This window comes from Coregonus clupeaformis, unplaced genomic scaffold, assembly GCF_020615455.1.
Source record: "Coregonus clupeaformis isolate EN_2021a unplaced genomic scaffold, ASM2061545v1 scaf1288, whole genome shotgun sequence".
In the NCBI taxonomy this organism is placed as follows: Eukaryota; Metazoa; Chordata; class Actinopteri; order Salmoniformes; family Salmonidae; genus Coregonus; species Coregonus clupeaformis.
Genome location: NW_025534742.1, coordinates 27,237 through 98,620, shown reverse-complemented (window position 1 = coordinate 98,620; position 71,384 = coordinate 27,237). Strand labels below are relative to the sequence as shown.

General features: G+C 46.1%; 4 protein-coding genes across 6 annotated transcripts in view; 3 read left to right on the top strand and 1 right to left on the bottom strand.

Moving 5' to 3' along the window:
- Positions 1–3,954, bottom strand: part of LOC123486592 (ABC transporter G family member 20-like) — a 52,408-nt gene extending 48,454 nt beyond the window's left edge. Inside the window, exon 1 of the mRNA XM_045217957.1 lies at positions 3,835–3,954. The gene's annotated coding sequence lies outside the window, so the exon portion shown is untranslated. The remainder of the gene's footprint in view (positions 1–3,834) is intronic.
- A 7,575-nt stretch (positions 3,955–11,529) lies between these two features.
- On the top strand, positions 11,530–17,383 carry LOC121552448 (galectin-related protein-like). 3 transcript variants are annotated; one of them, XM_041865486.2, is made up of 5 exons: positions 11,530–11,801; positions 12,414–12,494; positions 12,734–12,822; positions 14,549–14,735; positions 15,438–17,383. In XM_041865486.2, the coding sequence occupies exons 1-5, from the start codon at positions 11,769–11,771 to the stop codon at positions 15,579–15,581; spliced, it is 534 nt and encodes a 177-aa protein (XP_041721420.1). In that variant the 5' UTR covers positions 11,530–11,768; the 3' UTR covers positions 15,582–17,383. The 3 variants fall into 3 exon arrangements, with proteins under 3 accessions (XP_041721420.1, XP_041721473.1, XP_041721351.1); XM_041865539.2 differs by having other exon boundaries at positions 12,411–12,494; positions 12,737–12,822; XM_041865417.2 differs by having other exon boundaries at positions 12,411–12,494.
- A 7,703-nt stretch (positions 17,384–25,086) lies between these two features.
- On the top strand, positions 25,087–36,638 carry LOC123481128. The gene is made up of 4 exons (XM_045217955.1): positions 25,087–25,229; positions 33,930–34,419; positions 34,620–35,772; positions 36,553–36,638. The coding sequence occupies exons 2-3, from the start codon at positions 33,963–33,965 to the stop codon at positions 35,714–35,716; spliced, it is 1,554 nt and encodes a 517-aa protein (XP_045073890.1). The 5' UTR covers positions 25,087–25,229; positions 33,930–33,962; the 3' UTR covers positions 35,717–35,772; positions 36,553–36,638.
- On the top strand, positions 36,554–47,372 carry LOC121552638 (aftiphilin). The gene is made up of 7 exons (XM_045217956.1): positions 36,554–36,815; positions 36,979–37,105; positions 37,600–37,656; positions 38,266–38,382; positions 41,253–41,322; positions 46,252–46,348; positions 46,660–47,372. The coding sequence occupies exons 1-7, from the start codon at positions 36,637–36,639 to the stop codon at positions 46,802–46,804; spliced, it is 792 nt and encodes a 263-aa protein (XP_045073891.1). The 5' UTR covers positions 36,554–36,636; the 3' UTR covers positions 46,805–47,372.
- The last annotated feature ends 24,012 nt before the right edge of the window (positions 47,373–71,384 follow it).

Genomic DNA, 71,384 nt, shown 5'->3' with positions numbered 1-71,384 from the left:
AGGACTTTCCCCGGGGTCAGACACGTTGGGCCCACCAAATCCTTACGCACCAGGGTGGCCCGGCTACCAGAATCCAGTAAGGCCTCCACATCATGGTGATTCACAGTTACCGGGCAGGTGGGGGGTCGATCTGGGCCGCCATCTACGACTCCCAAGAGCGAGGCAAAACGGTGTGTGGGTGCTGAGCTGGAGGACTCCGCAGTGGGCATAGGTTCATCGGCTGGTTTCCCACACTGCCAGGAGATATGTCCCATCTCCCCACACCGGTAACACTGTCGAGTTTCCCCCCTCCTGGTGTACTCTTCTTGGACCCGCCTGGTTTCTGGCTCCCCCTGGAGCCGGGATAAGTCCTGACGTGGCTGGGTTCGAGACCTTGGGGTCCTTTGGACGGGTTCTTCCCATTTGTGGTGGGGCCGCCCTCCTGGGGTCTTTTCGGGAAGCATTCAGCATCTCCGCTGTGGCCTGGTACTTTTCCACCGCTTCCACGGTCAGATCAGCCGTGGTCAAGGCCTGTTGACTGATGAACCGTTTTGCCTCATAAGGCAGGGCGCGTGAGGTAACGATCCACCACAACGGCCTCCACCACCGCCGCTGCTGTATTCCTCTGCGGATCCAGCCATTTCCTTGCGATTCGGACAAGTTCATGCATCTGCGCCCGAGGAGGTTGGTCTGGTTGGAAGGTCCAGCTGTGAAAGCGCTGGGCCATACCAAACTTTGTGAGTCCATATCTGCTGAGGATCTCAGACTTCAGGGCATCATAGTCAGTAACCTGGTCAGGGCCCAGGTCCCGGACAGCATTCAGCGATTCCCCGGTTAGAAAGGGGGCTAACAGACCAACCCACTGTTGCTTGGGCCAGGCTTCCCTAGTGGCCGTGGCCTCAAATGCATGCAGGTATGCCTCAATGTCATCGGTAGCTCCCATCTTAGATATAAAGTCACTTGCCTTTATTGGGCGGGTATTTTGGACAACCCTCTGTCTCTGCAACTGCAATTCCTCTGCCTTCAGAAGGTTGGCTTTCTTTTGCTCCTCCAAGAGAGCCACGTTTGCTTGCATCTGGGCTTGCTGGCCAGCAACAAGGGCTTTCAATATGTCCTCCATTTCAGTCGGTGGGGAGCCTACGGCCAACTTGGAAAACTGGGTGATCAAACCTTCGGTATCCTCCTCTGACATGCACTATTAACGCTTGAGCGTGCCCGTATTCTCCACCATCTGTGACGTCACGAGAGGCTACACAGCTTTCAGCGGGATTGCTCAAGTAGTGCAAGGAGACAAGGTTCAAACAAAACAAGGATTTTATTATAGGTCTTGGGAAATTAACGAAAATATAACCAAATTCTGTTCTCTTGTGGCTCTTTAAGGGTTAACAGTTCAGGGATGTCTCTTCCACATCCAAAATCATAATTCTCACTTGCTCAGATAACTTTTCCCCAGCCTTACTGTAGTCCACGTTGCAGCTAGTGGCCAACCCAGCAAAAAGTCCTTCCAAATGTCTCTCACGTATTTCCACAGGTGCATATATCCAAAGGTGAGTATTTCCCACAGGTAAGTATCTCCAAATCCTTATATTCCTCATGGAAGTGGACGTGCAGCACTCTTGTCCTCCAGAGAGCCCAGCATGGAGACTGTGTCTCTTCCCTTCCCAAAACCTTCAGCTCATCAGCTCCTCATTTGTTTCAGCTGCGTGGGAAGATTGGCCATAGAGGGGTGGAGTTCCCGACCATACCAGCAGATGGAGCCATAGCTGTCTGGGTTTGCAGCCACCTCAGGGGGATGTAACGTCCCTCCAGGACACAGCCTCTCGTGACATCACAATATATATATATATATATATATATATATATATATATTTATATATCCCCCATGATTGTCACTTTATTAAGACAGCAATAGTAGTTAACAACAGGGGGATAAAGATGCAGAATAGCAGTGGGGTCCAGATTGGTACCATGCTGGGGTGGTGTATACAGTATGTACAGCAGCCACTGTTACCCATGCTGGGGTGGTGTATATGTACAGCAGCCACTGTTACCCATGCTGGGGTGGTGTATACAGTATGTACAGCAGCCACTGTTACCCATGCTGGGGTGGTGTATATGTACAGCAGCCACTGTTACCCATGCTGGGGTGGTGTATACAGTATGTACAGCAGCCATTGTTACCCATGCTGTGGTGGTGTATACAGTATGTACAGCAGCCACTGTTACCCATGCTGGGGTGGTGTATATGTACAGCAGCCACTGTTACCCATGCTGGGGTGGTGTATACAGTATGTACAGCAGCCACTGTTACCCATGCTGGGGTGGTGTATATGTACAGCAGCCACTGTTACCCATGCTGGGGTGGTGTATACAGTATGTACAGCAGCCACTGTTACCCATGCTGGGGTGGTGTATACAGTATGTACAGCAGCCACTGTTACCCATGCTGGGGTGGTGTATATGTACAGCAGCCACTGTTACCCATGCTGGGGTGGTGTATACAGTATGTACAGCAGCCACTGTTAACTGCTACACCAGCCTTGAAATTGAGGGCCCATCTGGCGCAGGTTGATGTTTATTGTCATAAATAGTTGCCCTGGTAACAGAACTGAGCGATTTCCGCTAGATAGTTCAGCTGCAAGTCAAAATTGGCTATATCATAAAAATTCATAAAAATAAAAATATGTGCTTTTTGGTCTTAATTTAAGGTTAGGGTTAGGCATTAGGGTCAACAGTGTGGTAAGATTAGGGATAAGGTTAGGTTTAAAATCTGATTTAATGACTTCGTGGCTGTGGCAGCTGGTGGCCACTCTGCAGATCTGCCTCCAGGGCAAGATTCATGACAATACACAGACAGAGAGCATTCATTCACTGCAAAATAATTTCGGACAGGGGTTCTTATCTTTAGGTGTGAAGAACACATTTAAATTCAATATTTTATTAATCAAATTGCAGACAGCAAACACTCTTTGAAATACTTGATATTAACAAATTAAAATACCATTTCCAGTTAAAGAAGCTCCATAAAAGAAGCAATAGCCAAATAGAATCCAGAATAATATTCATTTGATTCATACAACAAGGAAATGTTACAATACTTAGTAAAGCACCCAGTTCAGGGGTGTTAAACATGCGGCCTGCGGGCCAAGTCCGGCCCTTTAGCCAATTCAATCCGGCCCGCTGGTGGTTTGAGTAATATATATATTTTTTAATACATATGTACATATTAACTCAACTGCTTCGTACCCCTGCACATTGACTCTGTACCGGTACTCCTTGTATATAGCTATATATATATATATAGCTGTTATTGTTATTAATTGTGTTCTATTTTTATTTCCAAACGGTCTTACTTTGTAACTCAGCATTGTTGGGAAAGGGCTTGTAAGTAAGCATTTCACAGTAAAGTCTACACCTGTTGTATTCAGCGCATATAACAGATTCAATTTGATTTGATATGTCTAAAACCAAATCAAAACTGTGTAGAAATGATAATAGACTACATTTATAACCCAGCTTGCTAACAGTCATCAAAACAAAAGCTGGACAGTCAGGGACCATAGAAAACTCCAGAAAAGACCATTGCACATTTTGACAGCGAGTAAATATAACCAATTTGAAGTGCAGCCCTTCAGACCTCGGTGGAAAAAAGTTGGAAGAGCCAGGCTACACTTGCTGAATCTGACAAGTGACATATCGATTCATCGTTATCATTTCAGATATGCACTGATACGGTACCATGCGGTTAGCCAATCTTTGAAAGAGACAACCACAGAAAAGCAAATACAGAAAACACCAGCTGTGTAATTTAGCCAACTAGGAAAACACTGGTCCCAAACTGCAACAGGGACTCACCTGAAAAAGTTCCTCTACTCAAGAAGAAGCTGAAGTCTATAAGATGGAGAGCAACAACATGGCCTATAGCACTGTAGCAATGAGTGTGAGTGTGCCTAGCCTACTGTGTGAAAACATGAACCAACAGAACTAAACCTTGTGTGAAGATCAGCTGACATCAGGGTGTATTTGGGCTACATTCTATTGTGAAGCGGTAGAACAGGTTGGGTCTGGAGACGGGACAAGTGGCATTATTCAGACTGAATGCATGCAGGCCTCTCGCTCCGGAATGAACGCACCTGTTAACCTACTACTAAATTACAGAACAGGAGCAGCTACAGATGTAGGATCTTAAATCGATCACACTTTTGTTGCTGAGAATGTTGTAGTGTATTCGAGGTTTAAAAAGGCTTCTAACGTTTTTAATTTCCAGTTTAAAATATCATATTTGATTTGCCCTAACGAAAAATGTATCAACTCCTACAAAAAAAGTCCATTAATTAAAATCTGCATAATAATTCACATTTCCTGTTACTGCAGGATTATTTTCCTGATGTAGAAAACTGGCTCAAATTAAGATCCTACATCTGTAGACTAAGAAAAACTACAAACGACACATCTTGGCTTTTTGCATTAGTTTCTGTAGTTTATGTCTATGTGTGGCTGCATTAGTTTCTGTAGTTTAGGTCTATGTGTGGCTGCATTAGTTTATGTAGGTTAGGTCTATGTGTGGCTGCATTTGATTTCTGTAGGTTAGGTCTATGTGTGGCTGCATTAGTTTATGTAGGTTAGGTCTATGTGTGGCTGCATTAGTTTCTGTAGGTTAGGTCTATGTGTGGCTGCATTAGTTTCTGTAGGTTAGGTCTATGTGTGGCTGCATTAGTTTCTGTAGGTTAGGTCTATGTGTGGCTGCATTAGTTTCTGTAGGTTAGGTCTATGTGTGGCTGCATTAGTTTCTGTAGGTTAGGTCTATGTGTGGCTGCATTAGTTTCTGTAGGTTAGGTCTATGTGTGGCTGCTGGATGCCATCGTAGCATAATAAACAGTACAAACATTATAGCCGATATCGTTTCCATCTAAAACAAATTGGCATAAAAACGAATAAATAAAATGGATACATTTTACATTTACATTTTAGTCATTTAGCAGACGCTCTTATCCAGAGCGACTTACAGTTAGTGCATCCATCATTTTTTTTCATACCCCCTGTGGGATAGACCCTATACCGCTGCAGTTACGGCGAGGGATGCCATTTTCTTTGGAGCTTGTGTTGCACTGAGACGTGCCCAGGTTTTCGAGAAACCCTGGTTGGAGGATTCCTGGATTTCCTGTGTATTCCCTCCTGATTCCAGGAATATTCCAACCGCGATTTCTGGAAAACCAGGGAATTTTGGGAAAGTTAGCGGAATTTTCCAACCCTAGGATATACACTATTCCATAGAATTATTCCAAATTGACCTCCCCCTAGCTTCCTGAAGAAACCTCCGGTTTATGGGATTGTCACAGGAGGACAATAGGCCTATATACCATGTTAAGAATAGAAACTCATGGAAATGGGGGTTTATTACAACTGATGGCAATGTATTACAGTAGGCCCTCCCTTGTCTTTCACTGTACCCTAACACCAGTGTTTCTTGTTGTGTCCATTGTGTAATCTCTGTTACTTCAACCATTGGAAAACCCCACATTGTTGCCAGAAACGCAATTGCCTTCAATGTTTAGTCAATGTTGAGGATGACTACCTATAGCCTAGGTCAGGGCTCTCCAACCCTGTTCCTGGAGAGCTACCATCCTGTAGGTTTTCGCTCCAACACCAGTTGTAACTAACCTGATTCACCTGAACAACAGGGTTGGGCAGTCCTGGCCTATGCCCTAGGGACATACACTATATATAAAGCAGTATGTGGACACCTTCAAATTAGGCGATTCGGCTATTTCAGCCACACCCGTTGCTGACAGGTGTATAAAATCGAGCACACAGCCATGCAATCTCCATAGACAAACACTGGCAGTAGAATGGCCTTACTGAAGAGCTCAGTGACTTTCAACGTGACACCGTCATAGGATGCCACCTTTCCAACAAGTCAGTTCGTCAAATTTCCGCACTGCTAGAGCTGCCCCGGTCAACTGTAAGTGCTGTTATTGTGAAGTGGAAACGTCTAGGAGCAACAACGCCTCAGCCGCGAAGTGGTAGGCCACACAAGCTCACAGAACGGGACCGCCGAGTGCTGAAGCGTGTAGAGCGTAAAAATATATCTGTCCTCGGTTGGAACACTCTCTACAGAGTTCCAAACTGTCTCTGGAAACAACGTCAGCACAAATGTTCGTCGGGAGCTTCATGAAATGGGTTTCCATGGCCGAGCAGCCGCACACAAGCCTAAGATCACCATGCACAATGCAGAGCGTCGGCTGGAGTGGTGTAAAGCTCGCCGCCATTGGACTCTGGAGCAGTGGAAACACGTTCTCTGGAGTGATGAATCACGCTTCAGCATCTGGCAGTCCGATGGACGAATCTGGGTTTGGCGGATGCCAGGAGAACACTACCTGCCCCAATGCATAATGCCAACTGTAAAGTTTGGTAGAGGAGGAATAATGGTCTGGGGCTGTTTTTCATGGTTCGGGCTAGGCCCCTTAGTTCCAGTGAAGGGAAATCTTAACGCTACAGCATACAATGACATTCCAGATGATTCTGTGCTTCCAACTTTGTGGCAACAGTTTGGGGAAGGCCCTTTACTGTTTCAGCATGACAATGCCCCCGTGCACAAAGTGAGGTCCATACAGAAATTGTTTGTTGAGATCGGTGTGGAATGAATTGACTGGCCTGCACAGAGCCCTGACCTCAACCCCATCGAACACCTTTGGAATTAATTGGAACGTCGACTGCGAGCGAGTTGGATCGAGGGGGATCTTGGATGGGTCGAGGGGGATCTTGGATGGTTGGTGGCCTGGTGGTTGGGAGCTTGGGCCGGTGGCCGAGAGGTCGCTGGTTCGGGTCCCCGTTTTGACTTGGTGGGCAGGTTGAGATGATGAAAGAAGGGAACGAAAGAGATGAAGAGAATAGACCAGAGAAGAGAGGAGGAAGAGAGGAGATATGTCCTGTGCTAGCCCCCATGACTTGAAGAGAGGAGGAGGAGAGAAGATATGTTGTGGGCTAGCCCCCATGACTTGAAGAGAGGAGGAGGAGAGAAGATATGTTGTGGGCTAGCCCCCATGACTTGAAGAGAGGAGGAGGAGAGAAGATATGTGGTCCCCTGTAGCTCAGCTGGTAGAGCACGGCGCTTGTAACGCCAAGGTAGTGGGTTCGATCCCCGGGACCACCCATACACAAAAATGTATGCACGCATGACTGTAAGTCGCTTTGGATAAAAGCGTCTGCTAAATGGCATATAATTTTATATTATTTATATGTTGTGGGCTAGCCCCCATGACTTGAAGAGAGGAGGAGGAGAGAAGATATGTCCTGGGCTAGCCCCCATGACTTGAAGAGAGGAGGAGGAGAGGAGATATGTTGTGGGCTAGCCCCCATGACTTGAAGAGAGGAGGAGGAGAGAAGATATGTTGTGGGCTAGACCCCATGACTTGAAGAGAGGAGGAGGAGAGAAGATATGTTGTGGGCTAGCCCCCATGACTTGAAGAGAGGAGGAGGATAGGAGATATGTTGTGGGCTAGACCCCATGACTTGAAGAGAGGAGGAGGAGAGAAGATATGTCCTGTGCTAGCACCCATGACTTGAAGAGAGGAGGAGAGAAGATATGTTGTGGGCTAGCCCCCATGACTTGAAGAGAGGAGGAGGAGAGAAGATATGTCCTGGGCTAGCCCCCATGACTTGAAGAGAGGAGGAGGAGAGAAGATATGTCCTGGGCTAGCCCCCATGACTTGAAGAGAGGAGGAGGAGAGAAGATATGTCCTGGGCTAGCCCCCATGACTTGAAGAGAGAGGAGGAGAGAAGATATGTTGTGGGCTAGCCCCCATGACTTGAAGAGAGGAGGAGGAGAGAAGGTATGTTGTGGGCTAGCCCCCATGACTTGAAGAGAGGAGGAGGAGAGAAGATATGTTGTGGGCTAGCCCCCATGACTTGAAGAGAGGAGGAGGAGAGAAGATTTGTTGTGGGCTAGACCCCATGACTTGAAGAGAGGAGGAGGAGATAAGATATGTCCTGTGCTAGCACCCATGACTTGAAGAGAGGAGGAGGAGAGAAGATATGTCCTGGGCTAGCCCCCATGACTTGAAGAGAGGAGGAGGAGAGGAGATATGTTGTGGGCTAGCCCCCATGACTTGAAGAGAGGAGGAGGAGAGAAGATATGTCCTGGGCTAGCCCCCATGACTTGAAGAGAGGAGGAGGAGAGAAGATATGTTGTGGGCTAGCCCCCATGACTTGAAGAGAGGAGGAGGAGAGAAGATATGTTGTGGGCTAGCCCCCATGACTTGAAGAGAGGAGGAGGATAGGAGATATGTTGTGGGCTAGACCCCATGACTTGAAGAGAGGAGGAGGAGAGAAGATATGTCCTGTGCTAGCACCCATGACTTGAAGAGAGGAGGAGAGAAGATATGTTGTGGGCTAGCCCCCATGACTTGAAGAGAGGAGGAGGAGAGAAGATATGTCCTGGGCTAGCCCCCATGACTTGAAGAGAGGAGGAGGAGAGAAGATATGTTGTGGGCTAGCCCCCATGACTTGAAGAGAGGAGGAGGAGATAAGATATGTCCTGGGCTAGCCCCCATGACTTGAAGAGAGGAGGAGGAGAGAAGATATGTCCTGGGCTAGCCCCCATGACTTGAAGAGAGAGGAGGAGAGAAGATATGTTGTGGGCTAGCCCCCATGACTTGAAGAGAGGAGGAGGAGAGAAGGTATGTTGTGGGCTAGCCCCCATGACTTGAAGAGAGGAGGAGGAGAGAAGATATGTTGTGGGCTAGCCCCCATGACTTGAAGAGAGGAGGAGGAGAGAAGATTTGTTGTGGGCTAGACCCCATTACTTGAAGAGAGGAGGAGGAGATAAGATATGTCCTGTGCTAGCACCCATGACTTGAAGAGAGGAGGAGGAGAGAAGATATGTTGTGGGCTAGCCCCCATGACTTGAAGAGAGGAGGAGGAGAGAAGATATGTTGTGGGCTAGCCCCCATGACTTGAAGAGAGGAGGAGGAGAGGAGATATGTTGTGGGATAGAACCCATGACTTGAAGAGAGGAGGAAGAGAGAAGATATGTCCTGTGCTAGCCCCCATGACTTGAAGAGAGGAGGAGGAGAGAAGATATGTCCTGGGCTAGCCCCCATGACTTGAAGAGAGGAGGAGGAGAGGAGATATGTTGTGGGCTAGCCCCCATGACTTGAAGAGAGGAGGAGGAGAGAAGATATGTCCTGGGCTAGCCCCCATGACTTGAAGAGAGGAGGAGGAGAGAAGATATGTTGTGGGCTAGCCCCCATGACTTGAAGAGAGGAGGAGGATAGGAGATATGTTGTGGGCTAGACCCCATGACTTGAAGAGAGGAGGAGGAGAGAAGATATGTCCTGTGCTAGCCCCCATGACTTGAAGAGAGGAGGAGAGAAGATATGTTGTGGGCTAGCCCCCATGTCTTGAAGAGAGGAGGAGGAGAGAAGATATGTTGTGGGCTAGCCCCCATGACTTGAAGAGAGGAGGAGGAGAGAAGATATGTCCTGGGCTAGCCCCCATGACTTGAAGAGAGGAGGAGAAGATAATATATGTTGTGGGCTAGTCCCCATGACTTGAAGAGAGAGGAGGAGAGAAGATATGTCCTGGGCTAGCCCCCATGACTTGAAGAGAGGAGGAGGAGAGGAGATATGTTGTGGGCTAGCCCCCATGACTTGAAGAGAGGAGGAGGAGAGAAGATATGTTGTGGGCTAGCCCCCATGACTTGAAGAGAGGAGGAGGAGAGAAGATATGTTGTGGGCTAGCCCCCATGACTTGAAGAGAGGAGGAGGAGAGAAGATTTGTTGTGGGCTAGACCCCATGACTTGAAGAGAGGAGGAGGAGAGAAGATATGTCCTGTGCTAGCATCCATGACTTGAAGAGAGGAGGAGGAGAGAAGATATGTCCTGGGCTAGCCCCCATGACTTGAAGAGAGGAGGAGGAGAGAAGATATGTTGTGGGCTAGCCCCCATGACTTGAAGAGAGGAGGAGGAGAGAAGATATGTTGTGGGCTAGCCCCCATGACTTGAAGAGAGGAGGAGGAGAGAAGATATGTCCTGTGCTAGCCCCCATGACTTGAAGAGAGGAGGAGGAGAGAAGATATGTTGTGGGCTAGCCCCCATGACTAGAAGAGAGGAGTAGGAGAGGAGATATGTCCTGGGCTAGCCCCCATGACTTGAAGAGAGGAGGAGGATAGGAGATATGTCCTGGGCTAGCCAGCATAACTTCAGGGACAGGTGCTGCAATGGACAGAATGTCAGTTGTGTGCCTTGCTGTCTTTTGAGAGTCATCCTATGTTCCAGAATAGGTACCTAGCCTGCCTTTTCCCCAACCCCACCCACTGTGCAGAGCCCCTGGATGGAAAGCTATTTTGTGGGTTGAGTGCCTTGCTCAAGGGCGTAATGGTAGTAGACACCAGCAGCTATTCAGTAGCCAATTCAGTCCCAACATTTTCATCTCTAACCTTGTGCAGGGCTACACACAGCCCCGATACAACACTGAATGATGGTTCCCTATTTTCCAATCATGTAGGCTGCTCTAACTGAGGAAGTCACTAACAGGAAGAGAAGACAGTAGACTTGAGATTCACAAAACATCTTGTCATTCAATCTCTGTCTACAACATGTTGGCTACACTCTTATAAGAAATGGTTCTGTATTGAACCCTAATGAGCCCTTGTTTTTGAATGAGGGAACTGCAGAATATAATATAGCAGGCCTAGAGTAGAGGATTTGGATTTGTAGTACTGTGAACTGCCACAGAAGGACGCCCTCGGGCAATTTAAATCAGTATGTGTGTGGCATGTGTGACACTGTGTGTGTGTGTGTGTGTGTGTGTGTGTGTGTGTATGTGTGTGTGTGTGTGTGTGTGTGTGTGTGTATGTGTGTGTGTGTGTGTGTGTGTGTGTGTGTGTGTGTGTGTGACACTGTGTGTGTGTGTGTGTGTGTGTGTGTGTGTGTGTGTGTGTGTGTGTGTGTGTGTGTGTGTGTGTGTGTGTGTGTGTGTGTGTGTTTGTGCATGCCCTCCTGATTGGCATAGGCAAATCATGTCCTATATAATTATTGAGCGGAAACATGGTATTTATAGCTCAATGTTGTCCAACAAAGTAGGATATTTCTCAATGAACTCAGTATTTACAGTCAAATAGCCCTTTTGCAAGAACAAAATTAGCTGTACTCATATAGCCTAGATTTATATATCAAGTTGGTTGTTTCTTTTGCACCACATTTAGTTAACTCTATCATTATCATCTCAACATGGTTTAATCGTCTATCCTAGGCTCCTACCACATAGGCATCTTTATTAGTCTAGGAACGAGGCTATACAAAATATTTCCACTCAATATTAGAGTCGAACGAGAGAAGAGACCCCACTTTATGGGGGTTCAGCATAATTAGGTGAAGGGGGTTGGGAGGAAAATAAAAATCTGATTAGCCTGGCTCGTTCTCGAACAGACGGGGATTACCAAAGCCCCTCTTATTATTATAAAGCATACATCAGCAAAATAAAAAGGCTATCCACCCATTTCTAGAGCGGATATGTGTAGCCTAGGCATAGCCTACTACAACACGCAGCCTCAGCCAGCCAGCCTACACGAGACGTCTTCTAGTCCTAAATGTGAATACCGTAGGTAACTCCACGTATTGTTTAGGATTCCTCTCCGCTGCTTGTTGAGTGTGGGTTGGGTGTGTGGACACCTAGGAATAGGCTCCTTGAGTCACTGCTGCCACGACGCTGACACATTCCAGCAGGGGAGGGCTGCCTGGGCTGCCTCTCTTCTGATAAGCATCCTAGGGTATTCTGTACAAGTCAAGATGGCGGTGTCGGTAACGGAAAAGGACGGAATAGTGAGTATTACAATTTGCTGGAAAACAGCTGTTTGCTCGGAATTTGTTGTTTTCTGTATCTGCGCGTAAAAACGGTTACGCGTGTCATTTGTGGAGGAGCTGTAATTTACGTCATCATCAAGTTTCTATTATTGTGGGGAGTAATATGGCAATAGGCTGGCTGTGCATTCCCAAGCACAGCCCGAGTCGACCTTTGATGTGGGCGCGGAAGAAATTCCATATGATTCTGCATGTGGAAATGTATCTGTGTGGTGGTCACCTAGGCCGTTTAACCGATACGGTGCATTATTTCTCGTTATCAATTTACAATGTAGGCTATCTATGTGCGCCTTGATGGTAATGAACAAACGTTGTCACAGGTCTTACGCGCTCTAGTCTAGAACATGACAGATCTTTTGACAGCCATGGATTTCCCAACCTTTTGATTGTTGAATAGCGGCATGAGGGCCATGCCGTCGGCTTTTTCAACGGCCGAGAAGACCTTGAGCAATATGCAGCCTATTAGAACGCTAGGCTACTCCGCCCATTGATTAGGCTGTTATTATTTATGCTGTACCTGATCAATACATTATGTTTTTTCTTTCCCTTTTGTCTCTGGTGGTTTTGAAGAAGACTGAAGATGACCATCGCAACGATTCGTTCGGGAACCCCGGGCTTATCTCGCCGGATAGGGAGGACATTTCACGGCTTCTGGTGGGAAGATTCATCCTCATCCATCGACGTTAATCAATATATAGGCCTGAATGGTTAATCCTTAAAAAAATAATTACCGCATCACCTACCCTGGAGCATGGGAGGGGGGAGGGGGGCTACGAGCAACATTTGATGTCAGTCCTTCCCTATCGTATTCCATGTGTTTGTCCACATTATGTGTTGTGATGATGATTAAATGTGGTGATGATTTAAAATAAAATGTTGTCTCTCAATCATAGAAGGTGCCATTCAGCGGCCGCATCAGAGGTGGTATGAGGCCGGGGAAGAAGGTCATTGTCATGGGCATTGTTGATCTGGAGCCGGACAGGTAGGCTAAGCCAATAACCTCCACTCATTAGGTGTTAGCTCTGGTCCATGCCGTTACGTGCTGCTTGCTGATGCTGAGCCTTCTTTTTTTATTGAACCTTTATTTAACTAGGCAAGTCAGTTAAGAACAAATTCTTATTTACAATGATGGCCTACCCCGACCAAACCCTCCCCTAACCTGGACGACGCTGGATCAATTGTGCGCCGCCCTATGGGACTCCCAATCACGCCGGTTGTGATACAGCCCGGGATCAAACCTGGGTCTGTAGTGATGCCTCTAGCACTGTGATGCAGTGCCTTAGACTTCAACGTATTCTTGAAGAAGAGAAGGCGTCCTGGACCAGAGCTAACTAGGTCTATTTTTCACTTGCGTCCTGGCTTATCTGAATGAATGTCATCATCAACTTCTTATCTGTCATATACTGCTTTTTCATTACATTCTAAGTCCCATTCCATTTTAGTTGGAGTTCTGATTCTGTAAGAATGTAGCCTATACAATTAATTGTTGTAGGCCTGTGTATTGAATTTTTAATTGGTGAAATGCTGTTTTGTCTATATTATGTCTGCTGAAATATGTGAATCTAGCCTAATAAGGAGAGAGAACATGTATTGTAAAAGACAGAATTGCACATAGGTTCAGAAAAGGAAAATAAAAAAAGATGAGTTCATTATTAGCAGCATGGCAGGAGGCAAAGAAATGGCCCGGGGGGGAGAAATGGAGAACTGCGTGGGTGGGTGTGTTGAGAAAGGATGGCTTTTTCCTAATGCAAGGCAGGGTGTTCACCTCCACAGTCAGGCCAGGCTGAGGCAGAGCTGGGCTGTATCCCGAATGGCACCCTATTCCCTATGTAGTCCACTAGCCTACCACCAGAGCCCTATGTGCCCTGATCAAACGTAGTGTACTACAAAGGGGATAGTGTGCCAATTGGGACAAAGTGCTTGTTGAGACATTTTAGGGTGTGTCCTTTATAGGCCTGAATAGAAACTAATGTTCAGTTTAAAAACCTATTTAGTGACATCAGTTTTAAATGCCTGGCACACAATATTTACAGTATGTCAACGTTCATGGCAAAATACTTGTCATGGCAGATGTGAACATACTGCTCCTCCAGATGCTAAACATAATGACAACAGTATTATGTGGTGTTTCTCCTACACAGACACCATGTCCCTGTAGTCCCTCCTCTATGTCCCCTACAGCTCCATTACCATTGTCCCTATAGTCCCTCCTCTATGTCCCCTACAGCTCCATTACCATATGCTCTTTCTTAATGTCCCCTCATGTAACAGAGTTACCTAGGGACAGGTTACCTATGGATCCCACTAAGTGACAGGTTACCTATGGATCCCACTAAGGGACAGGTTACCTATGGATCCCACTAAGGTACAGGTTACCTATGGATCCCACTAAGGGACAGGTTACCTATGGATCCCACTAAGGGACAGGTTACCTATGGATCCCACTAAGGGACAGGTTACCTAGGGATCCCACTAAGGGACAGGTTACCTATGGATCCCACTAAGGGACAGGTTACCTATGGATCCCACTAAGGGACAGGTTACCTAGGGATCCCACTAAGGGACAGGTTACCTAGGGATCCCACTAAGGGACAGGTTACCTATGGATCCCACTAAGGGACAGGTTACCTAGGGTAGAAAGGGATTTTGTTAAGCCAGCACAGTTACACCTAATACTTTTCTCTTCTCTACGTTTCTTTCCGTCTCAGTTTTGACGTCAGCCTGACTTGCGGCCGCGGCACAGAGGAGGAGGAGCCACAGCCGGATGTGGCCCTGAAACTCAGCGCTCGATTCGCCGAGCGCCAGTTCCTGCGTAACTCCCGCGTCTCGGGACAGTGGAGCGAGGAGGAGAAGTCTATCGACTACTTCCCCTTCATCCCTGACCAGCCCTTCAGGGTACCTGTTACACTTATCCTAACCCCTAACCTATAATCCTAACCCCTAAACCTTCATCCTTAATCCTAACTGGACCAGGCCTTCAGGGTACCCATAACACTCCACTCTCTTTTTAAATTCTAACCCTAACCCCTAACCCGACCAGCCCTTCAGGGTACCAAGAACACTTCACTGTCGTTCTGATCCAACTTGTCCCAAATGGCACCATGTCCCCTTTATAGAAGACTTGTTTTGACCAGAGCCCTATGGGGCCACAGTTAACAAGTGTCTTAACTTCATGATAATTGGCATTCCACCCCTATCTCCATCTCATACACTCCCCTCGCTCTACCAGTCTCGGACTTATTTTTAGTTGCTGTGATGATTCAGTACAGATGTTATGTAAAGATATAGCCCAGTGAAAAGGAACATACGTTGTTCCTTGTTGTGGTTTTATTGTAAAGCAGGTTGCTCCAGTCACACATTTGTCAGAGGATGAGGGTTAGAGATGGCGGAAGTGATAAGTTATGCAAAAGCTAACAAGCTCTCTTTCATTTGGGAAAAGAACCACATGGCCACATGATGTGACTTGGTTTAGAAATGGGATGTTTTCATCTGTTTTTTTCTCTCTCTCTCTCTCTCTCTCTCTCTCTCTCTTCTCTTATCTTATCTTATCTTATCTTATCTTATCTTATCTTATCTTATCTTATCTTATCCATCCAGATCGAGATCCACTGCGAGCACACGCGCTTCCGGATATTTGTGGACGGAAACCCGCTCTTCGACTTTTTTCACAAAGTGAAATCTTTGCCCTCCATCGATACAGTGAGGATAGAGGGGGGTCTACAGATCACCAAGCTAGGTTAACCAACCCAGCTGCCATGCCAGTGTGTGACACAACAAGAACTCAATACAGGTGAACACACACACCTGGTACTACCATACCCACAATGCAACACTGCAGCGACAGTGGGCCTAGCGCTTTGGAAAGGCCGTCACGCCGCTTCTTCTTTCCCTTTTATCTTGCCATGTCTCATCCAAGGTCTGACGTTATTCTGACCTTCCTAGTTCTTGGTTGAATGGTTGCAATCCAACGCAGCTCTGTGTGTCTTTGTTCTGAAATAACTCCTTTGTTTTCTTCCTCAGTTGTGTGTCAGGGATCTCACTATATAAACGCCTGCTCATGGTTACCAAGCATCCTATGGGGACTTTGCTGGTGTAGGCTGCGTCCCAAATGGCACCCTATTCCAAATGTAAATGTAATAGTGCACTACTTTTAGGGCACTATTGGGCTCTAGAGTGCTATTTGGGACGCAGCCGTAGAGCACCCAGAAGTATTTGCTTTCATGTGGAGAAATCCTACAATTCTCAGGAGGTTTCTCAGGAATCAACAATATTTATCTCCTAAAAAAAAATCATCATTGTAAATTAGGGTTATTTCGTTGGTTGACAAGCTCAATATTACGGGAGCCCCCGTTTTTGCACAAATTGGGTTTGCTGGTTGGTTGGTTGTCATGGTTATTGGCATCCTAACTCAATGACCTACATAGAGAGGATGCGTCCTGAATGGCATTCTATTCCCTATATAGTGCACTACTTTGACCAGGGCTCATTGGCCAAAAGTAGTGAACTATGTAGGGAATAGGGTGCCATTTGGCAAGCACACATGGAAATGAGGATTATATTGTGAAGTCTCTGCAAGATGTACCGTAGCAGTTTTTTGATTGAAATGTCTTGTAACTGTATGCAATGTATTATTGGTTGTTCTTACTCACAATTTCAGTTCATTGCGACCATTCTTGTCCTGTAGATGGATAGATATTGCACTGACATAGAGCTACATGGTAGTGAATAGAATGTAAAGTTCATTTGGAGCTTTGTTTACATTGCTTGTTTAATGAGAGATTAACGATTGGTTCATTAAAGGGGTAGTTCACCACAAAATCCAAGTTTATCAGATGTTTTATACCTCAACTGTGGAGCTAATGAACTGGAATTAGAGGTGCCAATCTTTCCTATTCATTTGGGATGGGGTCTGTAGATTTCTCCAAAGGCACACTGCAGAGTATAGACAACACCACGCGTGGTGTGGTGTGGAATATGGACTCGGGTGGTCTGGTTCAGATCACTTTCTAGACTTCAAAACATTGCAGCAAATTTGATCTTGGAGTGAACTATCCCTTTAAGGAGTTTGCTTAACTGGACTCTGACTTGTAAATGAAGAAACACCCCATAGTGAAAACGTACCCAGCGATCGCCTGCACTTAGCCTAAACAACCATTCCACTCAAACCTCGCTTTTACAGACCGGATTATTACTGTATATGCAAATGGTGGATTCTCTTACACGCTTGAGCATTTTTTAAAGCCAGGGTCGTATTCAGTAGGGCACACCGAAGTGAAATGTTTTGCCCGACAAAAAAAACAGTTGACCCCAAACTGTAACCGGTACCTCCTTGAAGTTTACAGACTGTTCTGTTAGCTAGCGATTAGAATAGGAATAGAGGCTGAATGGTGTTTTGAATGTACAGCAGCCATGTTTTTCTATGGTAGCATACCCACTGGGCACTGACGTCAGCTCAACGTCTAGTTTAGATTTAAATTTGGTTGAGTTGTCAACTAATGTGAATTCAACGTGAAATCAACAAAGAATTTCACCATGTCATTAGATTTAGGTGAAAAGTTGGGTGAAAAATAAGACAAAATTCCCTTATGTTGATGACTTCTTGCAAATCCAATCAGTTTTCCACATTGATTAATACATTTTTTGGTTGTTGAAATGACGCGGAAACAACGTTGATTCAACCAATTTTTTCCCCAGTGGGTAGCTAGGTCGGTATAGTGTGAGCGTCATCGCTGTGAGAAAAAGGCTTCAACCTCATAATGTCATCTCTGGTTCTATTAACATATATAGGCTGCATCTGGAATGGCACCCTACACTCCTAGAACAAAAGGTGCTATCTACCTGGAACCAAAAAGGGTTCTACCTGGAACCAAAATGGACAACCCTTTTGGAAGCCTTTTTTCTAAGCGTGTATTACCTATTTAGTGCACTACTTTTGACCAGAGCCCACCACTTCATGTACACACTGAGCTACTACTGTTCACCAATAACTGTTTAGCGGAGGGTAAATTCACCTGATCAGTTACACACTTTTTCTTACTCTCTCTCTCTCTCTCTCTCTGTCTCTCTCTCTCTCTGTCTCTCTCTCTCTCTCTCTCTCTCCTCCCCCCACGGACAACACATGGTGCCAAATGAGCTATTGTGCTCCATCAAAGTTCTCTATTGTCTCTGACTGGGCTTAGTTGTTGGAGCTCTCCTTCTCATTCTGACTGGGCTTAGTTGTTGGAGCTCTCCTTCTCATTCTGACTGGGCTTAGTTGTTGGAGCTCTCCTTCTCATTCTGACTGGGCTTAGTTGTTGGAGCTCTCCTTCTCATTCTGACTGGGCTTAGTTGTTGGAGCTCTCCTTCTCATTCTTCGGGTGGGTCCCAAAGGGCACCCTATTCCCTACATAATGCACAACTTTGACCAGAGCCACGTTTGACCCTATGGGCCCTGATCAAAAGTAGTGCACTTTGTATGGAATAGGGTGCCATTTGGGATGCTGCTTTCCTGTTGGGAGCGAGTCAGCTCTGAGTTGTAGATGAGTAGGGAGGGACATTGTATTAAAGGTGCTACACAGGATTTTTATTTTTGCATTGTAATTTCAGAAAATGTCTGCAGTATATCTGCAGTAATAGTGGAATGATAGTGTTTCACAGTATTACTTACCCGCCAGTGTTGTGATTGGCTGTGATATTCTACTATTGATTTCTCCCGTCGGAGCGGCATCTGTTGTCAAATTGGGAAAGTTGTTTTGACTTTGTGGCTGTGTTGTCTAGTGGAAATTGGGTCAAGTGGCCAATGTAGAAATCGCTCTGTCATTTCCTGATTGATAAAATTCTACACTGTTCGCTCAATTTCAGTTTATGTGAGATAACAAGCACTGAATAGTGTAGGGCAGGGGTATTCAACTCTGACCCTACGAGGTCCGGAGCCTGCTGCTTTTCTGTTCTACCTGATCATTAATTTCTCCCACCTGGTGTCCCAGGTCTAAATCAGTCCCTGATTAGAGGGGAACAATGAAAAAATGCAGTGGAACTGGCTTTGATGTCCTGAGTTGAGGGGTGTAGGGAATCATTGTACCATCTAAAACGCTGTGAAATATCTCTTCAATAATAACACATATATAGTCTTTCCAGCTGTTTGAAGCTGCTGGACCAAAACAGAAAATAAAAGGCTCAAGTGTGAGTCTCCTCCATGTTACGAGGAAATGGGATTCTGGGGAGGGGAGAAATATGTTTTAAATGCTGCCTAGTGCTGTTAGAATTCTCCTAGCTTCCACCTGGGGGAGACATTCTGAGACATTCTCGGTGTAGCACCTTTAAGTCATGATAACTTTGTGGAGGTTGAGGGGTTAGTTGGTTGGTGTTTCTTTCCTTTGGTGTTGTCAGATCTCCCTCTGTACGGTCCTTCAAATGGACCCTTCCTTGGTTTACCCCTGTAATGTGCTTCAAATGGTCCCTTCCTTGGTTTTGCCCAGATAGGCCACTGCACTGACTGAACCTTGTACAGTGCATCACTTTCAGCATGGGGAGATAGTGATTGGTTGATAATGAGTGTGTGCTATAAATCGGTGTACTGAAGTCTGACTCTTTGGTCTCTGAACATCATTACAGTAGGCGATCCATGACAATATTCAGTGGGATGCAGAATTGTTCAGTAGGCTACATATTCATGTACAGGTCTGTCTCTTCTTTCTTTCTTTCTTTCTTTCTTTCTTTCTTTCTTTCTTTCTTTCTTTCTTTCTTTCTTTCTTTCTTTCTTTCTTTCTTTCTTTCTTTCTTTCTTTCTTTCTTTCTTTCTTTCTTTCTTTCTTTCTGTAAGAGAGCAGTAACGTCCTCCTCTCTGTGTCTTTTTCTCCTGGATGGTCACACAGGGTTTTCTGAGGTACTAAAATAGAGAACTCTTTTTTTGCATGACAGGGCACTCATTTCCGTAAGGAAACTACAGTAGGCTATTAGGAAGGCAATATGGAAGACAGGGAGAGTTTGTATGAACCAGCCCAATGCACTGACCTCAACAGTATTGTAGCCTTAATGTTGTATTAGGCTGAGTCTGGGTGTGTTTTGGGTGGCTGATTTCATTGTCAGTGCTGATCTGGCTGTAGTGAGTTGGAAACCATCCCTCGTGAAACCACAACTTCTGGCTGTAGTGAGTTGGAAACCATCCCTCGTGAAACTAATTCATTTAAATACAAACAAATATCCAGTTGCCCCATGGGAAAAGAAGTGGGCCTATATGATTCACATTGGAAATTCTTAAGAGACGTAACTTAAAAATCAAATAATACATCTGTGTATAAAATACCAAATTGAGGTTAAAACCAAGAGGCAGAATAAAAGACGTGTTCTAGAGCCTAATATGTCATACATGTCACTCGAACATCTCGCCTGTGGTTCAGGCTCTAACATCTCGCCTGTGGTTCAGTCTCAAACATCTCGCCTGTGGTTCAGTCTCTAACATCTCACCTGTGGTTCAGCCTCTAACATCTCGCCTGTGGTTCAGCCTCTAACATCTCACCTGTGGTTCAGCCTCTAACATCTCGCCTGTGGTTCAGCCTCTAACATCTCACCTGTGGTTCAGCCTCTAACATCTCACCTGTGGTTCAGCCTGTCAGTTGTGGTCCAGGGGTCAACTCGAGAGGTCACTCACTCCCGTGGCACTGTATATCCAGGAAGAACAGGGGGGAGGGAGATAACACGAAAACACTTCCTGATTCACAACAGGGGGCGGGGGCTTAAACAGCATACATACTGATTAATCAGTCAATGCTAATTTGATTAAATCAGATTTGGATTTGAATGAAATGGGTTTCTGTTATTGGATTTGAATGAAATGGGTTTCTGTTATTGGATTTGAATGAAATGGTGTATTGCTGTAACATAGGAGCTAGTAGGACTTTTCCACAATGTGAGAGACCTGCAGTGCGTGTTTGATTGAACTCAGCCCTTGGGTCTACAGCTGCAGCCCTGCCACAACACAAATACCATTCAACACACTGACCTACCCTGGCCTCAGACAACCATCAGAAAAACATGGAAGACTTTATAAAATAAGACTTCTGGTTTGAACTGAATGTCATTGCTCACCGATTGTAATCTGATGATGTTAACATGCCTTTGGACTTTGGATGTACATATTTTGAACATGGCCTTGTTGGTTTGGTTTTTACATGAGACAATGTGTCTATAAGTGTTTTATAGGCAAGGTGGGTGGCAGGTAGCTTAGTGGTTAAGAGCGTAGTGCCAGTAACCGAAAGGTGTGCCCTTGAGCAAGGCACTTAACCCTAATTGCTCCTGTAAGTTGCTCTGGATAAGAGCGTCTGCTAAATGACTAAACTGTAAATGTAAGGTGTTTCGGTACGCATGTGTTGTTTTACAGACCTGGGTTCAAATACTATTTGATATCATTTCAAATACTTTATCTGGGCTTGATTGAGCTTGACTGGCACCATGGAACCAATAGAATAGTCACAAGGAGTGCAAACCCCGCCCATCTGGTACTCCAGGCAGACTAGACTAGAGCAAACTCTGAACGTTTATGAAAGATTTCAAGTAGTAATTGAACCCCGGTCTGGTTGTTGAATCCAAGTACTATCTGAGCATATTGCATATCTGAGAAGCCAAGATGATAGTTTTCCTCGTTTCTGTTTTTAGACTACACAAGCATGTGAGATGTATTCTTTTTCTCCCAGCTGTGTTACAGCCTAGTGAAGGATTCAACTGCTGTGGTAAGGAAAAAGCCCAAGTCAATGGATGTGTCCCAAATGGTACCCTATTCCTTACAAGTGGCACTTCTTTTGACCAGAGCTTAATGGACCCTGGTTAAAAGTAGTGCACTACAGTACATAGGGAAATAGGATGCCATTTGGGATGCAAAATGTTTTTTAAATTTTTTTTGGAAAAGCAAACTATTTTATTAATGGAGTGTCCTATGTAGGTTAGGTTGTGCTGTTGTTGATGTTGTGTGGGTTTACAATCGTATTTCCTTTTATCAAGAGTCATGAACAAGGCCATTTTCCTGTTAAATTAAATATTAAAAGATCACAAGACTATCTATCTATAAAGTTAGGTCTAACCAAATTGTTTTCTCACCAATTGACTTCAGATGAGGATATAGGATTCAGGACGAGAAATTTGACAAAATCCAGTTATTTAGTATGAATAAAAGATGCCTCTCTGCTACAACATGCAAACGGTTGTTTCTGTATGATGTAGCTAGTGTTGTCTGACTGAGTGCCTCAGGGAAGAAGATCCCTAGTTAACAGATTCATTCTCTATTCTGTGTTTTCCACGGAGGATCCTGCATATAAACCAGTCCCACAGGTGCAATGAAACTCTTAGTCTGTGTCCCAAAGGGCAATCTATTCCTTATATAGTGCACTACTTTCGACAAGAGCCCACGGGGCAAATGTAGTTCACTATGTAGGGAATAGTGCGCCATAGGGCTCTGGTCAAAACTAGTGCACTATGTAGGGAATAGGGTGTCATTTGGGACACACACAGTGACTTATTATACACACTACTTCCTAACTGATTGAAACCAAATCGAGTCATTCATGGAGAATTTTGACATTTTGCATTGGAGCATTTTTTTGTGTGTGTGCATTAAATTAGTAATTCCACTAGTGGTGCTATCTCCCTCTTCAAATGTCTTATTTTCCCATGCTTTTGTTAAAACAACTACTTTGTAGATCAATAAACGTGTCATCTTGGAATGTGCCGGTGCTCAATGTGTTTCATTCTGGCAGGGCTGAACCACAGACCGAGCTCTTGACAACGAGCCATCAGGAAAACAAGAGAGTCTGTGTCCTGCCCCTGCCAAGCTGAGAAGCTGAGAGAGGGAGCGAGGAAAGGAGGGAGATAGAGAGTGTGTGTGTGTGTGTGTGTGTGTGTGTGTGTGTGTGTGTTGTGTGTGTGTGTGTACATAAAAGAAGTAGGGGAGAGAGAGACAGTGTGGGTGTGTGCATGCTTGTGTACAGTCTGTGAGCATGTGTCTGTAAGAGAGAGTGAAAGAGAGAGATGAAGGGATGGAGACAGAGTTTGAGAAGGAGAGATAGGGTAGAGTCCTCTGGTTTGACATTTGACATCTTCCCTTACATACACAAATGCCTTTATCGCAGTGACTGAGTGATTACAGACAGGAAGTTATGCAGTTATGTGGAGGAGCAGTGGTATGGGTTAAAGAAGCAATCAGCAATAACAAAGCGAGTACCCTTCCACTGTTTTGGTAATAAACATCTGAGGGATGGGGCTGGAGAAATGTAACCACTCTCAAATTCATAGACAGAGCTATGGATGAAAGGACTGACCATCCATGATCTCAAAATGATCCGTATTTAAGTTTTGACTGCATTGCATTGCTTACAAACAATTGAGTAAAACAAGCTGATATTTTGGGTTATGATGGGTTATGAGAGTTGAACTAATAAGCTCATTTATAAGTTATATTCTTCAAGAATCAATGGGTATTATTATTCATTTGAAAGTCCTAAATAGATGTACCAATCACAGATTGCCCCTTTAAAACTGCTTTCCTCAGCCTGGGATGCCTCGGGAAAAACTAAGGGGATGTGTCTGACATACAAACCGATATTTAATAAACAAAATTGTTAAAATTAGGTTAGGGGTTAAGGTTGAGGTAAGGGTCCGTTTTTGTTTAGTCGGGGTGTCAATGGAATGCTCAGGATGACTCTGGTGATGTTTATGTTCTGTAACTCCCCCTGCTGTTTCTTTAACAAACTGTTACCATGGGAATGTAGGCCTATGTACTGTTCAATAGTAACATTTGTATCACATTCCTATTAATAAGGAATGCACCTTTTTTATCTACTTAAAATTATAAATATGTATTTTTGTAGATGTGATTTTGTAGTGGCAGGTAGCCTAGTGGTTAAGAGTTTTGGGCCAGTAACCAAAAGGTCACTGGTTTGAATCCCTGAGCAGACTAGGTGAAAAATCTGTTGATGTGCCCTTGAGCAAGGCACTTAACCCTAATTGTCGCTCTGGATAAGAGTGTCTGCTACATAATGTAGAAAAAGGAGCTGTTATATGACTTGACTGATTTTATGATCTCCATTGATAATAATGTGATGTAATCCTAAAAGATTATAGAGACGGTCCGACATGACTGAACGTTACTCAGTAATCTAATCTGGTTGGAGTGATTGCTTGACCTAATCTGAGTCCTGTGAGCACAGATTGCCAGGTAGAGTTCTGAGACTCAGTCAATGACTACGTATTGCTGCCATAGCAGGCTCCAGCGTTGTGGATGTCAATATTGAATGTGGACTGATATGTCCCAAATGGCACCCTATTCCCTATATAGTGCACTACCTTTGACCAGCTGTGGTCAAAAGTAGTGCACTACATAGGGAATAAGTGTCTATTTGGGAATAAGTGTCTATTTGGGATGCAAAATGACTGTTGTTATAACAGTGAATAAATGACTTGTGGAGCCAAGTCTCATTTGCTGGGAGCTGAGGGCACCTTCAAGAACATAGATGTGTGTAAAAGTATTTTATCTCGTCAGCTGAGCGACGCCAGGCGACCGGAAAAGGACCCTCATCTCTCTGAGCCCTTGACCTTGTGTCAGTCAGACACATTAAATGACAAATAGCTTATTCTATGTGGGTGTCCTCGAGTCCACATAGCCTACAGAGGCCATGCGTTTCTTATTGGAAGCACATTCACACCGAATGGATTGGATTCTTATAACCCATGGTAATAATATTTGTAACTGTATCTTCCTGTCAGCCCGTCTGTCTGCCTGCCTGCCTGCCTGTCTGGCTGTCTGTCTTTCTTTCTTTCTCCATCTCCCTCTCAACTTGAATTAAAATATTTCTCAGCTGACTAAAAGAGGTGCTGCATGAGCATCCTTCAATCACAGTCCAGTAGTGGATAGGTGCACTTGTCTCGGTGTGTCTGTGAGCACAGCGCAGCTGGAGTAGGCTATAACCTATGTTAACATTATTACCATATGAATCAAGGATATGTGGCAATTCCATATGAGCAGTGATGTCGCATCACTGGCATGTACTGTATGTCTACATGCCATACCAGTAAAGTCTTGTTACCCACCCACTTTACCCAGAAGCTCTCATGTTTTGTAAATGTTGAAAAAACATTTTTGTAAATCAACACTACCTCTTATTTAATCTAAGCTAAATAAACAAATAAAATGATTATTTTACAAATAAAAGCATTTGGGCTGGTATTACCGGAAGTAACGAGTCGGCACCATTGTTTAATGTATTTGTTATCATGCCAACAGAGTGAAGTGGAGAGATGCAGTAACTGTAGCCTGATAGAGAGAGGCAGTGTAACTTAGCTAGCTACATTCCAGGTATTTAGTCATTAGTTTGTCTGCACATCCCGGTTGTGAGATGAACACCATAGCTACTACATCTGAAGGTAAGGGGGAAATAGCTTGCTTGCTAACTAAGTAGCTATTAGCTAGCTAGTTGTTAGCTCTGGTCCATGGCGTTACTTGTGGCATTATGCCGCAAGAGCCTTCTTCAATGGCCTGCATCAATCAATTCATCCAGCCATAAAGGATTTTGTCACCCGATGTTGTTTAGTGACTGGCTTCAATATAGCTACTTTAAGTAAAGATGTTGCTAAAGTGTTGACGAACGTTTCTCTGTATGCTCAATCTACCGCCACGCTAACTCTGGTGCATGCGAATGCGTCGGATCGGCAATATGGGCTTCATCCGACGCGTGCCCATAGACCAGAGCTAGCTAACTAGTTTGAACAAACATTTATTGTGTTTTCAAAAGCAAACACTTTTGTCTCATTTATGCTCCCAGTTAACTGGCTAACGTTAGCTATTAAGATCTACGTAGCTAGTTTAGTTTACTAGATATCTAATTAAAGCATTCGTTTGCTAGCCTGCCAGTTTAAAACACCTGCCTAATCTAAAATGGGTCTGTTGTTGTTTCAAAGCTAACATTAACGTTAGTAGCTAGCAAACATTTATTTGTTTCTCAACAAGCTAACTAGTTATATTTCCTCATCATTACCTATTTGTCATAGCTCAGGGTTTATCTCACTGTCTACAGAAAGACATCAACTTAATTTCCCACTTCTACAGGGTCTAAAAGTCAAGTGGTTTATCTAGCTAGTTAGAACAACCCCTAGTCCTAATGACTCTCGTCCCATTACATTACACAGAAGAGTCATTGGAAGAAGACGTCTTCTGTAGGGGGGCGTTTTGTTAAGAGCCCTGACATTAACACGCATCGCTTGCGGTATAGTTTTGGAAGCACAATGACCTTATCTTTCATATCAGTGAGAAATAAGGTTAAATTGATACACAACTTTTATAGGGTTAGTGTTCCAACGGCCATATATCCATGTTACAGAGAATGACCTACCTACCGTGCTCCAAACATGTGTAAGCGTAACTCTGGAAGTGTAGTTTTGTTGGATGGAGGCTGAGGCGCCCATAGCTGTAGGGGATCTGTGCAAAACTGCTACAGTGGTTTCTTATTTATTTATAGGATTCTTTCTTGCTGATGAAAGATAAGGGCCATATGTTTCGATTGACGTTTCTGAACGTTAAAACACAGAGTTGGGATTGTAGCTCACATGAGCCAGTCGTTGGCGAAGCTAATGTCTGAAAACTGTAGGGAGAAGGCAGAATGCCGCCTAGCGTTTGAGAGCTAAAACAACCCCCATGCTGGGAAACGATGAGGAATGTCAACAGTGCACTGGAGCTAGGATAGCCTCGCTCATTCTTAGAGAGCCATGTCAATGGTTGGTGAAATTACAACACACTAAAATGAGTACAGAAATGATGATTTAGCTAATGTTACATTAAATGTAATTTAATATATTTTTAGCAACTAGCAAGCTAAATGTCATCCTTACCCGGCCACAAGATAACCACTTGTGTTGTAGCCATGCACTGTGACTGCGTGGCACACGAATGAACATTTTCCATTGCCCATAAATGTATATTCATTGCAGTTCATTGGCATCATGTTACAGGTAGCTAGCTAGAAAGGCTCATTCATTAGTTGGGTAGCTTTGGATAAGCCTATATCTCTGTATTTACTGACTGATACATAGTACATTAGTGGTGAAGGGACACGCTTCTTAATGGTTAATGGCTTTTTAATGGTGTGCTGGCTGCTAATATTATAAAGTACAGAGTTTCTGGTGGAAGAGGCTCTACCCTGTTCCCTATGTAGTGCACTACTTTTGACCAGTCCAGAGCCCTATTGGCCCTGGTCAATAGTAGTGCACTATATAGGGTTCCATTTGGGACGTACCCTGTTTATGTGGGTGCAGCACCCTCCCTATCTGTGAGCGGACTAGCGGAGCACACTGGTGCTGCTGGAGACAATTCCCTGGATCGGGTTACACTGGCTGACTGGCTGGCTGGCTGGCTTACTGGCTGACTGGCTGGCTTGCTGACTGGCTGGCTGGCTGGCATACTGGCTGGCTGACTGGCTGACTGACTGGCTGGCTGGCTGGCTGGCTGGCTGACTGGCTGGCTGGCTGACTGACTGGGGGTGTTGTGTAGGCTTTGTCCTGGCTACTTTTTCCACTCCAATAGCCTCAACAACAAGAGAACAACTGAGGAGGAGGTAGATAGTAGCCCTATTGAGCCTAGAATAACTGATATTACAGGAAAACAAGAGACTAAAGAATAACTGTTAACTTTTAGGATATTTAACGAATTCTTCAATTATTGAGTTGAGTTGGCTCCCGTGATGGGGAAAGTGTGAGTGTACTGTAAGATGCAGCTAGTCTATCAGTGAGGAGTTAAGTAGGTAGCTAGGATTACCCCGTGACCTTGATCTCTGGCGTTCTCTATGTGTCCCAAATGGCACCCTAGGGCTCACCCTGGTCAAAAGTAGTGCACTAGGGAATAAGGCGCCATTTGGGATGCAGCCTCTGTCCTGGAAGGTGAAGGTCCTCTACCCTTCTTTAGGAGTGTACAGTCATACACTCCCCTTACTGAGTAAACAGTTTCTGTTGCAAAACGTTTTGCTACGGTCTGCGACTAATGAATGCACCCCAGGTTAGTCCAGCCTCAATGCACAACAAACAACACATTGGCAAGCTTTACTCCTGATAAGGCCTGAAACAGTCTTGATTTAACCAGTTGCTTATGGGCCGTTAATATCTGCTACATAGTAATAATATAATATAGCCTAATAATATATTCCTTTTAGCAGAAACTTTTATCCATGATGACTTAAAGTAGTCCGTGCATACATTTTCGTATGGGTACTGCATGTAGCACAATCTCAGAGTTAACAACCAAATCCCACTGCTGCTGACTTGCGTGCCAAAAATATTTGTTTGCAGTTCCTGTTTAGTGAGAGCACAAAGTCACGCATGGAGAAGTCAATGACACACAGGCTGCATTCAAAATGGCATCCTATTCCCTATATAGTGCACTACTTTTGACCAGGGTCCACATTGGGTAGTAGCGCCGGAGAAGATGGCTGCCGTTTTACAGCCCTCTAACCAATTGTACTATTATGTGTGTTTTTCCGCGTTATTTGTAATTTATTTTGTACATAATGTTTCTGCCATCGTCTCTTATAACCAAAAAGAGCTTCTGGATATCAGGACAGCGATTACTCACCTCGCATTGGACGAATACTTTTTCTTCAACGAGGCGGTCGCGATGGATATCCTACAGACACCCGACAAGGCCCAGATCCCCGTCATTCGCGTGAGGAAGAGACGGAGATATCGTGGACGCAGATCCGGGTGCCTTGTAAGGATCCGACGGCGAGCGAGTAAACTGCCTCTCCCATCAATCCTATTATCCAACGTTCAAGCTTTTGAGAATAAAATGGACGATTTAAGATTACGGTTATCCTACCAACGGGACATTAAAAACTGTAATATCTTATGTTTCACGGAGTCGTGGCTGAACGACAACAATGATAACATTCAGCTAGCAGGCTATACGCTACATCGGCAGGACAGAACGGCTAACTCCGGTAAGACAAGGGGCGGCGGTCTCTGTATATTTGTAAACAACAGCTGGTGCACAAAATCAAATACTAAGGAAGTCTCGAGGTTTTGCTCGCCTGAGGTAGAGTATCTTATGATAAGCTGTAGACCACACTATTTACCAAGAGAGTTTTCATCTATATTTTTCATAGCTGTCTATTTACCACCACAAACCAATGCTGGCATTAAGATTGCACTGAATGAGTTGTACAAGGCCATTAATCAACAGGAAAACGCTCATCCAGATGCAGCGCTCCTAGTGGCCAGGGACTTTAATGCAGGGAAACTTAAATCCGTTCTACCTAATTTCTACCAGCATGTTAAATGTGCAACCAGAGGGAAAAAAACTCTAGACCACCTTTACTCCACACACAGAGACGCATACAAAGCTCTCCCTCGCCCTCCATTTGGCAAATCTGACCATAACTCTATCCTCCTGATTCCTGCTTATAAGCAAAAACTGAAGCAGGAAGCACCAGTGATTCGGTTAATAAAAAAGTGGTCAGATGACGCAGATGCTAAGCTACAGGACTGTTTTGCTAGCACAGACTGGAACATGTTCCGGGATTCTTCAGACAGCATTGAGGAGTACACCACATCAGTCACTGGCTTCATCAATAAGTGCATCGATGATGTCGTCCCCCACAGTGACCGTGCGTACATACCCCAACCAGAAGCCATGGATTACAGGAAACATCCGCACTGAGCTAAAGGGTAGAGCTGCCGCTTTCAAGGAACGGGACTCTAACCCGGACGCTTATAAGAAATCCCGCTATGACCTCCGACGAACCATCAAACAGGCAAAGAGTCAATACAGGTCTAAGATTGAATCATACTACACTGGCTCTGACGCTCGTCGGATGTGGCAGGGCTTGAAAACTATTACAGACTACAAAGGGAAGCACAGCCGCGAGCTGCCCAGTGACACAAGCCTACCAGACGAGCTAAACCGCTTCGAGGCAAGTAACACTGAGGCATGCATGAGAGCACCAGCTGTTCCGGATGACTGTGTGATCACGCTCTCCGTGGCCGATGTGAGTAAGACTTTTAAGCAGGTCAACATTCACAAGGCCGCAGGGCCAGACGGATTACCAGGACGTGTACTCCGAGCATGTGCTGACCAACTGGCAAGTGTCTTCACTGACATTTTCAACATGTCCCTGACTGAGTCTGTAATACCAACATGTTTCAAGCAGACCACCATAGTCCCCGTGCCCAAGAACTCTAAGATAACCTGCCTAAATGACTACCGACCCGTAGCACTGACGTCTGTAGCCATGAAGTGCTTTGAAAGACTGGTCATGGCTCACATCAACAGCATAATCCCAGAAACCCTAGACCCACTCCAATTTGCATACCGCCCCAACAGATCCACAGATGATGCAATCTCTATCGCACTCCACACTGCCCTTTCCCACCTGGACAAGAGGAACACCTACGTGAGAATGCTATTCATTGACTACAGCTCAGCATTCAACACCATAGTGCCCTCTAAGCTCATCACTAAGCTAAGGATCCTGGGACTAAACACCTCCCTCTGCAACTGGATCCTGGACTTCCTGACGGGCCGCCCCCCAGGTGGTAAGGGTAGGTAACAACACATCTGCCACACTGATCCTCAACACGGGGGCCCCTCAGGGGTGCGTGCTCAGTCCCCTCCTGTACTCTCTGTTCACCCATGACTGCATGGCCAGGCACGACTCCAACACCATCATTAAGTTTGCCGACGACACAACAGTGGTAGGCCTGATCACCGACAACGATGAGACAGCCTATAGGGAGGAGGTCAGAGATCTGGCCGTGTGGTGCCAGGACAACAACCTCTCCCTCAACGTGACCAAGACAAAGGAGATGATTGTGGACTACAGGAAAAAAAAGAGGACTGAGCACGCCCCCATTCTCATCGACGGGGCTGTAGTGGAACAGGTTGAGAGCTTCAAGTTCCTTGGTGTCCACATCACCAACGAACTATCATGGTCCAAACACACCAAGACAGTCGTGAAGAGGGCACGACAAAGCCTATTCCCCCTCAGGAGACTAAAAAGATTTGGCATGGGTCCTCAGATCCTCAAAATTCTACAGCTGCACCATCGAGAGCATCCTGACTGGTTGCATCACCGCCTGGTATGGCAACTGCTTGGCCTCTGACCGCAAGGCACTACAGAGGGTAGTTCGTACGGCCCAGTACATCACTGGGGCAAAGCTCCCTGCCATCCAGGACCTCTATACCAGGCGGTGTCAGAGGAAGGCCCTCAAAATTGTCAAAGACTCCAGCCACCCTAGTCATAGACTGTTCTCTCTGCTACCGCACGGCAAGCGGTACCGGAGTGCCAAGTCTAGGTCCAAAAGACTTCTCAACAGCTTCTACCCCCAAGCCATAAGACTCCTGAACAGCTAATCATGGCTACCCGGACTATTTGCACTGCCCCCCCACCCCATCCTTTTTACGCTGCTGCTACTCTGTTAAGTATTTATGCATAGTCACTTTAACTCTACCCACATGTACATATTACCTCAACTACCTCAACTAGTCGGTGCCCCGCACATTGACTCTGCAACGGTACCCCCTGTATATATAGCCTCCCTACTGTCACTTTATTTTACTGTATATATAGCCTCCCTACTGTCACTTTATTTTACTTCTGCTCTTTTTTCTCAACACTTTTTTTGTTGTTGTTTATTCTTACTTTTTTTGTTTAAAATAAATGCACTGTTGGTTAAGGGCTGTAAGTAAGCATTTCACTGCAATGTCTGCACCTGTTGTATTCGGCGCACGTGACCAATAAAATTTGATTGGATTTGATTTGATTTAGTGCACTAATATAGGGAATAGGGTGCCATTTGGGACTTAGCCGTACACTTGGGTGATATTATTACAGTTGATGTCTGTGTAGCCATTTAAAAAAAAAATTTTTTTAACACTTTATTTTTCAAACAATTGCTAGAAAACAATCGCACACGTTTCAGTTTTAAAGGTTCTCTTTTTTTTATTCCACAGGTGACCTTCTCCTAATGTTTAAATTTACATTTAGCAGGGCTCTACGCTGACCTTTTTTTTCACAAGGATCACGTGTGTGCCTATGTTGAATAATGTAGGAGCACAGAAATAAATTTAGGAGCACAATGAAAAATATTTGAGGTAATAAAGCTAGAATCCAAACATTTTCTTGGCGCACTGGTGCTCCTATAATACAATTCCAGGTCACACAGCTAAATATTTAGGCGCATATACGAGTAAAATGGTCGCACTGTAGAGCTCTGTTTAGCCAAACTTACTCTGCTTTATTACAATAGCAAGAGCATGTAGGCATAATGGCTATGTTGAACAAGGCCTACTGTCTGTTAATAATGACATATGGTTATGTTGAACAAGGCCTACTGTCTGTTAATAATGACATATGGTTATGTTGAACAAGGCCTACTGTCTGTTAATAATGACATATGGTTATGTTGAACAAGGCCTACTGTCTGTTAATAATGACATATGGTTATGTTGAACAAGGCCTACTGTCTGTTAATAATGACATATGGTTATGTTGAACAAGGCCTACTGTCTGTTTATAATGACATATGGTTATGTTGAACAAGGCCTACTGTCTGTTTATAATGACATATGGTTATGTTGAACAAGGCCTACTGTCTGTTAATAATGACATATGGTTATGTTGAACAAGGCCTACTGTCTGTTAATAATGACATATGGTTATGTTGAACAAGGCCTACTGTCTGTTAATAATGACATATGGCTATGTTGAACAAGGCCTACTGTCTGTTTATAATGACATATGGTTATGTTGAACAAGGCCTACTGTCTGTTAATAATGACATATGGTTATGTTGAACAAGGCCTACTGTCTGTTAATAATGACATATGGCTATGTTGAACAAGGCCTACTGTCTGTTAATAATGACATATGGTTATGTTGAACAAGGCCTACTGTCTGTTAATAATGACATATGGTTATGTTGAACAAGGCCTACTGTCTGTTTATAATGACATATGGTTATGTTGAACAAGGCCTACTGTCTGTTTATAATGACATATGGTTATGTTGAACAAGGCCTACTGTCTGTTTATAATGGCTGTGTAGAACAAGGCCATATGATTCAGAGGAGAACTGGGTGAAAGTGTTGTGGTCAGATGAGACCAAAATCGAGCTCTTTGGCATCAACTCAACTCGCCGTGTTTGGAGGAGGAGGAATGCTGCCTATGACCCCAAGAACACCATCCCCACCGTCAAACATGGAGGTGGAAACATTATGCTTTGGGGGTGGTTTTCTGCTAAGGGGACAGGACAACTTCACCGCATCAAAGGGACGATGGACGGGGCCATGTACCGTCAAATCTTGGGTAAGAACCTCCTTCCCTCAGCCAGGGCATTGAACATGGGTCGTGGATGGGTATTCCAGCATGACAATGACCCAAAACACACGGCCAAGGCAACAAAGGAGTGGCTCAAGAAGAAGCACATTAAGGTCCTGGAGTGGCCTAGCCAGTCTCCAGACCTTAATCCCATAGAAAATCTGTGGAGGGAGCTGAAGGTTCGAGTTGCCAAACGTCAGCCTCGAAACCTTAATGACTTGGAGAAGATCTGCAAAGAGGAGTGGAACAAAATCCCTCCTGAGATGTGTGCAAACCTGGTGGCCAACTACAAGAAACATCTGACCTCTGTGATTGCCAACAAGGGTTTTACCACCAAGTACTAAGTCATGTTTTGCAGAGGGGTCAAATACTTATTTCCCTCATTAAAATGCAAATTAATTTATAACATTTTTGACATGCGTTTTTCTGGATTTTTTTGTTGTTATTCTGTCTCTCACTGTTCAAATAAACCTACCATTAAAATTATAGACTGATCATGTCTTTGTCAGTGGGCAAACGTACAAAATCAGCAGGGGATCAAATACTTTTTCCCCTCACTGTATGGCTCTGTAGAACAAGGCCTTCCTGTTTTTCCCCTCACTGTATGGCTCTGTAGAACAAGGCCTTCCTGTTTTTCCCCTCACAGTATGGCTCTGTAGAACAAGGCCTTCCTGCTTTTTCTCCACCACCATATTTATTTGATTGAACATTCAGGCAGTCTTCTGGTAGGCCGTTCTGAACGCAACCTGTTTGTGTTCTCCCTCCAGGTGTATGAGGCCTTCAGCCAGGAGAGCTCACCCATGGAACAGGAAGTGATGCGCATATACCCCTCCTCCCCCCCTCCGCTGGACGAAGAATCAGGGGGAGAGGAGGACGATGACGAGTTTCGGGATTTCTCTGGGGGTGTGCCCTCCTATGGAGGGGTGGCAATGTCATCCAACCAGCTGTGCCCCTCCACGACAGACCCCGCCTCCCCAACCCCATCAATGGTGCACTTTAGTGTTAGTAACTCCTCCTTCTTCGCCGGAGCTACCCATAGCAACGGAATCTCGAAACAGTTCCGAGCAGCTGACAACCTGAAGAAGCCACGGGCGCCAGTGGTGGACCAATCACAGCCCGCTAACACTGTGACCCTAGAGGTTGGCAGGGGTCGGCCGGGGTTGGAGGTCAAAGGGCAGCCCTGTCATTGCGACCTCCCTGATCTCCCTCTCACCAATGGGTTTACCGAGCGGCATCACCAGGGGACCATGTCTGCAGGTAACAACTTTAGTCCCGAGGGCAGTCATGGAGTTGTTTGTGAGGTTGCCTAGCAACTTAGCCTTTGTAATACAAGTTTTCTTTGTTTTTGTTGTATTGTGTTTTTAATCCTCAGTCATTTTTAATATATGTACTGTTGTACTCAAATGGCTGAGGCATCTCTATATGTATTTTAAAACGAATTAATTAATTCACCACAGGTCTTGTACCGGCTGGTCTGGGCTCCCCCAGCCAGGAGCAGGGGTTTGCAGACTTCTCTGCGTTCGCCGAGCCAGAGATGGAGCTGGAGCCCTGGTGCTGCGGCTTCACTCACACTACGGAGTACAGGAAAGACGGCAGGACAGAAGGGACAAACCTAGCCAACGGTTTCTGCGACGCATACTCAGTCAAGAAGGACATAGAGCAGCGGGCCAGAATAGAGCAGCGGGCCAGAATAGAGCAGCGGGCCAGAATAGAGCAGCGGGCCAGAATAGAGCGTGGCGGGCCAGACTCTCGGTGTTTAGCACAGCAAGGGGACAGGGACTGCACTGGAGTCCAGCAACACCCTCAGGACTCCGCTGGCCTCTTACCCCCCACGGAGGTACTCTGTGCTAGGGGTGAGGGGCTGGGGGAGCCTGGGGAGAGGGTACCCAGCATCAACAGGGATAGCACTCTTGGCACGCTTACACAGGACCCAGAATTGGGAGGGGGGAGGGAGGAGGAAGAGAAGGGGAGTGAAACGGAGGACAGTGTGTCTCCTCTCCCCACCACAGTCAGTGGGTCAGTGAGTGAGGACTTTCCCTCCTTTGGTGAGGCTGTGTCCTCAGACGCTTTGGAGGAGTTTGGAGACTTTGGCGAGACGGTCTTCACTCCCTTGTCACCAGGTGAGGAGGAGGTGCAGCGGAGTGACCTCAGAGAGGAGACGGAGACAAAGATGGGGGAGGAGGAAGACGACAACGAAGAAGAGGACTTTGGAAACTTCAGGGATGCTGGATCCTTCCCTAGCCAGGACGACTTTGCTGACTTCTACCAATCAGAGTCCAGGACACAGGAGGTCTTTGGTGACATTGACCAGGACTATTCTGAGGACCCAGGTCCGACTGAGGTGTGTGGTGAGGAGGTTGGACATGGAGACCTCCCCCTCAGCGACAGCTTTGCAGACTTCCACTCTGCTCCCCTGGAGGGGGTGCGGAGGGGCAGGGTGAGAGGGAGGAGGGCTGGGGGGCTTTTGGGGACCAGAGAGGTCTGTCGGAGGGGGAGACCTGGGCAGAGCTTGGAGAGGAGGAGAGAGCCAGGCGGACAGAAGAAGAGGAGGTGAAGAGGGAGGGGGAGAGATGTCAGGGAGGTGCTGCTGTACAAAGGGACAGTCTGCAGGTGAGTGGTCTCCTGAGTTATTAGAGTGGATTTATAACATAACGCCGTAAAGACAGCCCCAGCTCCGACACCTCACATTTTCCCCCACACGGCCAACACACAATATATACCGGTGCGATGACTGGTCAGCCGCTGCATGCGCAAATGTAAAGTGATAGCACGTTGGGACTTCCAACAGAATTCTCCGGGAGAACCGGATAAAAAGGCATCCTACAGTACTTAGTTGTCCCACGTCTGGTAGAAATCCACTCTTACATGTGTAGTATGTTTGTCATAACCTCTGACTCCGCAATAATAATTCTGTCCAGAGGTTTTTATTATTGTATCAATAGATTGTCACTGTAGTTAGCCTATCCCAGAGGTAGTTCCCAGAGGTAGTTCCCAGAGGTAGTTCCCAGAGGTAGTTCCCAGAGGTAGTTCCCAGAGGTAGTTCCCAGAGGTAGTTCCCAGAGGTAGTTCCCAGAGGTAGTTCCCAGAGGTAGTTCCCAGAGGTAGTTCCCAGAGGTAGTTCCCAGAGGTAGTCCCCAGAGGTAGTCCCCAGAGGTAGTCCCCAGAGGTAGTCCCCAGAGGTAGTCCCCAGAGGTAGTCCCCAGAGGTAGTCCCCAGAGGTAGTTCACCCCAAAATGAGTTTGCTGGAATAAGACAGTTCCTGCCAGACTTCAGTTCACTTCAAAATCAGGTAGAGTTAGTTTCAAAATCTTTCCCATTAATTTTGTTTGATTATAATGTAGTACACTGCAATGTAGTAGATCTCAAACAAGCACTGTTTCTCCCATTCAGGCCTCCCTGTCTATCCGGCTACAGAGGGTCCTGCAGACCAGCTTCCCTGCAGTGGCAGTCCCAGAACTGGATCAGGAGAGGAGTATGGAGAGGGGGATGGAGGAGGAGACTGGGGTGGAGGAGAGTGAGGAGGAGACGGAGACAGAGGAGGAGGAGAGGGGGGTAGAGGTGTTGAAGGTACTCAGCCTCAGGGCTCTGCTAGAGACTCTGGGCACCCAGCTTGATGAAGAGGAGACGAAGGGGCTCAACCACACTACACACTGGTGAGAGAACCTTTAGTGATGATGATGAAGATGATTATAACGATGATCATGCTGAAGATGATGTTGAGGATAATGGTTCAGTGGAATAACAGCAGATAGCTTTGGAGGCTGGCCAAAGCACTACTCTACTGTATATGACCGCCTCGTTGTTTGCTTTACCCAGGATTCCTAGGGGCGCATGGCGGCAGCCTCAGGACCTCCACGATGCCGTGGGCCTGGGGTTCCAGTGGGGCGGTTCCCATAGCAACAGGACCCTGCTCCGCTGTCTGGGGATGGACACCAGGAACATGGTAACGGCCTCTTTTCAGTTTAATTTCCATGAGAGCAACATAACTAAATAAAACATGATTAGAAGATATCTGTCTTTGAGAACTACAACATCAACAATGTAGTAAGTGATGTGTCTTGGGCCTGATGGGGTGTGTGCTCTGCCTCCCTCCCGCCCTCAGCCCCTCCCTCCCGCCCTCAGCCCCTCCCTCCCACCCTCAGCCCCGCCTTCAGCCCCTCCCTCCCGCCCTCAGCCCCTCCCTCCCCATATTTCCATATTGTACATCATTACTGTAAATGTGTCTAATATCCCTTTTACTATGTAGAAGTGCTCTGTTGTTGCTTTATCTATAGGGTACATACTGTATGCGGGTTATCTGTCAATTCTTCATCTCTAATATAATATTATTCTGTCTGTATATTCTGTTTATTGGTGTAAAAGCAGGACCATTTCACCTGTTTGAATTCCTGCTACATGTAAAGGTATTGGTGATTTCTGATTGTCTCTCCTCCACAGTTGTTCACTGGCCAGAGAAAGCAGCCTGTCATAGTTCCTGTGTTTGCAGCCAGCCTGGTGAGTGGACTTATGGAGATACCATTCTGTGTCCCAAATGGCACCCTATTCCCTATACAGTGCACTACTTTTGACCAGGGCCCATATGGACACAGTCCATGGTGGCCCTAGTTCCATTTCTGTCCCTGGAACCTCCCCCTAAGCCTGGGTACCAGTCCATTTGTTCCATCCATGCCTCTCCTGGCCACTCCTTTTCATGCCAAACATGACAAGGAGTTGACATGATAGCACAAACAGATCTGGGACCAGGCTACCTCCCTTTAGCCTTGTATGCTGATAGCCCCTTAATGTTCACAGATCTGAGACTACTGGGTAGGTGTAAAGCAATAAGATGATGACTTGGCAGTCGGCCATATTGCTTTCTCCCTGTCCAAACCTTTCATCATGTGACATGTATTCCAAATGCCTTGTGCCAGGTATTGCCAGGTGTTCCATGGTGACCTCTTTCTTTCACCACCTCTCCCTTTCCCCTTCCTTTTATTCCCTATTGCTCTCCCCCCACCCCCGTCTCTCTCTCCCTCTCTCTCCCTCTCTCTCTCCCATCACCCCCCCCTCTCTCCTCCCTCTCTCTCTCACCATCTCCCCCTGTCCCTCTCTCCTCTCTCTCAGGGAATGTTAGAGCCCACCAAAGAGCCGGTGAGAGCAGCCTCAGCTGAGGAGCAGACTGCTGCCACAGCACAAGCACTTCCTGGGTCACAGGAAACAACCACCACCTCCTCAATACAGGTACAGAAACAGGTGTAGGATGTAGTTGCCCTAGACGCTGATATGGGTTCAGTTTAGCATTTTCCCTCCTAATAGTTATGGTTAGAATTGGGGGAGGGGAAGCAGATCCTAGATCTGTAACTAGGGGAAACGTCACCCCAGAGCTACAGGCAGACCATGGCTGTGTGTGAACATGTTACCAGCTGTTAAACTCTCCTCCGTCTCTGTTTCTGCAATCCTTCACCCATTTCTCAAAGCTCATTGGTGGGAGGTCTGAGAGGAGGGACCTTGGATCCTCTCTTCCAATGAACTTTGAGAGAGAGGTAAGAATAGTTATTTTCCTTGAATTGAAGACAGAAGAGGCTAAGATGTGACAGCTGGTAACGTCTCCAGATAGCCTGTGGCTAGGATGTGACCGTTGGTAACGTCTCCAGATAGCCTGTGGCTAGGATGGGACCGTTGGTAACGTCTCCAGATAGCCTGTGGCTAGGATGTGACCGTTGGTAACGTATCCAGATAGCCTGTGGCTAGGATGTGACCATTGGTAACGTATCCAGATAGCCTGTGGCTAGGATGTGACCGTTGGTAACGTATCCAGATAGCCTGTGGCTAGGATGTGACCGTTGGTAACGTATCCAGATAGCCTGTGGCTAGGATGTGACAGTTGGTAACGTATCCAGATAGCCTGTGGCTAGGATGTGACCGTTGGTAACGTATCCAGATAGCCTGTGGCTAGGATGGGACCGTTGGTAACGTATCCAGATAGCCTGTGGCTAGGATGGGACCGTTGGTAACGTCTCCAGATAGCCTGTGGCTAGGTTGGGACTGCTGGTAACGTATCCAGATAGCCTGTGGCTAGGATGGGACCGTTGGTAACGTATCCAGATAGCCTGTGGCTAGGATGGGACCGTTGGTAACGTCTCCAGATAGCCTGTGGCTAGGATGGGACCGTTGGTAACGTCTCCAGATAGCCTGTGGCTAGGATGGGACAGCTGGTATCGTCTCCAGATAGCCTGTGGCTAGGATGGGACCGTTGGTAACGTCTCCAGATAGCCTGTGGCTAGGATGGGACCGTTGGTAACGTCTCCAGATAGCCTGTGGCTAGGATGGGACCGTTGGTAACGTCTCCAGATAGCCTGTGGCTAGGATGGGACCGTTGGTAACGTCTCCAGATAGCCTGTGGCTAGGATGGGACCGTTGGTAACGTCTCCAGATAGCCTGTGGCTAGGATGGGACCGTTGGTAACGTCTCCAGATAGCCTGTGGCTAGGATGGGACCGTTGGTAACGTCTCCAGATAGCCTGTGGCTAGGATGGGACCGCTGGTAACGTCTCCAGATAGCCTGTGGCTAGGATGGGACCGTTGGTAACGTCTCCAGATAGCCTGTGGCTAGGATGGGACCGTTGGTAACGTCTCCAGATAGCCTGTGGCTAGGATGGGACCGTTGGTAACGTCTCCAGATAGCCTGTGGCTAGGATGGGACCGCTGGTAACGTCTCCAGATAGCCTGTGGCTAGGATGGGACCGTTGGTAACGTCTCCAGATAGCCTGTGGCTAGGATGGGACCGTTGGTAACGTCTCCAGATAGCCTGTGGCTAGGATGGGACCGCTGGTAACGTCTCCAGATAGCCTGTGGCTAGGATGGGACCGTTGGTAACGTCTCCAGATAGCCTGTGGCTAGGATGGGACCGTTGGTAACGTATCCAGATAGCCTGTGGCTAGGATGGGACCGTTGGTAACGTCTCCAGATAGCCCGTGGCAAGGATGTGACCGTTGGTAACGTATCCAGATAGCCCGTGGCTAGGATGGGACCGTTGGTAACGTCTCCAGATAGCCCGTGGCTAGGATGGGACCGTTGGTAACGTCTCCAGATAGCCCGTGGCTAGGATGGGACCGTTGGTAACGTCTCCAGATAGCCCGTGGCTAGGATGTGACAGTTGGTAACGTCTCCAGATAGCCCGTGGCTAGGATGTGACCGTTGGTAACGTCTCCAGATAGCCCGTGGCTAGGATGTGACCGTTGGTAACGTCTCCAGATAGCCCGTGGCTAGGATGTGACCGTTGGTAACGTCTCCAGATAGCCTGTGGCTAGGATGGGACCGTTGGTAACGTCTCCAGATAGCCTGTGGCTAGGATGGGACCGTTGGTAACGTCTCCAGATAGCCTGTGGCTAGGATGGGACCGTTGGTAACGTCTCCAGATAGCCTGTGGCTAGGATGGGACCGTTGGTAACGTCTCCAGATAGCCTGTGGCTAGGATGGGACCGTTGGTAACGTCTCCAGATAGCCTGTGGCTAGGATGGGACCGTTGGTAACGTCTCCAGATAGCCTGTGGCTAGGATGGGACCGTTGGTAACGTCTCCAGATAGCCTGTGGCTAGGATGGGACCGTTGGTAACGTCTCCAGATAGCCTGTGGCTAGGATGGGACCGTTGGTAACGTCTCCAGATAGCCCGTGGCTCACACAGTACACCCAACACACACACAGGGCAACATTTTTCAATGGATGATAGTGAGTCAATTCCTCCCTCGATAATGAAGTTACCCTAAACACTGACCTAGGATCAGATATCCTAACCTTAGCATTAGGAGGATAATGACAATATCTGACCCTGGACTAACTTACTACCAACTCCCAATTCCTCTGTGCTGTCCTCTATCCATCACTAAGACCTGGCCGTATTCACAAAGAGTCTCAGTCTCAGAGTAGGAGTGCTGATCTAGGATCAGGTTAGTCTTTTAGCTCATAAGGAATAAGATTTCATGAACCAGGGGGACCTGATCCCAGATCAGCATCCCTTTCTCTGATGTTATTTTGTGAGTATGGGCCTTCAAGAGACCGTGTTGAATAGAGGGCACAACGCTGAGCCTCACTGCAGTTTGTTCCTTCCGCCAGCAGGGGGCCCCCCAGCCTTGGTCCCAGTTTGACTGGAGCAGCAGTGGCCTTGGCATCAACCCTCTGGATGGTACGTCCCCCCGCTGAGCCCCCTACCTCCAGGGCCAGAGATGAGGCTGCTGTCCACTCTACGCTGCTTTACACACACTACTCCTCCGTCTCAGCTTCTACCTTCCTCTCCTCCTCCGTCTCAGCTTCTACCTTTCTCTCCACCTCCGTCTCAGCTTCTACCTTTCTCTCCTCCTCCGTCTCAGCTTCTACCTTTCTCTCCACTCACCCTGCTACTCTCTACCTTGTCCAGACGCTTTTTGTGAATACGGGCCCTGACACCTGTTTCTCTCTCTCTTTGTGAATACGGGCCCTGACACCTGTTTCTCTCTCTCTTTGTGAATACGGGCCCTGACACCTGTTTCTCTCTCTCTTTGTGAATACGGGCCCTGACTCCTGTTTCTCTCTCTCTTTGTGAATACGGGCCCTGACTCCTGTTTCTCTCTCTCTCTTGTGAATACGGGCCCTGACTCCTGTTTCTCTCTCTCTTTGTGAATACGGGCCCTGACTCCTGTTTCTCTCTCTCTTTGTGAATACGGGCCCTGACACCTGTTTCTCTCTCTCTTTGTGAATACGGGCCCTGACTCCTGTTTCTCTCTCTCTTTGTGAATACGGGCCCTGACTCCTGTTTCTCTCTCTCTTTGTGAATACGGGCCCTGACTCCTGTTTCTCTCTCTCTTTGTGAATACGGGCCCTGACTCCTGTTTCTCTCTCTCTTTGTGAATACGGGCCCTGACTCCTGTTTCTCTCTCTCTCTTTGTGAATACGGGCCCTGACTCCTGTTTCTCTCTCTCTTTGTGAATACGGGCCCTGACTCCTGTTTCTCTCTCTCTTTGTGAATACGGGCCCTGACACCTGTTTCTCTCTTTGGTTCCGTTGTCCACACTAGCATACCACTTATAATAAAGCAATGTGTTGGGCATGCATTCTACGTAAGTGGTATGTAAGTGTGGACTTTGGAACATAGTCTCTATCACTCCCTCCTCTCACTCTCTCCCTCCTCTCAATCTCTCCCTCCTCTCCCTCTCTCCCTCTCTCTCCCTCTCTCCCCCTCTCTCCCTCCTCTCCCTCTCTCCCCCTCTCTCTTCCTCTCTCTCCCTCTCTCTCCCTCTCTCCCCCTCTCTCCCTCTCTCTCCCTCTCTCCCTCTCTCCTCTGCTCCTCTCTTCACATTGATGTCTCCCTCTAGATGGTACAACCCTTTCCCTTTACCTTCAATGGTATCTTATACTGTGGAATCCCAAGGCGCGCTCTCTATACGTCTAACTTACCGGCTACCTCATCTGCCCTGTATAGAGTGATGCTGATGAGGTTTCTCACTTGTTGTTACCCATCGTCATTGATCCAAACACTGTTTCTTATTGCTCTGGGCGACAGTTCTTTCAGTATTAGTGGGGGGAATCAGGCAAAGACAAGTCAAGCCATATAGATGAATGTGTTGCCATAGCCTAAAGTGAATCCCCCCAGTACGTGCATTTTGCCCCAGTGAGGAGGTCGTAGTAGAAATAAGCTCTTGCGAAAAAGCCTAAAATCCAGACCTGTTTTATACTAACATTCCACACCTTGTACTTTGTCATATGTCAAAAATGATGTTTGACATGACATGGAGTGGAATATCAGCACAAACAGACTGGTACCCCAGGCTAGAGAAAGCCAGGATCGTCTTACTAGTACCCAGGCTAGAGAAAGCCAGGATCGTCTTACTAGTTCCCAGGCTAGAGAAAGTCAGGATCGTCTTACTAGTACCCAGGCTAGAGAAAGCCAGGATCCTCTTACTAGTACCCAGGCTAGAGAAAGTCAGGATCCTCTTACTAGTACCCAGGCTAGAGAAAGCCAGGATCCTCTTACTAGTACCCAGGTTAGAGAAAGCCAGGATCCTCTTACTGTTTTCTGTTTAAGCTGCTATTCTGTGTTCTCTTATATTCTTCTGTATCTTTACTTTTAATTTTCTTTATAAAATAAAGAGGACGTATATATTCAGTAAATTGAAACTGATCTTTACAATCACTGTGATATACAGTGCATTCGGAAAGTATTCACACGCCTTGACTTTTTCCACATTTTGTTACGTTACAGACTTGTTCTAAAATTGATTAAATAGTTTTTTTCCCCTCATCAATTTACACAAAATACCCCATAATGACACAGCAAAAAACAGGTTTTTAGAAATTTTAGCAAATTGATAAAAAATTGCAAATGGAAATATCACATTTACATAAGTATTCAGATCCTTTACTCAGTACTTTGTTGAAGCACCTTTGGCAATGATTACAGCCTCGAGTCTTCTTGTGCATGACGCTACAAGCTTGGCACATCTGTATTTGGGGAGTTGCTCCCATTGTTCTCTGCAGATCCTCAAGCGCTGTCAGGTTGGATGGGGAGCGTTGTCTTGGCTGTGTGCTTAGGGTCGTTGTCCTGTTGGAAGGTGAACCTTCACCCCAGTCTGAGGTCCTGAGCGCTCTGGAGCAGGTTTTCATCAACTATCTCTCTACTTTGCTCCGTTCATCTTTCCCCCGATCCTGACAAGTCTCCCAGTCCCAGCTGCTGAAAAACATCCCCACATCATGATGCTGCCACCACCATGCTTCACCGTAGGGATGGTGCCAGGTTTCCTTCAGACGTGACGCTTGGCATTCAGGCCAAAGAGTTCAATCTTGGTTTCATCAGACTAGAGAATCTTGTTTCTCATGGTCTGAGAGTCTTTAGGTGCCTTTTAGCAAACTCTAAGCGGGCTGTCGTGGCTTTAACTGAGGAGTAGCTTCCGTCTGGCCACTCTACCATGAAGGCCTGATTGGTGGAGTGCTGCAGAGATGGTTGTCCTTCTGGAAGGTTCTCCCATCTCCACAGAGGAACTCTAGAGCTCTGTCAGAGTGACCATCGGGTTCTTGGTCACCTCCCTGACCAAGGCCCTTCTCCCCCGATTGCTCAGTTTGGCAGGGCGGCCAGCTCTAGGAAGAGTCTTGGTGGTTCCAAACTTCTTCCATTGAAGAAGGATGGAGGCCACTGTGTTCTTGGGGACCTTCAATGTTGCAGACATTTTTTGGTACCCTTCCCCAGATCTGTGCCTCGACACAATCCTGTCTCAATCCTGTCTCGGAGCTCTACGGACAATTCCTTCGACCTCATGGCTTGGTCTTTGCTCTGACATGCACTGTCAACTGTGGGACCTTATATAGACAGGTGTGTGCCTTTCCAAATCATGTCCAATCAAATGAATTTACCACAGGTGGACTCCAATCAAGTTGTAGAAACATCTCAAGGATGATCAATGGAAACAGGATGCACCTGAGCTCAATTTTGAGTCTCATAGCAAAGGGTCTGAATACTTATGTAAATAAGGTATTTCTGTTTCTTATTTGTAATAAATTAGCTAACATTTCTAAAAACCTGTTTTCACGTTGTCATTATGGGGTATTTTGTGTAAATTGATGAGGATTTTTTTCTCTCATTTAATCCATTTTAGAATAAGGCTGTAACAAAATGTGGAAAAAGTCAAGGGCTCTGAATACTTTCCGAATGCACTGTATAAACACTATCTGCAAAAAAAATACGTTTTGATTTAGCTTGTATATGTTTTTATATTTATTTTTAAATTCCCCAAACCAATGAGATGCTTTAAGGTTCTTTGAGTGTGGTTGCAATAAACACTGTTGTAAATACGTGAATAAACCTCTTTCTAATATATTACACCTATCTGAGCTGTCCTGCCTCTTGGTTTTCTCTGGCTTTTCTATCACTGCACTGACTACTTTCCTCCATAGACATGGATTGATGTGCCACATCCTGGTTTAACATGGGCAGTGCCATTTGAGGTCTTTCACCATTACGAAGCAGTCAACTGGGTGTGAATATCTATAGGGTAAATAAGGATCACAGAATTCTGTCCAGGTCAGCAGGAAGGATCTGCCAATGAATTCTACTCCTGAGCAAACATTCCATACCTGGATGTGGCAGTAAATCACCCACCTTGACCTTAATGCCTGTTCAGACAACACACTCCAGGAGGCAGTATGCAAACCCTTTCAGTTTGTTTACAGACTGTCAATTAACTAATTTAAGTAAAATTGAGAAAGCCCTCAATAGCGCTGCCCATGCTGTCACAGAAGCAATTATGGCAAAGATGTAAGGAAGAGCCCTCTATCCAACTCTATGCTGCTTTCCTCTGTTCTGTAGACTCATGCTCTAGAGCTATACTGCCACCCACTGTGCTGAAGAACCAATTGCATGATGGTTTCTTCACCACTTGCTAGTTGTTTGTACACCTCAGTTTCTCAACCTTTGATTTGGACCAGAGACGGACGTGTTATGGTCGTCTTTTTTTGTTTTGAACTCTAAACAACGTCCAGAATGTGAGCGCTGCTTGTATTAGCATCCGCTAACTAACTGCCAGAAGCTCGTAGACCGATGAGGGATTGAGAAACACAGGTGTACAGTATGTAGCAGTCTGGGGTGAAGTTTCCCCTAAGTACAGATCTAGGATCAGCTTCCCCGCCCCAAGCTTAACCATTAGTGGGGAAAATGCAACTAGGGGCATCTATGTTTCCCACTGCACCTTCCTCCCTCTTGTCCCTGTAGAGAGCAGAGGTCCCTCAGGGCTGGATCTTGGTATCTGTGGGCCACTCACGCATGCAAAATATACATACATAATTGGCACTGAAAAATAGGTGTTTGATGAATATTTTAGTCTGTTTTTGTTGACGAAATGAACATTGATATACACACACTCACACACTCACTCACACACACACACTCACTCACTCACCCCCCCATCCCCATCACACACATCAATATACACACATGCACACACACTAAACAAGTGTACATTGGTATCTATGAACATGGAAGTTACATTGGTGGGCAGTAATTACATGGTTACTACAGTGTAGGTACAATGTGTGTGTACATACGTATTGTGTGTGTCTACGTATCGTGTGTGTGTGTGTGTGTGTGAAGGGGTGGATCCAGAGCTAGCCAGTGACCCCAGCAGACGTCTAGCAGACACCCTGAACCACCTCATGTCTACCACGGAGATCACCACTACCTCCACCAGGTCAGACTGACACTCACACACACACACACCCTTAGAGATCAATAATTGATAATCAAGCATAATTGATTGGATTTATATAGTGCTTTGCCAGGTCTGAAAGAGTTTTGCATGGAAAGGGGGGAAACTCACCTGCAATCAAATGTCGCCTCTGTGTGTCCCATCTTTATTTTTTTTGTTGTGTTTTGTGTTGTTGGTGGTGTTGTGTTTTGTGTGTGTGTGTGTGTGTGTGTGTCATGTGTTGTGTGTGTGTGTGTGTGTGTGTGTGTTACCTGTGTGTGTGTGTGTGTGTTACCTGTGTGTGTGTGTGTCAGGAAACCCCATAAGGATGAAGAGGATCAGCTGAGTGAGGAGGCAGCCAGGGTGATCTGTGGGCTGGCTGACCTGTCCTTCATGAAGGCTAAGGTCCTAATGTTCCCTATCACTCTCACTGCTGGCTCTGGCACAGTGCTAGAGTGATGCACACATGGATGGACACAGACAAACACGGATGCTCACACACAAACACACACAAAAGACTGCTCCGCTTCAGCGCTAGATTGAACATTAATGTATGAAAAGTCAATATGTTGATAATCAGGAATATGGTGAAATAGTTTGGCACAGCATGTTAGTCTTTTGTTCTGAATGTATTCATGTATTTATGTTGTGACACACTGGTTGAGGTCTAAGACTGAACCACACTTACCTGCGAAGTCCAGTCATCTGCCTCCTTCTTCCAGTGGTCTTAGATCCATTTCCTGTTTTTCTTTTCAAGATGGCGATTTTATCTTAATGTATTTATTCTTAATGTGTGTTTTAGTTATTTTTGGTTCATGGAAATTCCTCATAAATCCAATGAATGTATTGTATATTATTTACATAACAGATTGGTCCATTATAACAATATTTATATGATATATGTTTGTGTTGTTGATCCAGAGTGTTACTTCGTCTTAAAAGGCACCATATTGTCTATACAGTGCATTCAGAAAGTATTCAGACCCCTTGACCTTTTCCACATTTTGTTAAGTTACATACTTACTCTAAACTTGATTAAATAATTTTTTTCACTCATCAATCTACACACAATACCCCGTAATGACAAAGCAAAAATAGGTTTTTAGAAATGTTTGCAAATGTATTACAAATAAACTGAAATATCACATTTACATAAGTATTCAGACCCTTTACTCAGTACTTTGTTGAAGCACCTTTGGCAATGATTACAGCCTCAAGTCTTCTTGGGTATGACGCTACAAGCTTGGCACACCTGTATTTGGGGAGTTTCTCCCATTCTTCTCTGCAGATCCTCTCAAGCTCTGTCAGGTTGGATGGGGAACGTCGCTGCACAGCTATTTTCAGGTCTCTCCAGAGATGTTCGATCTGGTTCAAGTCCAGGCTCTGGCTGGGCCACTCAAGGACATTCAGAGACTTGTCCCGAAGCCACTCCTGCGTTGTCTTGGCTGTGTGCTTAAGGTCGTTGTCCTGTTGGAAGGTGAACCTTCGCCCCAGTCTGAGGTCCCGAGCGCTCTGGAGCAGGTTTTCATCAAGGATCTCTCTGTACTTTGCTCCGTTCATCTTTCCCTCGATCCTGACTAGGCTCCCAGTCCTTGCCACTGAAAAACATCCCCACAGCATGATGCTGCCACCACCATGCTTCACCATAGGGATGGTGCCAGGTTTCCTCCAGACGTAACGCTTGGCATTCAGGCCAGAGTGCAATCTTGGTTTCATCAGACCAGAGAATCTTGTTCCTCATGGTCTGAGAGTCCTTTGGTGCCTTTTGGAAAACTCCAAGCGGGCTGTCGTGGCTTTTACTGAGGAGTGGCTTCCGTCTGGCCACTCTACCATAAAAGCCTGATTGATGGAGTGCTGCATAGATGATTGTCCTTCTGGAAGGTTTTCCCATCTCCACAGAGGAACTCTGGAGCTCTGTAGGAGTGACCATTGGGTTCTTGGTCACCTCCCTGACCAAGGCCCTTCTCCTCCGATTGCTCAGTTTGGCCGGGCGGCCAGCTCTAGGAAGAGTCTTGGTGATTCCAAACTTCTTCCATTGAAGAATGATGGAGGCCACTGTGTTCTTGGGGACCTTCAATGCTGCAGACATGTTTTGGTACCCTTCCCCAGGTCTGTGCCTCGACACAATCCTGTCTCGGAGCTCTACGAACAATTCATTCGACCTCATGGCTTGGTTTTGCTCTGACATGCACTGTCAACTGTGGGACCTTATATAGACAGGTGTGTGCCTTTCCAAATCATGTCCAATCAATTGAATTTACCACAGGTGGACTCCAAGTTGTAGAAACATCTCAAGGATGATCAATGGAAACAGGATGCAACTGAGCTACATTTCGAGTCTCATAGCAAAGGGTCTGAATTCTTATATAAATAAGGTATTTCTGTGTTTTATTTGTCATACATTTGCCAACATTTCTAAAAACCTGTTTTCACTTTGTCATTATGGGGTGTGTAGATTGATGAAGAATTTGTTTTAATAAAACCATTTTTGAATAAAGCTGTAATGTTAACAAAATGTGGAAAAAGTCAAGGGGTCTGAATACTTTCCCAATGCTCTGTGTAGTGTTCTACTATTGACCAATCAATCAAATTTATTTATAAAGCTCTTTTTATCGTCTCTCGCAACATGCAGATGCTTTGTTCTAGTTTGCCATTTCAGATCTCATGGTTATTGTAAATAATATATACCAAAAGTCTTAATGAATGGCATTGAAGGGAGATATGGGGCCTTCAAACCCTACTATTTCTGATTAGTGTCTAGGGGAAACCCAGTCCTGTGTGTTCAGATGATCTGCCATTACGGGGGCAATCCAGGATTGGTACAGTGGGGGAAAAAAGTATTTAGTCAGCCACCAATTGTGCAAGTTCTCCCGCTTAAAAAGATGAGAGAAGCCTGTAATTTTCATCATAGGTACACGTCAACTATGACAGACAAATTGAGCTTTTTTCTTCTCCAGAAAATCACATTGTAGGATTTTTTATGAATTTATTTGCAAATTATGGTGGAAAATAAGTATTTGGTCACCTACAAACAAGCAAGATTTCTGGCTCTCACAGACCTGTAACTTCTTCTTTAAGAGGCTCCTCTGTCCTCCACTCGTTACCTGTATTAATGGCACCTGTTTGAACTTGTTATCAGTATAAAAGACACCTGTCCACAACCTCAAACAGTCACACTCCAAACTCCACTATGGCCAAGACCAAAGAGCTGTCAAAGGACACCAGAAACAAAATTGTAGACCTGCACCAGGCTGGGGAAGACTGAATCTGCAATAGGTAAGCAGCTTGGTTTGAAGAAATCAACTGTGGGAGCAATTATTAGGAAATGGAAGACATACAAGACCACTGATAATCTCCCTCGATCTGGGGCTCCACGCAAGATCTCACCCCGTGGGGTCAAAATGATCACAAGAACGGTCAGCAAAAATCCCAGAACCACACGGGGGGGACCTAGTGAATGACCTGCAGAGAGCTGGGACCAAAGTAACAAAGCCTACCATCAGTAACACACTACGCCGCCAGGGACTCAAATCCTGCAGTGCCAGACGTGTCCCCCTGCTTAAGCCAGTACATGTCCAGGCCCGTCTGAAGTTTGCTAGAGTGCATTTGGATGATCCAGAAGAGGATTGGGAGAATGTCATATGGTCAGATGAAACCAAAATATAACTTTTTTGGTAAAAACTCAACTCGTCGTGTTTGGAGGACAAAGAATGCTGAGTTGCATCCAAAGAACACCATACCTACTGTGAAGCATGGGGGTGGAAACATCATGCTTTGGGGCTGTTTTTCTGCAAAGGGACCAGGACGACTGATCCGTGTAAAGGAAAGAATGAATGGGGCCATGTATCGTGAGATTTTGAGTGAAAACCTCCTTCCATCAGCAAGGGCATTGAAGATGAAACGTGGCTGGGTCTTTCAGCATGACAATGATCCCAAACACACCGCCCGGGCAACGAAGGAGTGGCTTCGTAAGAAGCATTTCAAGGTCCTGGAGTGGCCTAGCCAGTCTCCAGATCTCAACCCCTTAGAAAATCTTTGGAGGGAGTTGAAAGTCTGTGTTGCCCAGCGACAGCCCCAAAACATCACTGCTCTAGAGGAGATCTGCATGGAGGAATGGGCCAAAATACCAGCAACAGTGTGTGAAAACCTTGTGAAGACTTACAGAAAACGTTTGAACTGTGTCATTGCCAACAAAGGGTATATAACAAAGTATTGAGAAACTTTTGTTATTGACCAAATATTGACTTATTTTCCACCATAATTTGCAAATAAATTCATTAAAAATCCTACAATGTGATTTTCTGGAGAAAGAATATCTCATTTTGTCTGTCATAGTTGACGTGTACAGTGTATGATGAAAATTACAGGGCTCTCTCATCTTTTTAAGTGGGAGAACTTGCACAATTGGTGGCTGACTAAATACTTTTTTTCCCCACTGTACATCCATTTATTTACCTTAAATTAATGATATATAGCCATTGATTGTTGAAGAATTGAACGTATAAATCCCTCATGAGCTTAGTTCAAATGTCTTACCCCATCAGAACCCAAATGATCAGCTTGTTTCACTACATTGCTTATAAACAATGTAATTGGTAAGTAACGCTGTATAGCTTCAAAACATGGTTAAAACTATCATTTTGATCTTGTGGATGGTCAGTCCTTGTATCCATCCTTGCTCCATCTTTGAGTTTGAGTGGTTTAATTTCTCCAGCTCCATCCCTCAGCTGTTTACAGAAGAAAGTGGTGGGCGGCCGTTTAGTTGTTTGAATCCCAGATTGCCCCTTTAAGGCTCACAGGTAAAGAGCAATATTTATTTATTTTATTTCTAATTTTCTGTTTTGTGTGTTTTATTTTTTGGTTTGTGACGTCCTGTATACATTTTCAAGGATGCCTTTGCACATTCTAAATATATGAAATGAATGTGACCTATTGTTCACTGGTGCTTAATAATAAGATGTGTAATAATATGAATATAATTAATAATAAGATGTGTAATAATATCTTGGCAGGTTTGTTGTGGTGCCATATTCTTTCAATTTTTTAATAATGGATTTAATGGTGCTCCGTGGGATGTTCAAAGTGTCGGATATTCTTTTATAACCCAACCCTGATCTGTACATCTCCACAACTTTGTCCCTGACTGGTTTGGAGAGCTCCTTGGTCTTCATGGTGCCGCTTGCTTGGTGGTGCTCCTTGCTTAGTGGTGTTGCAGACTCTGGGGCCTTTCAGAACAGGTGTGTATATATACTGAGATCATGTGACAGATCATGTGACACTTAAATTGCACACAGGTGGACTTTATTTAACTAATTATGTGACTTCTGAAGGTAAATGTTTGCACACAATCTTATTTAGGGGCTTCATAGCAAAGGGGGTGAATACATATGCACGCACCACTTTTCCGGTATTTATTTTTTGAATTTTGTTAAACAAGTCATTTTTGTTTCATTACATGAAATCCAAATAAAAATCAATTAAATTACAGGTTGTAATGCAACAAAATAGGAAAAACGCCATGGGGGATGAATACTTTTGCAAGGCACTGTATACTACAGTGTATTTGTAGGCATCCACCCTATAGTAATACTATATATACTACAGTGTATTTGTAGGCATCCACCCTATAGTCCTACTATATACTGTTAAAAAGAAAAATGGTACAATCGCCTCACAGGTCCTCAACTGGCAGCTTCATTAAATAGTACCCGCAAAACACCAGTCTCAACGTCAACAGTGAAGAGGCGACTCCGGGATGCTGACCTTCTATGCAGAGTTGCAAAGAAAAAGTCCAATGACTGTGTTCTTTTGCCCATCTTAATCTTTTCTTTTTATTGGCCAGTCTGAGATATGGCTTTTTCTTTGCAACTCTGAAGGTCAGCATCCCGGAGTCGCCTCTTCACTGTTGAAGTTGAGACTGGTGTTTTACGGTACTATTTAATGAAGCTGCCAGTTGAGGACCTGTGAGGCGTCTGTTTCTCAAACTAGACACACTAATGTATTTGTCCTCTTGCTCAGTTGTGCACCGGGGCCTCCCATGAACACTGAAGCTCCATATTGCTTTCAAATACCCATGAATAAAATAATAGAAACCCCAAAAACATGTTTTAATCAACCATACTCTATAATTCATAATGCAATATTCATACTTATAGTCAATATTTCCTGATTCTAATTAGGCAAAACAGAAACATTTATAATGAGACTGAAAGTCAGGAAATGTGTCTCCAACATTCCGGCCTGTAATTGTTCTTGTGGGATCAAAACAATTACAACTTCAAAACATAGAGGGAGACAGATGTTCAGTAGTCTATTCAATAGTCCATTAGCAAAAAATAACTATACGTCCACCTCGACCAACCACCCTCCTTTCATTTTTGCCTTAAGTAACCATCTGTCTTATGGAACCATATCAAACGTTACTTATACTAATTTCAGTGTCCTGGATTTTCTTTTACTATGTTACATCTAGTCCAGTAATGTAACCTAATATAAAGTAATACATCATACTATATAAATGGAGTGGCATGGATTTGAGTAAACTATAATATGTTTTACTCTGAGACGAGGTTGGGTTCACAGTGTCTAGGGGCAACTTCACCCAACGACCATCCAAAGAGCAAGAGGTCTCAACCCCAGAGGGGGAAAACAACTTTTTGAGAGAACTAATCAATGCTTCCACTCTCTGAGACAACTAGAATATTGAATTATTACGACAGGGTTCCCAGACCAGTGGGGCACAGCTTCTCTCGCGGTGTCACATGATCTGGACATCAGCCAGGCTAGGAATCCAAAGCCAAATCTCACCCCCCAGAGTTCACAGCCACGTTATCTGATTCTGAGCTCACTGTGAAACAGTTGTGTGCAGCTATGCAGTTGAACAGGTTATTGTTCCAAGGAATAGAATGAAAAATAACGTAGTTTGATCACGTCACAATAGTTTAATCACAGAACACTAGTACATTTATCAGACAAGGCTGCAGTGCCTCAATAGCACTGATTGAACCAGGTAAATGTATCGGCTAGTTTGCTTTTGAAATGTGTTCTACTATGTTATCCCATTGTTATTGTGGAAGTGATGCTACGGTATTGCTTTCCTGGTTTCAAGTTATGTTAGTCATTGTCTTTATGATGAATGTAATTGTCTTCTTCAGGAATGAAGGTGACTCAACTAGACTGTCTGTGTGGGACTCTTCTACACACAGCAGCCTCTGGTACTGTAGCATACACATTCATCTGTCACTGCCTTCAGTAGCTGTGTGTGATTCATATGATCTCATTGTGTCTTTAGTCACTATTGTGGTCTTAAGTATGTATTCCAAGGAACGTCAGTATATAAATATGAGAGCCAGCGATACGCCATTCCATCTGATTTGCGCTTAGTGGGACTATCATTTAGTTTTTCAAAAGGACAATGACCCAACACACCTTAGTTGTCTGTTTACTTTCACTCGTTCTGGAAGTGGTCTTCTGAGGATGGCTAATCAGCCGTGTCGATGATGAGGGGTGATGAGAGCAGTGTAGTAGACGATGGTTTGAAGAGAGTAACAGGATGGTCCCACTTAAATTCACCTTCTTAGATACAGTACTTAGAACAGCTACTCAGCCGTAACGTTGATTGTTAGTGGAGGCAACTTTGTCGTCTTCACCTCGTGTTGATTTTCAGGGTCGGGACCAATATGGACAAAAGCTGCAGCTTGGGGTCCGTCTAGTCTGATCTGATCATTCTTATCTCAGTTTTTTATGCACTCTGGTAAAGAGGGGCGTTTCCGTCATACTGACACGCTCTCTGAGCTCCCTCGGGCGTGGCTAGTTACGAGGCAAAAGTATTATTATCACTATGATTTTGTTAGAAAGCTAAAATGACATTCCTATCTTCATGAAAACAGTGTCTTCCTCCTTGATATTTTCTACATTTTACATTACATTTTAGTCATTTAGCAGACGCTCTTATCCAGAGCGACTTACAGTTAGTGAATGCATACATGTTATTTTTTTCATACTGGCCCCCATCCCTGCCGGCCAAACCCTCCCCTACCTTGGACGACGCTGGACCAATTGTGCGCTGCCCATGGGTCTCCCGGTCGCGGCCGGCTGCGACAGAGCCTGGACTCAAACCAGGATCTCAAGTGGCACAGCGACCACTGCGATGCAGTGCCTTAGACCACTGCGCCACTCGGGAAGGATGTAAACCATACATAGTGTAAAAGCTCTTCAAGTTACAATGTTTTAGTTATAATGCCTTTATACCATTTTTAATGACATCACAAAATAGACATTCATTTTCCATATTCCATTTCTCATCATTCCCAATGTTTGGATGTTGAAATATATTGTCCCAATGTTCATTGTTGGATGTTGTAGTTTTAGGGCGGCAAGTCTCTGAAACAAAGGACATTCCTTTCACCATACTAGAGGGCCAGAGATAGATTCTCCTATCTCTAATTTATGGCAGTATTAAGGTGTCAAGACCGGCACAGCCCCCCCTGTGGGTAAGAGGGTCTGGTTGTTGTCGGCCATTTGCCAAGCTGATATGAGACCTTTGATCCTCACCCAGGGAGAGTCATGACAAAGGTATGCCTTATCACCACAGATCCAATAATGATCAGTAAACGTGGCTGAGCCACCCAGGGCGGCTATGTTTACTGGACTCCAGTCCTGAGCCTGCCGTTGGCTCGAGCTGGAGCGGCTGTTATTTAAGTCCCGCCGTGGGACTACGGTGGCATTTGGGCCTTCCTCCCCTCTCGCCTGTTCCCCTCTCTGCAGGGTCCAAACAGTCATTGAGATGAAGAGGCTGGCTAAGAATGCAACAACCAGGATTCTTCTGACTTCATCCTGATTCTCCCACGGCCAACTAGGTCATGGCGGCGAGGCCCATCCTCTGGTACATCTGGAACTGGATCAGATGGCACCTTCCTGCAGTGGCTGGCGTGAACCCACGTCGATCTCTCAGCCACTCGAACAGCGGTGGAGGTTATCAGCAAAACCTGGAATGGGCCAGTCCACCTCTGCTGGGTCCAATGCTTCCTCCTCAGGTCCTTGACCAATACCCAGTCACCGGGTTGAAGCTTATGTTGGATTCCCACCAGGGGCTGAGGTAAAGCCTTCAGAACATTGTTTAGGGCAGTACAGTAACTTCCATGTTGTCAGCTTGTTCTGTGGGAAAGGGGGTATTTAGCATCCTTATAGGTCTACCAGTCAGTATCTCATGAGGGGCCAACCCAGTGGTTCTATGAGCCCGCCCCTCATGTACATCAGCGCCAAAGGCATCACAGTGACCCAGGGGGAGACCAGTCTCTGCCATAAGTTTAACCATCTTAATTTTTCACGGTCTGATTAGCACGTTCAACTAAACCCGAAGACTGAGGCCTTAGTAGAGTTAGTATGTGCTAAACACTTACAAACAGCAATTTCAGAGGGAAGAAGTATTGCTTTCAACAGGTTATCAACAAGTTTGGAGTGAGCAATAGTCTTGCCGGAGGAGGTGAGGAAGCCTGCGTTGTTTCCACAGAGTTCCAAAATCATGTACCACACCAAATGCATATCTACTGTCTGTGTTAATGGTGACTGACTGGCCTTTAGCCAATATACAAGCTCTGGTGAGGGCAAACAACTCTGCAGCTTGTGCAGAAAGGTGTGATGGTAATGTAGCACTCCACAGTGTGGTTGCTGCAGTGGTAACCGCATAAGCAACAAGTGGTTCCCCTTTCTCAGATCTCTGGGCTTGGAGCCATCCACAAATATTTCCAGATCAGCATTCTGCAAAGGAACATCAGTCAAATCTGACCCTGGTTTAGACGCCAAGCTCAACCATAGCTGTACAGTCATGTGGCTCCCAGTCCTCCTCGGTTGGCAACAATGCTGCTGGATTGAGCAGCAGTGCACCTTTTCAGGGGTCACATGAGACATGGTTAGAAGCACATTGTGATAGTGGAGCAACCTCACTGGAGTCAGATGAGCAGTCTTTGCCTGTGAGATGAGAGCATGAACAGCATGTGGCACATGCACAGTTAGTTGACACATTGCAACAATGTCAGCACATGCAAGTACAGCTTCAGCAGCCGCCCCTCAAACAACACACCAAACCTCTCGCCACACTATCCAAACACATGCTACACATGCTAACACACGCACTCTACACACACACACATTTGAATATTGTTATTTTGCTGTATTATTGATTTTGTATATTATAAATATGTTACGGTAGAGTAGTGTGTAATAAGGTGTTGTTATGTATTGTTTTATTGTATGTAAATTGTGGTTGGACCCCAGGAAGAGTAGCTGCTGCCCTTGGCAACCGCTAATGGGGATCCGTAATAAATACAAAAATACAATCGCTTAGAATAGTAACCCACTGGTCTCTGTTTCCCCCCATTGTCCTGAGTCAACACAGAAGACATAAACCCATTCTTCTCACACACAAACAGATTGAAAGGCTTAGAATGGTCAGGCAGACCCAAACATGGGGAAGTAGTTATGAGCATGTTTCAGTTTCATCAGGGCAGTCAGTCTTTCAGGGGTCCATTTCATCTTGTCATTCGTAGCCATCTTGTGACCATAGATGAGATCTGATAGAGGCTGGACAACCTCGGCATAGTCGAGCAGCTACGCCCTACAGTACCCTGCCATACCAGCCAGTGACATCGTGCTGTTTGGTAACAGGCTGTGGGACAGAGAGAATAGCTTGCACTCTCTCTGGACCCAGCCGCCTGCCATTGGGGGTGATATCATGACCCAAATACTTTACAGTGGGAGACAAGTTACAACTTATTTTTGATACTTTGCGGCTGTTCTCTGCCAGAAAGATCAAAAGAGCTGGAGTTTCAGAGCACAATAACAAGTTATCAACGTACTGTATTGAGTGCTTCCCTCCAGGGGAATGAAACCCTCCAAATGTTGTGCTAATGCAGCTGAAAAAATTGCGGGGGGACTCAGTGTACCCCATTGGGGCCACAGTCCACGTAAATCTCTTACCGAGGAATGTGACTGGTGTGACAGGAATGCTAAAAAAAACACATTAGCCAAATCCACAACAGTAAACCAATTAGCTGTGGCTGGAACTACAGATATCAATGTAGTTGGATTGGGGCGGCAGGTAGCTTAGTGGTTATGAGCGTTGTGCCAGTAACCGAAAGGTCGCTGGTTCTAATCCCTGAGCCGACTAGGTGAAAAATCTGTCAATGTGACCTTGAGCAAGGCACTTAACCCTAATTGCTCTGGATAAGAGCGTCTGCTAAATGACTAAAATGTAATGTAAATGATTGGGAACCACAGGGGCACGGGAAAACACAGCATCATTGACATGACTCAAATCCTGGACAAAACGTCAATCACCTGAGGCTTTTCTTACTGGCAAGATAGGGGTATTGCAAGGTGACTCTGGACACAGGACTAATGCTCCATGCTCTAACAATGAAGCATGTACAGGAGTAATACCAGCAATAGCTTCTATACTGAATGGATACTGTGCTCTGGAGGGGCACCTGGTATCTTTAGGAGTATCCACAAGTGGCTCAGCTCCCTTCATCCTCCCAAAATCATACTTCTCCCTTTCCCATAGGCAATTAGGGACCCCTCTCAAGAGTGGTGAATCCTCACTCTAAAGCATGATGTTGGTGACAAATTAGGTTGGTCCAATCCATACACACCCTATCAACTGGTGTGCTCCCGAGTGGCGCAGTGGTCTAAGGCTGTCGTCGCTGTGCCACTAGAGATCCTGGTTCGAATCCAGGCTCTGTCGTAGCCGGCCCACACCGCTGATATTTCTCCTCACAAAAGGAGACAGGCAGGGGCATGGTTACATGCTCCTTGAAAGGGGAGGGCCTGAGGCCCCAACAGTCTTGACTGTTTCACTAGACATGGGAGGTTTCTTCATAGCCTTACAGTTAATCACAGACATTGCAGCCCCAGTATCAACAATAAATATTATTGATTACAGACGGGCCCACCTGCACAGACAACCCTGTACAATCCAGGACAAGAACAGGAGGAAGAATATTGACATGATGAAGAGACAGGGACAGATGAGGTAGAGTTGGTGGTGGACGCAAGCCTCCACTGTTGGCTCAGTTCGAGGAAGGGTGTGGCTCTTTAAGAACAACTGCTCTGGTTGGTCTGACAATTCTACCTCATCTGCCCCTGTCCCTTCATCATGTCAATATTCTTCCTCCTGTTCTTGTCCTGGATTGTACAGGGTTGTCTGTGCAGGTGGGCCCGTCTGCCATTGCACAGATTGGCCTCTGCCTTGCGGGCCCCCTTGTGGTCCCCACTGTGGCGGAGGGACCCCGTGTGGGGGGGTGGCCCTGGCCATTGGTTGGGTGGGGTCTGCCATGGCTGTTGAGCAGAGGGATACCACAGTGTCCTCCTGGTGGACCTCTTCCTCGAGGGGCCCCCCTTGGGGCTCCTCTGCCTCTTGGTCCGCCCCTGCCTCTTGATTGCATTGTGCAGTGAAATGACCTGGCTTGGGACAGGTGAACAACTTCCAGGTTTGGGTTTTCCTCCACTTGCACCACCTCCCACTGCAGCGGCACCTGCCCTTGGTAGAATGTCAACTGGGAAGCTTGCAACTTCTGAGTCTTCACTTTTCCTTATTTTTTATTTTCTTCCCTTCTGAGCACATTGTTGTCGCTCAGCATGTTTGCAATGTTATAATATATATAATATAATATGCCATTTAGCAGACGCTTTTATACAAAGCGACTTACAGTCATGTGTGCATACATTTTTTACGTATGTGTGGTCCCGGGGATCGAACCCACTACCCTGGAGTTACAAGCGCCGTGCTCTACCAGCTGAGCTACAGAGGACCATGTTGTACCACAGTGGCCAGGCGTTCAGTTTCCCCAACTGATACAGGTGGTTCTCACCGCTTTCTCCAGGTCTGGTGTCAGGCCCCTCACCAGGGTGTCCTTCAACAGATCTCCATACGCCAGTTCATTTGGTCTGATGCCGCTGTGCAGCCTGGAAACAGGTTTCCAGTCTCCTTCGATACGCTTCCAGGCTCTCATCCTTCTTCATGGTGCATTCTCTGATGGTCGTCCAGTCAGTCTTGGTGGGGTACAGTGCTCCTATTCTTCCCAACACGGCCACCAGTTGGTCCTGATATAGGCCATTCTCAGCCCAGAGCTGGTTGGAATCAATGTCCCCTTCTACATCAGCCCACCTAAGCCGCAGTTTCTTCTTACAGATAAGGGCTATCTCAGCTGCAGATGACTGGTACTGTTCTGCCAGAACCCTTATTTCTGCTGCAAACTTTACCGCATCTTTGCTGGGGTCAGGCAGATCCTCAACAATATTTTTAATTTCATTGTCCATATCTGGTGCTGGATATTATGGTGAGGGTGTCCATATCTGGTGCTGGATATTATGGTGAGGGTGTCCATATCTGGCGCTGGATCATATGAGTGAGGGTGTCCATATCTGGTGCTGGATCATATGGTGAGGGTGTCCATATCTGGTGCTGGATCATATGGTGAGGGTGTCGGCATGTCTATCTTCCTTCTCAGATGGCTCTTGAGTGGAGGGAAAGAGTAGGGGAGCTGCTGCTCCGTTCTAAGAGGAGACATCCTCCTCCACCGGGCTGGCTGGGGGTGGTTGTTGTGAGGAGGGGTTGTTGCTCTTTCCACCGGCTGCTCTGGCTCCTCCAGCAGCACCCCTTTCTGGTTGGTTTTGGGGTTGACATTCCACCCAGCATGGCCAGTCAAGAGAGCAGTTTGTCAACCGCTGCTGCTAGGGGAGATTCATACGGAAGGGGAGGCACAGCGGTGAACTGTGGAGTTGGGGGGAGGAAGGTGGACAGCCGCAGCCACAGGCCCAGGCAGCGCTGGGTAGAGATTAGGAGGAGTAGAACAGGAGGGGGAAATCTCTCTCATTGTCCTTCCTGTTCTTTCTCACTGTCTCATCTTGGTCTGTTTTCCCTTCTTCCTCAGTCTGTACTACCATATTCTGACGGGGCTTTCCTCGAAATGGGTCCTGTCTCTGTGCACTGACGAGGCTTTCCTCTAAATGGGTCCTGTCTCTGTGTACTGACGGGGCTTTCCTCAAAATGGGTCCTGTCTCTGTGTACTGACGGGGCTTTCCTAAAAATGGGTCCTGTCTCTGTGTACTGATGGGGCTTTCCTCAAAATGGGTCCTGTCTCTGTGTACTGACTGGGCTTTCCTCTAAATGGGTCCTGTCTCTGTGTACTGATGGGGCTTTCCTCAAAATGGGTCCTGTCTCTGTGTACTGATGGGGCTTTCCTCAAAATGGGTCCTGTCTCTGTGTACTGACTGGGCTTTCCTCTAAATGGGTCCTGTCTCTGTGTATTGACGGGGCTTTCCTCAAAATGGGTCCTGTCTCTGTGTACTGATGGGGCTTTCCTCAAAATGGGTCCTGTCTCTGTGTACTGACGGGGGCTTTCCTTAAATTGGTTCCTGCCTCTGTGTACTGACGGGGCTTTCCTCTAAATGGGTCCTGTCTCTGCCTATCTGCCTCTCTCTCCCACTTTCTGAACTTCACCCAGTCTATCTTATCCTTTTGACCTTTTTTGGTCCCTTCATGCTCTGTCAGTCTTTCCCTGACTTCATGCTAACATCATCACACTCAGTGTCCCTATCAAAAAAATTGGGTGCAGAATGTCCCTTCCCCACTTATCTGCCATAACCTTCAGGGCCCACGTTGGGGGATCTGGAATGCCAACTGTCCTTTGCTCCCGTGTGCTCCCATGGTTCCTGCTCCCATGTGCTCCCATGGTTCCTGCTCCCCGTGTGCTCCCATGGTTCCTGCTCCTTCACTCACACACTCACAGAAAACACAAACACAGGACACACAGGGGAATGAGACAGACAAGAGAAAAACCGGTTAGTGCTGTTTTTAGATTTCAGACCCTGTCTATATCAACAGGGTAACCCATACCATTATCAGAATATTGCCTAATTAGTGGTCCCACAACAGGGTGTTGTATCCACACTGGGATATCGCCTACTGCGATTACTGTGGTATAGATTATCTTACGTCTATCCAAATGTGCAGAACTACCTACAAGTACCCATGTCTTCTATCTAATTACGTAACACGGTCCCAAAAATCTATATTATCTAACCTCCACCTCAGGTGAAGTGCCAGGAATAACAAAACACTCACAATAACACCTAAATATAGTAACCCAGGGGCATGCCGCCTGTTTACCTCATTTATCAAAACATTTCAACAAAACATTACACGTTATAATTTGGAACTTCACCAAGCCAGATGCCCTCTTGCAGGGCGTCACCTGCGCTCTAGTCCCTCGTTCAATGAGACCTCACCAAGCCGAGTTTTCCCGCAGGATTGCTCGCTCTCTAGTCCCTCGCTCCACATTAACCTCACCAGCCCTACTGTAATCAATCCCAGTAGCACGGATCTGGACTTTTGGTTGCCCGCAACTAGCTAATTAACAATTATGTCCAAAGATACCTCACTTAAGAACACTCTTATCAACTCAATTCAGTCCTGCTAGTTACCTCAGCTGTGGCCCCTTCGTAAGGAAGACTTCGCTCTGAGCATACCCTCAACAGGGCTTCTTAACCTATTGGTAGATTGTCCAAGCTCACCTCTCTCAGTAGAGCTTGGTTCGGGATCTGGCATCCACCCCGCTCCCACTTCCTCTCAGGATCTAAGGCAGGTCCAGCTGCTCTTTCATGATTGTGGTTTCCCTGGGATCCCATTTTCTGATCCCCTGTGCACAGTTTACCCAGATCTTCAGGAGCGTCAACAGGTGAAGTTGCAGATCCCATCCTCGTCTCCAAAATTGTAGTGGAAATTCATGTATACTGAGAGCGACTTGGACAATTATTCAAACAATCAATCTTTATTTAACATTGATTAATTATTGCAATAATGAACCTGGTGCTGAGAGCTTGACCTTACAGAGAAATCCTGGCTCTAAAATGCTTAGTCAAGGCTGGTTCCACCCTCCCATGCAGATCGAGGGCATCATAAACCATCTTGGATTCATCTTGCGGTTTATCTACCTGGTCCCGTTTGCTTAACCCACCCCGGCTTAGTTTCCCAGATGCCAGGATGATTAGGAACAATTAAGGATTTTCGTTCTACTCCTCCAGGCTATCCCTACTCTTGGTCCACACCCACATCTTGTCTATGGAATGCAGGCTCAATCAATTGTCAGCTCAAGCTATTACCTCTAGTGACCGTCGCCCAGATTAGCTGCAGGGAGCTGGAGTGGAGATTCATCCCTTTACCAGAACACAGCATTAGTAGAACAGAAATGTCGTACTCTTTGTTAAGTATATAACGTTAACTATTAATATCAAACAAATCAGGTAAAATCACGTAAATTTTCTCTCACAAACCACACGGAGCAGGACCAGAACAACACTGTATTCAACATTTCTGGAAAAGCCCTTTCTGATGATTGTGTAAGGGTCTTGTCTATAGTACTGTCCTTTGCCCCCACATACTGGAAATAATGAATGAAATGCTGAAGCCCACAAGCGAAGGGAAAAAGTGAGAGGAGGGAGAGCGCATAGACCCTGTGAAGAAACTTCTACAACGGGCAAAATGATCATGTTGTTTGTGTGTGGCTGCTATGAAAGTGAACTGTGTTTGCATGTGATCAGGGGTGTATTCATTCCGCCGATAAGCTAGATGCAGGCAAGAGGTTACAGAAGGTGGTATTCGAAAATGTGTCACTGTCTGTCACCTTGCATTACAAATGTTTCTCTCGACCTGTGCACCTACTGATTGTTATAAACTCTCCATTCGTAGGCCAGGTTGTAGCAACCTCATGATGGTTACAGGGAACATTCAAGTATCATGTAGTAGCCGAAACCCATCGATGTTACGTTGAGCTGGGTGAATGGAATATGAATGACAGTCATCCAGTATGCTGTAATAGAAATAAAGGCCATGCTCATACAAAAAAATAATGGTCCTCCCTCATCTTAAACGCACCGTCTCCACTGCATGAGGCACACAATCACTCTCAGTAAGTCAGGCTATTGTAGAGTGGCAGCATCAGGCCTACACACACTCACTCACTCAGTAAGTCAGGCTATTGTAGAGTGGCAGCATCAGGCCTACACACTCACTCACTCAGTAAGTCAGGCTATTGTAGAGTGGCAGCATCAGGCCTACACACTCACTCAGTCAGTAAGTCAGGCTATTGTAGAGTGGCAGCATCAGGCCTACACACTCACTCACTCAGTAAGTCAGGCTATTGTAGAGTGGCAGCATCAGGCCTACACACTCACTCACTCAGTAAGTCAGGCTATTGTAGAGTGGCAGCATCAGGCCTACACACTCACTCACTCAGTAAGTCAGGCTATTGTAGAGTGGCAGCATCAGGCCTACACACTCACTCACTCAGTAAGTCAGGCTATTGTAGAGTGGCAGCATCAGGCCTACACACTCACTCACTCAGTAAGTCAGGCTATTGTAGAGTGGCAGCATCAGGCCTACACACTCACTCACTCAGTAAGTCAGGCTATTGTAGAGTGGCAGCATCAGGCCTACACACTCACTCACTCAGTAAGTCAGGCTATTGTAGAGTGGCAGCATCAGGCCTACACACTCACTCACTCAGTAAGTCAGGCTATTGTAGAGTGGCAGCATCAGGCCTACACCTCACTCACTCAGTAAGTCAGGCTATTGTAGAGTGGCAGCATCAGGCCACACACTCACTCACTCAGTAAGTCAGGCTATTGTAGAGTGGCAGCATCAGGCCTACACACTCACTCACTCAGTAAGTCAGGCTATTGTAGAGTGGCAGCATCAGGCCTACACACTCACTCACTCAGTAAGTCAGGCTATTGTAGAGTGGCAGCATCAGGCCTACACACTCACTCACTCAGTAAGTCAGGCTATTGTAGAGTGGCAGCATCAGGCCTACACACTCACTCACTCAGTAAGTCAGGCTATTGTAGAGTGGCAGCATCAGGCCTACACACTCACTCACTCAGTAAGTCAGGCTATTGTAGAGTGGCAGCATCAGGCCTACACACTCACTCACTCAGTAAGTCAGGCTATTGTAGAGTGGCAGCATCAGGCCTACACACTCACTCACTCAGTAAGTCAGGCTATTGTAGAGTGGCAGCATCAGGCCTACACACTCACTCACTCAGTAAGTCAGGCTATTGTAGAGTGGCAGCATCAGGCCTACACACTCACTCACTCAGTAAGTCAGGCTATTGTAGAGTGGCAGCATCAGGCCTACACACTCACTCACTCAGTAAGTCAGGCTATTGTAGAGTGGCAGCATCAGGCCTACACACTCACTCACTCAGTAAGTCAGGCTATTGTAGAGTGGCAGCATCAGGCCTACACACTCACTCACTCAGTAAGTCAGGCTATTGTAGAGTGGCAGCATCAGGCCTACACACTCACTCACTCAGTAAGTCAGGCTATTGTAGAGAGTGGCTGCATCAGGCCTACACACTCACTCACTCAGTAAGTCAGGCTATTGTAGAGTGGCAGCATCAGGCCTACACACTCACTCAGTCAGTAAGTCAGGCTATTGTAGAGTGGCAGCATCAGGCCTACACACTCACTCACTCAGTAAGTCAGGCTATTGTAGAGTGGCAGCATCAGGCCTACACACTCACTCACTCAGTAAGTCAGGCTATTGTAGAGTGGCAGCATCAGGCCTACACACTCACTCACTCAGTAAGTCAGGCTATTGTAGAGTGGCAGCATCAGGCCTACACCTCACCACTCAGTAAGTCAGGCTATTGTAGAGTGGCAGCATCAGGCCTACACACTCACTCACTCAGTAAGTCAGGCTATTGTAGAGTGGCAGCATCAGGCCTACACACTCACTCACTCAGTAAGTCAGGCTATTGTAGAGTGGCAGCATCAGGCCTACACACTCACTCACTCAGTAAGTCAGGCTATTGTAGAGTGGCAGCATCAGGCCTACACACTCACTCACTCAGTAAGTCAGGCTATTGTAGAGTGGCAGCATCAGGCCTACACACTCACTCACTCAGTAAGTCAGGCTATTGTAGAGTGGCAGCATCAGGCCTACACACTCACTCACTCAGTAAGTCAGGCTATTGTAGAGTGGCAGCATCAGGCCTACACACTCACTCACTCAGTAAGTCAGGCTATTGTAGAGTGGCAGCATCAGGCCTACACACTCACTCACTCAGTAAGTCAGGCTATTGTAGAGTGGCAGCATCAGGCCTACACACTCACTCACTCAGTAAGTCAGGCTATTGTAGAGTGGCAGCATCAGGCCTACACACTCACTCACTCAGTAAGTCAGGCTATTGTAGAGTGGCAGCATCAGGCCTACACACTCACTCACTCAGTAAGTCAGGCTATTGTAGAGTGGCAGCATCAGGCCTACACACTCACTCACTCAGTAAGTCAGGCTATTGTAGAGTGGCAGCATCAGGCCTACACATCACTCAGTGTAAGTCAGGCTATTGTAGAGTGGCAGCATCAGGCCTACACACTCACTCAGTCAGTAAGTCAGGCTATTGTAGAGTGGCAGCATCAGGCCTACACACTCACTCACTCAGTAAGTCAGGCTATTGTAGAGTGGCAGCATCAGGCCTACACACTCACTCACTCAGTAAGTCAGGCTATTGTAGAGTGGCAGCATCAGGCCTACACACTCACTCACTCAGTAAGTCAGGCTATTGTAGAGTGGCAGCATCAGGCCTACACACTCACTCACTCAGTAAGTCAGGCTATTGTAGAGTGGCAGCATCAGGCCTACACACTCACTCACTCAGTAAGTCAGGCTATTGTAGAGTGGCAGCATCAGGCCTACACACTCACTCACTCAGTAAGTCAGGCTATTGTAGAGTGGCAGCATCAGGCCTACACACTCACTCACTCAGTAAGTCAGGCTATTGTAGAGTGGCAGCATCAGGCCTACACACTCACTCACTCAGTAAGTCAGGCTATTGTAGAGTGGCAGCATCAGGCCCACACACATCACCACTCAGTAAGTCAGGCTATTGTAGAGTGGCAGCATCAGGCCTACACACTCACTCACTCAGTAAGTCAGGCTATTGTAGAGTGGCAGCATCAGGCCTACACACTCACTCACTCAGTAAGTCAGGCTATTGTAGAGTGGCAGCATCAGGCCTACACACACTCACTCACTCAGTAAGTCAGGCTATTGTAGAGTGGCAGCATCAGGCCTACACACTCACTCACTCAGTAAGTCAGGCTATTGTAGAGTGGCAGCATCAGGCCTACACACTCACTCACTCAGTAAGTCAGGCTATTGTAGAGTGGCAGCATCAGGCCTACACACTCACTCACTCAGTAAGTCAGGCTATTGTAGAGTGGCAGCATCAGGCCTACACACTCACTCACTCAGTAAGTCAGGCTATTGTAGAGTGGCAGCATCAGGCCTACACACTCACTCACTCAGTAAGTCAGGCTATTGTAGAGTGGCAGCATCAGGCCTACACACACTCACTCACTCAGTAAGTCAGGCTATTGTAGAGTGGCAGCATCAGGCCTACACACTCACTCACTCAGTAAGTCAGGCTATTGTAGAGTGGCAGCATCAGGCCTACACACTCACTCACTCAGTAAGTCAGGCTATTGTAGAGTGGCTGCATCAGGCCTACACACTCACTCACTCAGTAAGTCAGGCTATTGTAGAGTGGCAGCATCAGGCCTACACACTCACTCACTCAGTAAGTCAGTCTATTGTAGAGTGGCAGCATCAGGCCTACACACTCACTCACTCAGTAAGTCAGGCTATTGTAGAGTGGCAGCATCAGGCCTACACACTCACTCACTCAGTAAGTCAGGCTATTGTAGAGTGGCTGCATCAGGCCTACACACTCACTCACTCAGTAAGTCAGGCTATTGTAGAGTGGCAGCATCAGGCCTACACACACTCACTCACTCAGTAAGTCAGGCTATTGTAGAGTGGCAGCATCAGGCCTACACACTCACTCACTCAGTAAGTCAGGCTATTGTAGAGTGGCAGCATCAGGCCTACACACACTCACTCACTCAGTAAGTCAGGCTATTGTAGAGTGGCAGCATCAGGCCTACACACTCACTCACTCAGTAAGTCAGGCTATTGTAGAGTGGCAGCATCAGGCCTACACACTCACTCACTCAGTAAGTCAGGCTATTGTAGAGTGGCAGCATCAGGCCTACACACTCACTCACTCAGTAAGTCAGGCTATTGTAGAGTGGCAGCATCAGGCCTACACACTCACTCACTCAGTAAGTCAGGCTATTGTAGAGTGGCAGCATCAGGCCTACACACTCACTCACTCAGTAAGTCAGGCTATTGTAGAGTGGCAGCATCAGGCCTACACACTCACTCACTCAGTAAGTCAGGCTATTGTAGAGTGGCAGCATCAGGCCTACACACTCACTCAGTCAGTAAGTCAGGCTATTGTAGAGTGGCAGCATCAGGCCTACACACTCACACTCACTCAGTAAGTCAGGCTATTGTAGAGTGGCAGCATCAGGCCTACACACTCACTCACTCAGTAAGTCAGGCTATTGTAGAGTGGCAGCATCAGGCCTCACACACTCACCACTCCAGTAAGTCAGGCTATTGTAGAGTGGCAGCATCAGGCCTACACACTCACTCACTCAGTAAGTCAGGCTATTGTAGAGTGGCAGCATCAGGCCTACACACTCACTCACTCAGTAAGTCAGGCTATTGTAGAGTGGCAGCATCAGGCCTACACACTCACTCACTCAGTAAGTCAGGCTATTGTAGAGTGGCAGCATCAGGCCTACACACTCACTCAGTCAGTAAGTCAGGCTATTGTAGAGTGGCAGCATCAGGCCTACACACTCACTCACTCAGTAAGTCAGGCTATTGTAGAGTGGCAGCATCAGGCCTACACACTCACTCACTCAGTAAGTCAGGCTATTGTAGAGTGGCAGCATCAGGCCTACACACTCACTCACTCAGTAAGTCAGGCTATTGTAGAGTGGCAGCATCAGGCCTACACACTCACTCACTCAGTAAGTCAGGCTATTGTAGAGTGGCAGCATCAGGCCTACACACTCACTCACTCAGTAAGTCAGGCTATTGTAGAGTGGCAGCATCAGGCCCTACACACTCACTCACTCAGTAAGTCAGGCTATTGTAGAGTGGCAGTCAGGCCTACACACTCACTCACTCAGTAAGTCAGGCTATTGTAGAGTGGCAGCATCAGGCCTACACACTCACTCACTCAGTAAGTCAGGCTATTGTAGAGTGGCAGCATCAGGCCTACACACTCACTCACTCAGTAAGTCAGGCTATTGTAGAGTGGGCAGCATCAGGCCTACACACTCACTCACTCAGTAAGTCAGGCTATTGTAGAGTGGCAGCATCAGGCCTACACACTCACTCACTCAGTAAGTCAGGCTATTGTAGAGTGGCAGCATCAGGCCTACACACACTCACTCACTCAGTAAGTCAGGCTATTGTAGAGTGGCAGCATCAGGCCTACACACTCACTCAGTCAGTAAGTCAGGCTATTGTAGAGTGGCAGCATCAGGCCTACACACTCACTCACTCAGTAAGTCAGGCTATTGTAGAGTGGCAGCATCAGGCCCACACACTCACTCACTCAGTAAGTCAGGCTATTGTAGAGTGGCAGCATCAGGCCTACACACTCACTCAATCAGTAAGTCAGGCTATTGTAGAGTGGCAGCATCAGGCCTACACACTCACTCACTCAGTAAGTCAGGCTATTGTAGAGTGGCAGCATCAGGCCTACACACTCACTCACTCAGTAAGTCAGGCTATTGTAGAGTGGCAGCATCAGGCCTACACAGCTCACTCACCAGTAAGTCAGGCTATTGTAGAGTGGCAGCATCAGGCCTACACACTCACTCACTCAGTAAGTCAGGCTATTGTAGAGTGGCAGCATCAGGCCTACACACTCACTCACTCAGTAAGTCAGGCTATTGTAGAGTGGCAGCATCAGGCCTACACACTCACTCACTCAGTAAGTCAGGCTATTGTAGAGTGGCAGCATCAGGCCTACACACTCACTCAGTCAGTAAGTCAGGCTATTGTAGAGTGGCACTCAGGCCTACACCTCACTCACTCAGTAAGTCAGGCTATTGTAGAGTGGCAGCATCAGGCCTACACACTCACTCACTCAGTAAGTCAGGCTATTGTAGAGGGCAGCATCAGGCCTACACACTCACTCACTCAGTAAGTCAGGCTATTGTAGAGTGGCAGCATCAGGCCTACACACTCACTCACTCAGTAAGTCAGGCTATTGTAGAGCTTGGCATCAGGCCTACACACTCACTCACTCAGTAAGTCAGTCACGACATTCCTAAGTACCATGGGAGAATTTCTATGCTATAGATATTTTCGGACAATAAAATACTTGCATAGACATATGGGTAAAATGTTATGCCTGCAGGAATAATGCTTCATAACTTGTTAGAAGCATGTACAAACCTTTTTAATATATTGCACAATAAGGCTTACTTTGCTAGCTCCTCATGCATGCTGAATGCCAGATCAGTGATTCCACTACCTCAAAGATGGCAGCAGGGAACAGGCAAGGATGCATTTTATTTTAGGCAGGGCTGTTAATGTGGTCACTCACCACCAACTGACCACCTGAATGAATATACAGTGAGGGAAAAAAGTATTTGATCCCCTGCTGATTTTGTACGTTTGCCCACTGACAAAGACATGATCAGTCTATAATTTTTATGTAGGTTTTAGGGGTGTAACGATCCATCTACTACATCGATGTATCGATTTATATTCCAATGATCCAACTACATCGATCTGTGCTCGGCGAGTTGGCCTTTTGGACAACATATATCGATCTAACATCGTTTTAAAATGTAATAAATCGATTGTATCGATACTAGGAAATAACCCATTGGATTTAAGCACGTCAGACTTTATACGGATGTTTTTTCTTAGCACTTTTAATGATAAAGGCTTTAAACATTACTCGATTCAGTCTGCCTATCCGTGACGTCATCGCCGCGCCAGCAGCAGCGCAAAGGCGCAAAGACAACAAAGCATAGCATGGCGGACTGACAGAGGAGAAGCCGACGAGCGAGAAATTATCAAGCCACCATTGCGGATTCCTTACAAGAAACAGGAATCTAGGAAACTTCACCTGACTGTCCAGTATCCAGGTATTTATTTCAGTCACACTGGTTGAATTTTTGGCTAAAAGGTTACTGAATCGATTTCAAGTCACTGAATCGCTTTCGGATCGTATCGTTCTAAATGAACCAATATCGTCCTTGAATCGTGTCGACAACCACGAATCGTGATACAAATCGAATCGTTACACGAATCGTTAAAACGAATCGTTACACCCCTAGTAGGTTTATTTGAACAGTGAGAGACAGAATAACAAAAAACAAAATCCAGAAAAACGCATGTCAAAAATGTTATAAATTGATTTGCATCTTATTGAGGGAAATAACTATTTGACCCTCTGCAAAAACATGACTTAGTACTTGGTGGCAAAACCCTTGTTGGCAATCACAGAGGTCAGACGTTTGTTGTAGTTGGCCACCAGGTTTGCAACACATCTCAGGAGGGATTTTGTTCCACTCCTCTTTGCAGATCTTCTCCAAGTCATTAAGGTTTCGAGGCTGACGTTTGGCAACTCGACCCTTCAGCTCCCTCCACAGATTTTCTATGGGATTAGGTCTGGAGACTGGGCTGATTCCTCACCGTTCTCATGATCATTGCAACTCCACGAGGTGAGATCTTGCATGGAGCCCCAGGCCGAGGGAGATTGACAATTATTTTGTGTTTCTTCCATTTGCGAATAATCGCACCAACTGTTGTCACCTTCTCACCAAGCTGCTTGGCGATGGTCTTGTAGCCCATTCCAGCCTTGTGTAGGTCTACAATCTTGTCCCTGACATCCTTGGAGAGCTCTTTGGTCTTGGCCATGGTGGAGAGTTTGGAATCTGATTAATTGATTGCTTCTGTGGACAGGTGTCTTATACAGGTAACAAGCTGAAATTAGGAGCACTCCCTTTAAGAGTGTGCTCCTAATCTCAGCCGTGTACCTGTGAAAAGACACCTGGGAGCCAGAAATCTTTCTGATTGAGCGGGTCAAATACTTATTT

Bases quoted from the DNA above. Each gene is read 5' to 3' on its own strand.
- LOC121552448 (XM_041865417.2), top strand. From the start codon at position 11,769: ATGGCGGTGTCGGTAACGGAAAAGGACGGAATA. The intron at 11,802-12,410 runs GTGAGTATTACA...GTGGTTTTGAAG, and splicing joins TAACGGAAAAGGACGGAATA to AAGACTGAAGATGACCATCG. The intron at 12,495-12,733 runs GTGGGAAGATTC...TCTCAATCATAG, and splicing joins AGGACATTTCACGGCTTCTG to AAGGTGCCATTCAGCGGCCG.
- LOC123481128 (XM_045217955.1), top strand. From the start codon at position 33,963: ATGGAACAGGAAGTGATGCGCATATACCCCTCCTCCCCCCCTCCGCTG. The intron at 34,420-34,619 runs GTAACAACTTTA...AATTCACCACAG, and splicing joins CCAGGGGACCATGTCTGCAG to GTCTTGTACCGGCTGGTCTG.
- LOC121552638 (XM_045217956.1), top strand. From the start codon at position 36,637: ATGGAGAGGGGGATGGAGGAGGAGACTGGGGTGGAGGAGAGTGAGGAG. The intron at 37,106-37,599 runs GTAACGGCCTCT...TCTCCTCCACAG, and splicing joins GGATGGACACCAGGAACATG to TTGTTCACTGGCCAGAGAAA. The intron at 37,657-38,265 runs GTGAGTGGACTT...CCTCTCTCTCAG, and splicing joins CTGTGTTTGCAGCCAGCCTG to GGAATGTTAGAGCCCACCAA.